At 41.1% G+C, this 64,529-nt stretch overlaps 1 protein-coding gene across 6 annotated transcripts; it reads right to left on the bottom strand.

Annotated features, from left to right (window-relative positions):
- Nucleotides 1-7,621: 7,621 nt before the first annotated feature.
- ecel1 (endothelin converting enzyme-like 1) lies at nt 7,622-63,034 on the bottom strand. 6 transcript variants are annotated; one of them, XM_082502257.1, is made up of 19 exons: nt 62,613-63,033; nt 54,565-54,775; nt 53,570-54,442; nt 52,557-52,625; nt 51,959-52,069; nt 51,719-51,811; nt 50,516-50,640; nt 34,066-34,288; nt 27,969-28,067; nt 27,317-27,391; nt 24,125-24,228; nt 23,074-23,132; nt 18,311-18,362; nt 15,030-15,097; nt 14,389-14,513; nt 13,182-13,247; nt 12,499-12,594; nt 9,355-9,431; nt 7,622-9,128 (listed from the first exon to the last, which is right to left on the bottom strand). In XM_082502257.1, exons 3-19 carry the CDS (start codon nt 54,425-54,427, stop codon nt 9,029-9,031), a joined length of 2,400 nt encoding a protein of 799 aa, XP_082358383.1. In that variant the 5' UTR covers nt 54,428-54,442; nt 54,565-54,775; nt 62,613-63,033; the 3' UTR covers nt 7,622-9,028. The 6 variants fall into 6 exon arrangements, with proteins under 6 accessions (XP_082358383.1, XP_082358382.1, XP_082358384.1 ...); XM_082502256.1 differs by having other exon boundaries at nt 54,541-54,775; nt 62,613-62,717; XM_082502258.1 differs by lacking the exon at nt 62,613-63,033 and adding an exon at nt 62,364-62,600 and having other exon boundaries at nt 54,541-54,775.
- Between the last annotated feature and the right edge of the window lie 1,495 nt (nt 63,035-64,529).

Raw genomic sequence — 64,529 nt, 5'->3', positions numbered from 1 at the left:
GGGCAAAACCCCCCAAAACAAAACGCAACAAACACACACAAAACAGTCCCATAACATGTAGGTTCCCATGTATCTTATAGGAACTGAAAATGATCAGGATGCTGAAGAGAGGGAGGGTAGCAAGTCCTTTTTGCCATTGGTCCCTCTAGTGGGTAAATTCAGTTAAGTTTACAAAATATTTGTCTAGTGAAAGCTGTGTATATACCGTGTGCATGTAAATCCTCCAACTGGAATGCTTACAAATGGCCTTGGTTACAGTCATTGAGGACATTTGTAGTCTGGCCCACAGTCTGGAGCAGGCTGTGTTGATCAGCAACAGGAAACTGGAGCAGTCTCAGGACCAGAGTCACCTGCTCCCATCACACTGAGCCTGATGTGAGCCCAAGTGACTCTGGCGTGCTGTCATTACATGGTGCAGAGACAGTGAGTTATGTAAAGCTTGGACAAAGATTCATCATCTATCTGCAGAGCTAAGCGCTGAGAAGCGACACTGTAAGGGAGACTTTGAATTGTAATGAAGAAGCTGCATTGAAAAGAGGTAAAGTGTAAACCTTTCATTTTGTTTGGCAAAAATAATCACTGTGCTTTCAGTTATAATTTATATGCAGGTACAAAGTACTCCACTGCTACTGATCACAGCTTATGAAGTCTCTGAGGAGAGATGAGCTGAAGCAGTAATACAGGGAGGGAATTTGGACTCTGTCCTAAACCACTATCACAAAACAAATGACTGCTGAATTTGTCATGGCCAGAAGAATCATGTTCACTGATAATACTGCCATAACTATGGGTTTGTTTATTTTTTATCAAATGATTTATACTTTAAAGACAACTGCCTGGGCAGTCTGTAACCATAACTGTATGTAAAAATACAGAAATAAGTGATATTATGCCTATTATTATTAGAAGATCAATAGTAGATTTAAATAGTAAAACACAGGGACAGCAACTACTATGCCACCTCAAAGTTATCTAGATTAAAAATCCAACAGTTTGGGACTTACTAGCTAGCCTATCTGTACACTCAGTTGTGTACTGCTTCTATGAGTGCACCGGCAATACATCATTCATATCCAGCACATACAGATGTAAGAGGGCATGACACCCACAACAATAGCTGCAGGGTGTTTATACTCAAACATCCAGAGAAATCTCATGTGAAACCGCTTCACACATAAACATTCTCTGTTACTTATGCTTCATGAACATGTGCTAGAACAGTATGAAACAAGCAGAACATTTGCATACTTTATTCTCCTCTCTCCTCCCTTTTTCTATGATTGACTATTTTACTATATGACTTCTAGAACTGTTATAAGTGTGTGTGCAGGTGAATCAGACTGATGTGTGGACCCAAAGTGATCCAAGGTACTCCTGATGAGCACTCCGTTCATACCTCTGATTAAACACCATCTCAGTCTTCCAAAAAAAACCCCAAAAAACGAAAAAACAAAACCAAAAGAACAGAAAAACTGCTGATAAATTCAGGTGGATATGAAAATATATGTGGGTCCTCATAATCCTTATTAAAAACTCTCACCTCTGACTCTGCGCTTTGCTTTGATGCGATGCACTAAACTGTGTAGGCTGACAGAATTCTCATCACGTTTTTGTTTTGTTGACTGCAGTGCTGCTTCACTCAAAATAAAGTAGCTAATGGGTCATCAATGTAGTAGAAGTAAACAATCAAGTAACAGAAGTAAACACAGAGCCTTCTTCTTATACCTCAGGCTTTTCTTTTTCTTTTAAACCTTTTCTAGCTAAAAATAACAGTTTATTATCAGAAAAGTCAGGCGTTCTGTCCCAGAGACACCATGAGCTGCACAGACTCAAACAGCAGGTTACCCGACAGAGGGCTCGTATCAGAGGGCAGAGGAGCCAGCAACAATAGCAGCGATTTACAGGAAGCTGAGGTGATAAACCTAACCTAAAAACAAAAAAGTCCATACATTTATTACTTCATGGCAGGATTACTGTCATTTATTATTATCAAGATGTCCTACAAAGTAACTGGAAAGCCTTCAGTTGATTCACTACAGTGACAGGGACTAGAAAGAGGGAGCAGATTTCTCCTATACTGGCTTCTCTTCATTCTCTTCTGTTAAAAACAAAAACAAATTTAAAATCCTTCTCCTTGCATGCAAGGTCTGGAATAATCAGGCCCCGTCTTATCTTAAAGGCCTCATAATATCATATCAGCTCTATAGAGCGCTTTGCTCTCAGACTGCTAGTTGACTGCTAGTTTTGATTTGTGACACAAAAACCCTTTTTCTACTTTTAAGATTAAACTTAAAACTTTTCTTTTAGATCAAGCTTGTAGTTAGGGCTGGATCAGGTGACTCTGAATCCTCCCTTAGTTAAAGGGAAATAGAACTAGACTGCCGGGGGCTTCCCATGATGCACTGAGTGTTTCTTCTTCACTCACTTTTTTTTTTTACCCACTATGTGCTTATACACCACTCTGCATTTAATAATTAGTTATTAATAATCTCTGCTGCTCTTTACAGTGTGTCTTTTTCCCGACTTCCTCCTCTCAACCAACCTATGACTCTCTCCCCCACCGATGTAGGAGCGGTGCTGAGCAGGATCAATGTCCACAAGGCTGCAGGCCCTGATGGCATCCCCGGGCGTGTTCTCAGAGCGTGTTCTGGGGAGCTTGCAGGAGTGCTCACAGACATATTCAATCTGTCCTTGGCCCACGCTGTGGTACCGGCCTGCTTCAAATCCACCTCCATCGTCCCGATACCCAAAAACTCCAACCCATCTTGCCTCAATGATTACCGCCCAGTAGCACTCACCCCCATCATCACTAAGTGCTTAGAGCGACTGGTCCTAGCACACTTCAAATCCTGTCTCCCCCCCACCCTGGACCCCCACCAATTCGCATACCGCCGGAACAGGAGCACAGAGGATGCAGTCTCCATCGCAATGCACTCTGTCCTCTCACACCTGGACAACAACAACACCTATGCCAGAATGCTGTTTATAGACTTCAGTTCAGCATTCAGAATCAGAATCAGAATCAGAATCAGAATGGGTTTATTGCCAGATGTTGAGGTTTACAACATTAGGAAATTGCTGCGGTACAATCCACCCCTCACAACTCATCAGGAAACTGACAGACCTGGGTATCAGTTCCCTCATCTGCAAATGGTTACTGGACTTCCTGACCAACCGCCCCCAACATGTCCGGCTGGATAACCGCTGCTCATCTACCATCACAATGAACACCGGTGTACCACAAGGCTGTGTGATGAGCCCTTTCCTCTACTCCCTCTTCACCCACGACTGCAGACCTGCTGATGGTTCCAACACCATCATTAAGTTTGCAGATGACACCACGGTGATTGGCCTCATCAGTGACAACGATGAGGCCGCCTACAGGGAGGAGGTGGATCGTCTGGCTGAGTGGTGCGACAGAAACAACCTGCTGCTTAACACCGAGAAGACCAAGGAGCTCATCGTGGACTACAGGAGGAATGCTGACCCACATCCACCCATCCACATTAAGGGGACGGCTGTGGAGCGTGTGAGCAGCTTCAAGTTCCTGGGAGTCCACATCTCCGAGGATCTCACCTGGACGACCAACTGCTCCAAGCTGGTCAAGAAGGCTCACCAGCGCCTCTTCTTCTTGAGGACTCTGAGGAAGAACCACCTGTCCTCAGACATCCTGGTGAACTTCTATCGCTGCACCATCGAGAGCATCCTGACCAACTGTATAACAGTCTGGTACGGGAACTGCTCTGCCTCGGACCGGAAGGCGTTGCAGAGGGTCGTGAAAACTGCCCAGCGCATCGCCGGAGCACCACTTCCTGCCATAAAAGACATCTACAGGAAGCGGTGTCTGAAAAGGGCTGGGAAAATCATCAAAGACCCCAGTCACCCATCACATGGACTCTTCACCCTCCTGCCCTCTGGGAGGCGCCACAGGAGCCTCCGGACTAAGACCACCAGGTACCGGAACAGCTTCTTCCCCACAGCTGTCAGACTCCTGAACTCTGCCTCCTGACATCTGACCCACGTTAAACTCATGGACTGAACATACACACACCCACAATGGACAACTGTACCCTCAAACACAATAATAACATGGACTGAACCACCACTCACAACCACTAGCACTTTATATAGCCTCTGTAGAAACTATCTACACCCTCACTTATCTTAACTGCACTACTGTATAGCTCTGTGTAAATAATCATTCTGTACATTCAATAATCTTTAATCCTACAACTGTTTACAACTTGCATAGTTCCCATTTCTGTATAGCTGTATATCCCAGATTCTGTAAAGTTATTTATTTCATATTCTGTATAGTTTTTCATATTTATATCCTGTTCATATCCTGTACATAGCTTGTACTCACTACAGCCTGTACATACTTATAGTTATAGAATATTCACAACATACTTCATACCATGTACATTATAACATACCATAATAGACCCATTTCTGTAATATACTCACATATCTATATTATTGCTAATATATATTGTAATATATCTATATCACTAAAGCACTTCTGGATGGATGCAAACTACATTTCGTTGCCCTGTACCTGTGCATGTGCAATGACAATAAAGTTGAATTCTATTCTATTCTATTCTATTCTATTCTATTCTATTCTATTCACAATTTTTTGCAACAGAGGGCTGGACCCTCCCTGAGCCCTCTTCTTGTTAAAAGATAGTTTTCCCTTCCTACTTTTGCCAAATGCTTGCTCATAGGGAGTTATCTGATAGTTGGGGTTTATCTATATTATTATAGGATCGTTGCCTTACGATATAAAGCACCTTGAGGCGACTGTTGCTTCATATAAATAAAACAGAATTGAACAGAATAAAGAATTAGGCTAGGGCCATTTTTAGTTAGCATCTCCCCTTTTTTCAAGCTGCCTTTAAGCAACTTATGAAACACAATGAATTATATAATCTAAAATGATATAATTTGTTTTCTAATATAAAAATAAATGTCTCCAACCTGATCTAATTGAAACTCGGAAGGAGACACTGGACTGAATATTAACAGTTACAATCTCGAGTTATGATAGAGTGTCAGTCTGCCCCAGGGCAGCTGTGGCTACAACCGTAGCTTGCCTCCAACAGTGTATGAATGCGAGAGTGAATGAATAGTGGCATTGTAAAGCGCTATATAAATCCAATCCATTATTATTATTATTATTAGAACAAAACAGCTTTTGATGGCGTTTCTTTTAAATTGAGATTGCAGCACTGATGTTTGTTCTAGCCACACTAGATATTAGTATCCACTTCTGGACTGAGATCTTTATAGGAGGATATGGGATTGGGAAGCTGCATGAGGAGGAGGAGGAGGGTCACAGCAAACTCCATGTGAAATGTGTACAGCTGAGCCTGTTTTTTCATTTTCTTTTTATTGACATTAAAAGGTTTGTTGTCTCAGCTGCCTGTTGGTTCAAGGTGAAGCTTCAGCTATTCCTTTAAATAAATGATGCTGCTCTTTGAAGCCACTGAAACCTTGAGGCTAGTTAGCAAAACCTTCTGCAACTTGTGCTTTGCAAAATAGTCACGTGGAACTCCTGATTTGATGTGTGGGAATAAGCCTCTAAGTGTCTTTATCTTCTTTTTCATTATTAAATCCCCAAAGTCTTTCAGAGAACCACACTGATCTTTTAAAGCACTGCTGGCTAAAGGTTTGGGCCTTTTGATGTATGTGTGGGGGATATTTTCAGTCTTTGGTGATGTTCTCTTTAAATCTTCAGAGTCACAATCAACATGAAAAACACAGTCTCTTGATTTGTTTAAAATGGACAAAAATGTCCCTTCAAATGAAAAACGTCCTTCCCATCCATGCGTCTAGAAATATCTAAATGGTTTTGAGTCTAAACATTGAGACATCCTTTTGTTTTATCCTCTTATACAAAGTCCAGCCAAAAAGTTCTGCTTCTCTGCCCACCGAAATCAAAAACAGTATCTGATTTAAGTCATTAGGAAGTGCTGCTCCGCTTCCAGTGTTCCTGCAACATTTGAACGGCTCCCTCTCTATGATCTCACCACTGACTTCAAACTTGTACACAGAGGAAACCTCGACTTCTGCATTAAAATGACTCAATTTTTATGCTGAGGATCATCGCCTGGTGAACTTAAAGACCGAACAGCAGTTGTCAGTGGAAGTGTCCACAGTTCCAAGCCCACAGGTGGAGCACCCAGTCACAAGTATCAGCATAAGGACACTCTACAGTTAAAAAACCAACAAATTCAACAATGAGGTTGTGCATCATAAATTTGTGCCCCAGAGCCAGACTGTCAACAAGGAGCTCGACTGCAGCATCTGGATGCAGTGTGGCAGATCAAGTCAGGAGTGCTGCGCTGCTTCCAGCACTCCTGTTCTCCGCTGTGTCTGAATTTCATTTGGGGGAAGAGGAAAAAAATCACAGGGAGCGGAAACTGGCAAGTAGGGCAGGTGCCGAGCAAAGATTTTGTTGGTTTGGATCTTGGTTTTTTTCATTTAGCTCAATAGCACACACCACGGTGCTGATCATTTGCAGCAAATGTTCTCACTCGGAAGCCTCGAGACTTTAAACTCGTACTCCCTGCTCACAATCAGCTTGGGGTACAAATTCAAGGTGCACAAGCCAATGCTGGAAAGAATATTGAGTGCATTTAACCCCATGTGCCACCTTTGGGCTTGGACATATGCGCTCTTCCACTGAGAACTGCTGTGTGTGTCTATCACCAGTGATGATCTTCAGAGTGAAGGTTGGATCAGTTTGCCACACAAATTTTGGGATTTGCTGTTTGATCTGTGGGGAAATCACAGAGCACAGATGTGGTCAGAGCTACTACAGAGTGAACAAGTGGTCCAGAGAGGACAGTGGGCAGATTTAAAGTTAGTGTGGTTTGGCTTTGCACAGGTGAAGCCAGCACTGCCTTGTATATATGCATTCATACATTGGATTGTTAGATTTGGAGATGTCACACAAACAAAATAGATTTAATTGAGAATGACATCTAAGTAGGATAAATTGCAAAGATTTGAACAAAAAACTGGACAGTATGGGTGATAGGTGGTGTTTTCACCTCAGTGGTTGGAAGCAAGAGAAATTCTCTTAATAAAAGTCTTATTGCTCATATTGAGTGAAAAACCTTTAACCGGTCCTTTTTATGGGCACACATCTTAAATGCACGAAAAGTGGAGCCCATGCTGCACACAGTTTCTTGTTTACAGTGCAGCAGTAAAGAGAAATCTTAAAGGAGGAACTCTGGAAAGAGCACTGGGTATTTGAGTGTGCCAGACTGATTGAAACACAGGTTTCTCTGATAACCTCCTCACTTGAAACAGCCTTGTGGTTTGCTCAGCTTGTTTATCCTCTGCTGTGCACATGCTTCCATAAATCCAGCCAGGCTGTGCAGGTTCTAATCAAACAGCAGGCAGAGTGGCAGAGGTGGACTTCTACTAGCCAGTGCTGGGAGGCCAAGCGAGCTGGCTCTCATCTTAGGAGGACACAAGCCCGCAAGGTAACACACTCACAGTGCTAAAGCCTGACACACAGAGGAGTAATGTTTCTCTCTCACACACACAGACCCACACAGACAGCCTCACACCGATCCTTTGTGTTTATTCAGACATTAAACAGCAACCAACAGAGAGGAAGAGACAGCAGCCACGTGTGAACTAGCAGCTGTAGAGTCAGAAGTGTGTGGGCGATGTCCTCCATGTTTATAGATCAGAGTTAGAATGTCGATCAGTATGGAAACATGCACTCTCTTCAAAACAAACTGTACACCCATAACATCTTATTTAATCCTCTACTGTACAAAAAGTCTCAATTTTTTGTACCAACAGATTCCTTATACAAAAAGTTTTTTTTGTTGTTTTTTTAAAGTAACACTGTACAAACGCACGATTCTTCATCTATCATTGCTGCACTTTAATGTACAGTATGTTGGCTTGCGTTATATGTACTCATCATACATTCAGTTACTGTGAATGTATGATGAGTCCCAGGTTGTGTGAAATTGCTCAGAGTTCATGAGGAAACATGGGAAATGTGAAGTGTCCAATAGCAGAAGTTCTCCAGGAGAAAAGAAAGAGCTCATGTTGTTCCATGTGCTTTCAATTCTGGTGAGGGAACTCAATCTTTTTTTTCTTTTGTCTGATGTTTGACTGATTGATATACTGGCTCCTTTGAGATGTAGGCCGAATGGAGAGATCCATTTGGCGTTTCACTTTGCTACACATCCTGAGAAAAACACGAGTCTACTTTCTTCTTTTTGTGTGGTTTTTTTTTAAAAAGAAAAAAAAAATCAACAAATTTAAAAAACTTTACAAACGCTCACAATAACAAGAGACCAATGCATGCCAGACGATACAGTCATGACGATTGAACACTGACCATTGCTCTCTGCAGCCACAAGAGTGCAGCAGTATGACACAAATCCAATACCAAACAGAGAGAACACTGATGATCTGACAGGCACGAGGATGCTACTCATCTCAGCTTTCTTGTAAATCGGTCAGTTTACATTCTGGACTGAAATCACATGAGTTGTGAATTTTTAATCTTCACTGAGCATTAATTTTTCTAGTTGATGCTACAAAGGAGAGAAACAAGTGAGAAAACATGTTGCTTGATTAAAAATCTAATAACTGGGAGATCTTTGTGTGTGAGCTAAATACAAAAATAGATGATTTGAAAATAAATGTAAACATAGAAAAATATATGTAATCAAATGATACAGTGTATACATACATAATCATATAATACACACACTCACACGCACACTCACACACACACGCACGCACATACACAATAAACGGTCACGTGACCCATGCTTTGTTCGATTAGTACAGTTATTAATGGACAATCAATATAAGAACTCAACATATATGATGATAATGTTGAAAATATATATTTCCTTCCTGTGTCTTTCATAGTCATGAAAGGGCTGAACGCTGTACCATCCTTTTGGATCTGGTGATGTAGGAGGGGAGTGGGTGTTTGGATTGGAGTTTAAACATGAAGGTCATCCCATGCCAGATGGAGAGGTCACCAAACGGAGCATTTGTGTGTGGGATTCATCGGGGAACTCTTCGGACAGTGGAAAACACGGGCAAACTCATCAAACTGAGAGACGCTGCCGATCACTCTACAGAAGGAGGAAACACAGGAAGCGCTAGTAGTGATGCAGAGAATAAAAAAAATGAAGAAAAGCTTAAGAAAGGTAATGTAACCAGCCTCATTGTGCCTATTCTGAGGTAGTTCAAACTGGCAAGTTGAGCTGCACTGCATCGTACCCACATTACCCACACCAACATTCCCCATCTCTCCCTCTGGTATGTCAGTGGCCAGCATCCAGGTGTGTTTCACAGTACCTGTAGTGCTCTGGTGCATGTTTGTCAGTTAGCAGTTGCAAGTAGATGGACTGAGATCTTCTCTTCATACACCAATTCTGAAAAGAGAACATTGCACTTTAGTTGAAGTGGGACAGCCTGTGCTGAATATATTCTCTTTCTCCCATTTGAGGAAGTGACTTGCATTAAATACTATTTTGAGTTACCTATTATTTCTTTTTTTTAAAAAAATACTAAATACTTCTACCACAAAACGTTTCAGAGGGAAGTGCAGTGCTTTTTGTTTTAAGAGCTAAAGCAGGTACTTTTCAGATGAACGTCTACTTCCTGATCTTTTCAGGAGCCCTTATAAAAAGCAGCTGGAGCTCCCTGTAGTTAATTGGAGCTGTTAGCAGTTTTACGAGAATAATTCCCTTCAACACATCTGAGCAATGTTCCCTCTAAGCTGCGCGCGCAACTGTGCACTGCTGGCATGGTCTCTGCGCACAGAAAATCTGTGTTGCGCTCAAAAAAAAAATCTAACCTGAAATGAAATTAAAATTAAAACTTTAACAATTCTGTTTTGCAGTGTTAGTCATTAAGTGACTGGCTGCTCCCATATGGGATTAGAACGATGCCACCTTATCCCATAGTCCAGCCAATAATGCAATTCACATTCGTATATACGCAGCTAACGGGCTGACAGGCTATGACAGCGTCTTTATGTGCCGGTGTTTTAGCTAGCAAAGCGGCGTGGCTGATGTGGAGCGAAGCCACGTTAACGACAGCGTGTACAACCATTGGAGATGTGAACAGGACAGACGGAACAATTGACAGAAAAAGTGTGGACTTTATACGTAAAACCAGAGTTATGTTAACAAAACCAAAAAACCCCACCCTTTCCTATTCGTCGAAAAAAGTACCATGTCGACCAATCAAAAAATTATATGGCAACATGGCATTTAGCTGTTTAGGAAAGGGGGAAGTTTTAGGACTGACGGTGGTGTTTTGAGATGTGAGGGATTTGTGATGTTTAGCGCAAATCTTGTGTGGTTAGTGTGCAGTGTAGTCAATAGTTTTGTTGTGTGTGTCAGAACAATGAATGTTACAGGTGCTACAGCAGTGATACATCTCCTGTTGTCAGGCCTGCAGGTATCAGGCTTGTGATGTTCTCCTTTATCTCATAGTGGACAGAAATTATTTTTGGAGTGGCACAAATGATTTGTGTGGCATCAAATTTGATGCAGAACACCTGGTTGTTCTGTAAATAGTTTGAAATGTTTATTTAAAAAACAAACAAAAAAGAAAACGCCTTGGCTGCATTTTTAGGTAAACAGCTGCAAAATACTTTGTTGTTAGCATAAAGCAGTTACTTTTTTGTTGTTAGCATAACTCAGTTACTTTTTTGAAGAAGTAAATATATAAGTAATTGCACAACATTGGTCATTATATAATGTATTTTGCAGACAGAGTTACAGGACTCTCTCCCAGACCACAGACTCATACTCATAATACAAGTCAGAGCTTTATAAAAAAAAAAGAAAAAAGAAAGAAAGTTGTGTTTTCAAATTTGGATTTCAAGTTAATTTTACTTCCAATAGTGTTAACATACTACACAGGTCATGAACAGGATTTTTTTTCAATTTTCATTGTAAGTGGGCTAAAGCAGTTAATTAAAAGTAGTCTAACATAAATGCTGTAATTTGATTATTTAAATAAACGATGTAACTTGGATGGATTCGATGCTGGCGTGACCACAGTGCACACGTCTAATGTTGCTCACAGTGGTCCAAGGGACCGCTCAGGGAGTTTGTGTGTTCACTCAGACACATGAAAAATTAGAGGGAGCATTGCATCTTAGACAGTTTTATTAAAATACCCAGATGAGGTAAAATTACCCAGAGCTCCGTGTCAAGTTATGAACTCTAAATTAAATGTCTCAGCTGTATCCATTGTGGTTAAAGTCAGTTCCAGCTCGACTGCATAAATACTTCTCTTCTTCCTCTAGTCTATCCTGAGCAACTTGCCAGTACATGTGTTAGACAACACAGCTAAACAGACAAAAGATTAACACTCATCACTAGACCTATCGCAATTTAGAATCCCAAATTAACAAATCTTCATGCTTTTGCAATGCATACAAACGTAAATGTATACAATGAATATATAGTCATGGAAATGTTTTTAAATATTTGGCCCTGTGGGATTCTTGAGGAATCGTTACCCTGCTAAGCAACTTTCAATAATTCAAGTTAATTTTATAATACTTACTTTAAATGAAATAGGTTACTGAAGTTCTACATTCATCCTTTACTTACTATAGGGATCTGGCAGCATATTGTAATGTCAAATATTAACAATTTCTGGCAAAGAACTGGTAATAAAATGAATCCTTGCCAAAATTTGAACTGATCAGACAATACTGGATAGTATAGAGGTGAGGTCTATATGTCCTATTTAAACACACATGAAATTAAACAAATCCAATTTTTTAAGCAACTCAATTTAAGGACATCACTTTGAGTGAAACAAACATAATTTTGTCATTTTGTTTACCAAAAAGTAGAAGCAACCCTTAAAAATACATTATATGCAGCCTGATATTTGCTACAAGTTCTTTGATAAGTGAAAAAGCTTGTTTGTTGGCCTGCTGTGCAGATTCAAAAACTTGACCACATTCATTTTGGTTGAGGTGGTTGAATTGCCTCAGGCGAAAAATTATGCCTGTTATTCACTCCAGACACACACACAGACACACACACACACAGACACACACACACACACACACACGACATTTCAAACAAATCTAAACCCATAACACGACTTTCAAATCACTTCCCTGTGGCAAGAGCTTTTGAAAAATGTCCTAAAACACTGCATGTTGCGTTATTAAGCGTGTCTAGATTTTGCCTCTGTTACATTAATCCATGAATTTCAACGATGAGTCATAACAGTTACGAGGAACATGGGTGGTATGGCGCTCAGAGACACTGTACTGTCGTCAACACTTTTGCTGTTTTGGATCCCTCCAAAAGTTAATGCTGCCATCAGCTAATGTTAGAAGCATTAGCTCCTACCTGCCCTCTGTGATCTGCAGCTCCAGCTGAGGAGGGCAGCGGAAGGATTTAATATGTAAATGTAATGAAATACGCTGGTGTGAATTCTGTGGAGAGGACTTTGGTGTACCTGTGCAAAGGCAATAAAGAGCAGCTGTTCATGGGTGTATTTGAGGCCAGGCAGGGGTCTCTCTGGACCATGTTCCCTCACCCACTTCTGATATGCCTGGGCAGAGAGAGAAGGAGAGTGTGATGGTAGCTGCTCAACTTGTGTCTTAAACAGTATATATTTTTAAGTTTAAATATGAACCAAAACCAAACAGGACCTCTAATAAAACAGTCATTATGTTTACTTCCATCAGTCTAACCAGCTGACTCAACTAACAGGAATTATGACCCTACTGGTGCATTCAGTATCACCATTTACTTATTTTAAAAGCCTTCATGTGCTTCCTTTTAACTTTTGTATCTGTGTGCACAAAACACTCCTTATTTCAATGTGGGCTGCTCAAAATGAAAATTAATTATGCCGCACCCTGGATTTTCCACTATCTGAGAAAACACACATGCAAGTATTCAAGTAAAAAGGAATTCAAATCAAATTGTTTGTCTTTTATCGTGATTCAGGGGCACTTCTGCTCTTTATTTTAATGCAAACAAAGCACAGTGGTTATGAAGAATAAAGAGAGGCGGATTTTGAGACAGAGCAGAGACTCATGGGTTGCCTACTAAAAGAGTGAATTCTAATTTCTAGATTTCTCGGAGCCACACAGTGACCAAATTTGAAGAATGATCGTATCAGTCGGAACTTACATAGTATGACAGTTTCAGCCCTCCCATATCTGCTATGTTTTCTCCCAGTGTCAGACGGCCGTTCACCTACACACAAAGGTAAGTCGTAAAACACTTTACAGTATGTCATGTACATAAGGGATGCAGTTATTCAGCTGTAGAAATACAGTTTTTTATTTTTTTATTTTTTTTTGGTTTTGTTTTTACAGCTTGTACCATTTCACAGAAACATATTTGCTTTTAGGAAGTAAATTTTTTGTTCCAATTACATCACTTGAGATTAAAAATAAATCTTATCTGTCATATCTTTGCATGTATCTATAGGCTCCAGGAACCCAGGAAACTGAGCTAAGCTTAGCCAAATGTCTGGAAAAAGGTGGGGTAGCAGCTAGCGTCATGCTATCCCTAACTAAAAAAAATACCCATGCAGGAGCTCTAAAGAGCACTAATTTGGTTATTTTATAATTGTTTGGTTCCTACGTGGCCTACATGTGTGGAGAGTCATGAACCCAGTTCTTTCCCTTTGCTTAGCTTGAACTAAGCCACATACTGTAAGCTAATCATCCGCTAGGCCAAACTTCATATTTAAATTACAGATGTTAAAGTGGTATCAATCTTTAACTCTTCGCGTTAAAATGGATAAATGCAGTTTTCAAAATGTCAGTCTGATTCTTTACATTTGAAAAAAGTACATAAATAAAGTGCTATTAATATTAGGTGTTTCACAAGGCAATATACCTAGTAACATGTTACGAGACCATTAAAGTTCGTATTCTTTAAAGCTGATAGGCTGGAGAGACATGGATTAAAAATAAAATGGTCAAAAGTGAAGTAGCAGAAACCAAGTTTTTGACTTTTTGACATCTGAGATATCATTAATCTTATGTCAACTGTCTTGCTACCATTTCAATAGTTAGTGATGTTTTTTTATTCAAAACTTGTAAATCCTTATACACTGGCTCTAGATTATTTTCTTAGACCTGACTTAGGTCAGTTACAGATTCATACTGTCTCTAAAATTGGCAGAGCACTTCTTTAGATACAGTAATCATAGCTCTGCTCAGACAACAAAAGTAGCATTGATCAGAGTTAACAAATCAAGGTGCATCAAATCACAGAAGGACACTAACTTTCTATATAAACCTAAAATCAAAAACACATATGTCGTACTACTGTAAAAATTGTATGCACAAGTAGCGACTCGAAAAGTGTGTGTGTGAAAGCCCACCCTCTGACTATAAACAGTGAAGTTATCGTAGAGCTTGACAATACATTCGGCCTTCTTCTGGAACTTTTTGTAGGACTCTTCGGTCCACCACTGTTTGAGGTTACCATGGCGGTCGTACTGGCCCCCTAGGGACATGAACCATTGCATCACTAAGATGAGGGGCAAAAGGGCGAGTGTTAGCATGAAGACAACACAACCTGCAACTTTCCTTCACAGTCCAAAGATCTGCCCAGCATGCCCAAGCCATTAGTGGCAAAACACTGAAAGATGTGGAGTTGATAGTGGTTGATGTATCCTGTTCATGAGCCAACAGAACAAACGGTCCTGCCAAATTACATTTGTACTTTTACAATTGATGGTGGACAATCTGGAAGAGGAGCTTTGCTTTTTTTTTCTGTGGATCTCACAGGGCAGCGCATTTGACTGGAAACCAAAGTTAAAGATTGTGCCTCAAAATAGTCTTTGCTGCACATCTGCCCAATAGAAATGTAATAAATTATATATATAAAAATAAATCACAGAACCTTTTTCAGTAAAACTGAACTTATCAATGCAATGATGGTAACACAAATGGGGAAAAAAACTATAGATGTTCAGATCTTATTGCAGTGGGTAATGGGTGAAAGGTTTGTGATTCTTACCCCAGTCATCGTATCCATGTGTCAGCTCATGACCGATAATTGCTCCTATTCCTCCATAATTCAGAGACCTGAGTTGGAAGGAGAAAGATGAACCTTACACAAACTCAAACTTTCTTGATATTGACAGCTCCCTGGATATTACACTGTACACTGTATATGTATAAACATTCTTTATCGGACTGTTTGCAACTGAACACAATCCAAACTGATAAATGGTAGAAAACTTAAGATTTGCTGTCATTTTGCTGACTTCATCCACTGTTTTTGTAGTCACTATTGTTCTCCAGCTGAATTGTGAGAACGGTGCTCACCAAAGTTGGTGGGTCCTTTGGAAAGTATACTGTTTTGGCTGAAGATGGTAGTTTTATATCTGTTTTTTAAATAAGTGGTAAACCTGAAAAACCTAGCTTAGTGTGAAGCTACTGGAAGCTAAATCTTGGGGGGGGGAGACTGGATATGTTAATGGTCAAGTACTAGTGTTACTGTTATGCTATAACCATTTTGTATCATTTGGAAATTGAATTTGACACAGTTGGGTTGTGCAGTCCACTGCTCACTGGCCCTGACCCCATGTTCCCGCTTAGCTCAGTCACTAGAGAAACCTTTCTAGACTACAGGCACCAAGGCTGGGTTGTGCCACTGTATCCATTTATTTACAACCCATGGAACTCCGTGCAACTGGAAATCTGTTCAGGTGAAAATGTTCTAGTTTGAACTTGGTATTACGGATGTCCAAAGTCTGGACAGTATGTACATTCCTGCGACTTTAGAACAAGGCTTTGTGCCTTTTGATTGATTTAAAGTCTCATTAAAGTCAGCTATTTAGCCCTTTCTCTCTGTTCCCTTGTCCCGTTGTCCTCCTTAGGAAATCTGCTCAGCCAAGCTAGGTAAAAAAAGAAAAACAGATGCACTTGAGATCTAATTTGGTTCAGATTGCTATCTATCACATTTGCCTTGCTCAATTGATTAGAAAACATCAAATTTTAGCTTGACGTGAGGAAACAATAAGCGCTGGGACCTTTAGCTGCACTGTGAACGTAAATCATCATTTTTAAAAATTCAGCACCAAGTAAAACAGGGACATGCCCACAACTCGTATACATTTCTCTCTTTCTCTCCAGAAGGCAGCAGGTCGCTTCACCTCTCCTTCACCCTCACCCTTGGCTGGGGTGAGGTGTCTTTGCAGCACATGCAGAAATGGAGAGCGATGAGAGGGCAGACTCGGGGCTATTCACATGGCTACATCTGAAAATGACTTTCTGACAGCTAGTCGATACGCTGCCTCACACTGGGCTCAACTCCCTCGCTAAACTAACTGGCTGATTGAAGCTTCATTATACTTGACGTGATAGTGGAGAGCGGTGTGTGTGTGTGTGTGTAAGTGTGTGTGTGAGAGAAATAGGGAGAGTTTATGGGAGGTTAGGGCTACTGCAGTAATAACTTCACGGCGACAGGTGCACACACACTCACACGCTCGCTCTCCTACAATCATTAATTAATATTGATTAGCATGCATGGGAGCAGGTAGTGGAAGTAGTAGTGATCACCCCTAATGAAGACATAGAAATGTTAGCTAATGTTGGGCACACCAACCGTTAGGTCCAATTAGCCCATATTTGTGAGTGTGTGTGTGTGTGTTTATTCAGAGGAGCTGTATGAATGCAGCAGGTGTAGCTACTTGGACTGTATTGTATGTATCTGCTCGAAATGCTGCTCAGTAGTGGCGGCAGTGAGTTGCTGCTTTGGTTAACAAAGAGAGTTGAGTGTTGAGTGGAAAAATAGCTGTTTACCCACTCTTGCCTCAGTGCCGCACTGCAATGCTTTCTTTATGACCACACTGAAACTCTCTGGATTGATTTCCCTCCTTCCAGGCAATAGTTTAGTTCTAATTCACATGAGTACTGTATGAAAAACTACTTGTGGAGAGTTAAAGCTTACTTTTGACTGCTTTGCCACCACCGTGAACAATTATATTTCTTTAATTCCAAAACTTTTTCTAATTGGTTAGTTAATCCAAACAAATCAAACTTAGATTCTGTTATGTTCATTTCAGCTTTTATTCTTGGTCTGTAAAATAGCTTAAAATAGCAGTTCAAAGTAATTCCTGTTTGTCTCAAAACCGCCACAGGCCTTTACACCATCCACTGACTGTAATAAGCTATTGTAGTGTCTCCAACTTTAAAATAGATTTTCTTCTGATTGGCTGAACAAAAGACAGACCAGGAGGTGGCTGGGGCTTAAATGCTCATAGAAGGAGTTGTGTGTCTGACCACAGTCAATGATAGCTGCTTTGTCTGACATCATACAGAGCCAAGAATAGAAGAAAGGGCGAAAACTTACTATTTAGAGCAGTATGACGCCTAAACACACATTACTTTTTCATACTTTGGCCATGTTTAATATGCGCAGAGTTGTGGTCAGAACAGTTGTGGTCACATGTTTAAATTCATCATGGACATCAATGTAATTTGGGGATTTTAATGATTTCTTTGATCTCTTTGGTGGAGGTGGAATGATTATTATGCAGCACACATATTTAGTGACTTCAAAAAATAAAACTTCGAAACCAAATCTGAATTTATTTTGGATTTTCTTGATTCCCTGCATGGTCAAAAGTATGTGTCACAGTATAAGGGTACACGGGAAATAAAGCTTAACATTTCTGCTATAAATCACGAAAACCTGCTTTACCTTGTGGCCATAACAACTCATTATGTTTCGAACGATCTGTTAACATCTGTGTGACTAAAGCTTTAAATAGATTATCCTACAGTAGAGTAGAAAAAAAGTGGTGGCTCGAAAGGAAGTGAGGTATTCCATGAACTCTTGGTATGTTCTGATAAACTATCTGCAGCAAGATACATTTGAAAAGCCGAAAATCATTAAATATACAGTATTAATTTTTAACTGTCTAAAACATACAAAACTGCCTGATCCTTTAAGAAAAATGCAACTTCATAATTTTAAAAACAACTGAGAAAAAAGGACTTATAGAGAGAGACGGGGAGGCTGTCTGCTTTCATGCACCATCATATTACTCAATGGGCTCAAATTTAGGTGACCTCTAAATGACACCTGTTCCATTAGCGGGACCTTGTTCAGTAATTGAGCTCTTGGTGGGTAGTTAAATTGGTTTAATCAGGTGTGGTGGGACTGGAGGGGAAGCAGAGGCTTCCCGGAGTAACGCAGGCTTCAATGACCTTGTTGTGGCCGTGGGGATGTTGTTGGCTCCCTGCAGACAGCAGCAGGGAAAAGGCAGAAAGCATAAGAGAGCTACTTACTGTGGAAACTCTGGGTTGTAAAGAGTGGGTTGAAGGATTCCAGCAGGAAAGACTGTAAGAGATAAAAAAAGCAACACGAAGGCAGTCATTTAAAATTCTGATATGCTAAAACCAAAAGCTAAACCCTAAAATGTGCTAATTAGCCACTTGATAGAATAGAGACTCGTTTAGAAAGAAAAACTGTTTGAAGGAAATGGAAAACACTGAACCTTTATACCTGCCATGCCCAGGGTATTAATATAAATATGTCAATACACAGAACTATCTAGAACAGCAGAAACTCTAATTTGCCACTCTCAACAGCTTCCTCGACAGTCATACATGTCCATAAGTTTTACAACTTTTCATACTGATTTGTCCTCCGTGAACATTCATACAACACTAAAGTAACTGAGTAAAAAATGAACAATTGAGAGTTCCTTTTTTCACAATTTGCTATTGAAATGTCTATTTTTAACAATGTGTCGACAGTAAAAAAAAATAAAACAAAACAAACAAGATATTTTCTGTGAATTAAAAAATTATTATTGTAATTCAATAACAATTACTGTGTACAATAATTATCTGATTTTTTTGTAATTTTACACCTTTATTTCTACAATTTAAACCCAAAGACTTGTGCCTTTTTCTTGTTCTTACATTAAAATATCCCAGGGCCCAAGTGTGTGGTTAAACTTCTTTACGCTGACAGAAAGGGCAATTTCATGGATCTGCCCCGTTAAAGATCAAAGTGAGGTAGATGTTGCTCACGATGTAAAGTGAGTTTGACAGCCCTGATCTAGAACCTAATATACAGTTGCTGCAGAGGACAGTTACAGAAATTACCTCTATTTGCCCAAATGTACAGCTGTGATAATAAGTTTGCATAAAATCATTATTAACTGTAGAACACAGATGGCTTCAAAAAACAAGATTTGGATGCACAAGTTTGCATTTATTTAGGATTTTCTCTAATCCACAGAGGACACAGGATATTTATGCCTGTGATGAATGCATGTAAACATCTGACCACAGCTGTAAAATCTGAGCAAACCCGCAGAAGCAATGTAGAAACCAGTCTCATTAGAAGCAAGTTGTTGCCTCTACCAGAAAATAAACTGGATTCACCAAAGTCTCTAATCTCTTGAACTTTTCCACATTTTCATACACTCTTCAAAAAACATTCAGTTTGTTAAAAACACTGTCATCTCTAGAAGTCCAAAAGAGATTTCAAATGGCAGCTCCTGGCGCCCTTTAGAGCTGTCAATCTTTGAATTTAATCCAGCCTTAAATCTTGATGTATCAGATTGTGTTTGACAGGCTGTTTACAGGATGTTAAGCGTCATGTTGTCTGTGTTCTCTAAAGGTCCTGAAAGTACAAAAAGAAAGTGATAAGCGTTGTTGTCATTGGCTGGAGAGAGCGTTAATCCACTGAGTGGTCAAAGGCTCGCAAACAATCATATCCAGGACTACTTCATCTGACTTTACAAAAATCTGACCAATACTGTATGAAGAGTATTGATTCTTGTGAAAATGAAAAAGCACCTGTAGAAGAGAAAATATGTCCCTGGCATTGAGGACAATTTGGGTGATGACCAGGTGATCACTGTGTGCAAATCTGACCAATACTGTAGGAGGAGTAACGATTCTTGTGAACTATTGATGGGTGCACAATCACCATAAGCTATTGGTCCTTTAGAAGGATAAGCTAAAAATAGATCCCTTTCTAAATATAAACCTATTAAGAAAAGTTGTTTTGTTAACAAGGTTACTTTTAAGGTTAGGTTTGCCCACCTAATAAACAATATCTTTCTCAATTTTATTGTTCAAAATCCCCACAAAGCAGCAGGAACCCTGGATTCCAAAACATTTTATTTTTAGTATTACTCTCGACAACAATATTGTTATTTTGTGCATAAAGACAACTGTCTCTCCTAGATAAACAAGTAGTCTGCAGATGCCAGTTAATATATCACAGCCACAGGTGTAGCGCTATTTGTTTAATTACAGACTTAGTTGAGAACATGAAGTAATGCGATTTACCATCTTCATCAGTTACATACTGCTTACACCTCTCTCCTCCCTGGCACTGTCTTCTCTCTCTTTCTCATTTTTTCCTGTAGGATAGTTTCCTATAGTTTCCTGCTCTTTCTTTAACTTTGATGCCATCTCTCTCCCTTACACACTCACTGGTCTGGACTCCTACAGCTTTTCATAGAGTTAACGTCAGAGCTACAAATCTATCTGACAGCTCAGGATGAGTGCAGGATTCCTCCCGAGGTGGACTGCGTTATTATAAACTACTCCACTGTGTAAACCTGAAATCTGTGTTACAGTTGACTTGTACTATGAGCAGAATAACACAAAACATTATTTACCATGAGAGCCTGACCTATCTGCGTATTGAACTTAATAACTGTGTCACATGTTTAAAATTTCTGTATACCATGTATTGCTTGCTATTTATTAAAGTCAACATTAATAAATAGCAGTTTAAGAGCCAGACATTAATTTTACACACTTACAAAGTTTAATTGCTGCATTTTGCCAGAGATTGGATTTTTTACAGTACAAATCTGTGAGAGGAAAAGCAAAACTACATCAAAGTGATTTGTGGAGCTCCACAGCTTGTGTTCAATTCTATAATTTGGCTAACACTCTTAAATGCTGCTAATCTATTGGCTCACTTTAAAAATATCTTGATTGGCTGCATGTGTCTTGGCTGCATGGGTAGCTCCCTACAAATATTTAAAGAAGTCAACTGAAAAAAAAGTTCACGGGCCAGATTTACTAACGCTCTACACCAGAACCAGAATCTCTTTTAGTGTGAAAAGGCCACTGTCAGCATTTAATGAAGAGGCAAAGTGTGAGTTTTGAGACTGAAAGCTGGGGACATTAATATTTTTTGTGGCTGGCCTTATTGGATGTGTATTGTTCCTCTTTCACAGCACAAAATTTTGGAGAATATTTAAAAAAGTCCTACAAATGCTAAGGTTTGCATTATGAAGTTGAATGCAAAATTTAATGCTGAAAAACGTGTTTTGGCTGTGGGATTTGTGATTGTTGGAACATTTATTTATTTGGATTGAAAGAATGTGTCATTGAGATGGGTGGATGAGCCAAAACTGTGCCAAAACTTTGGGTCCGTCCTGAAACTCTTCAGCTGGTGGTTGGATGTGGTTGGATTAGTCCCTGCTCTTCAATAATAATCTAGTATTTAATTAAAACCAGGCAGAATGGAACTTTCAGGTTTTTAGGCACATTTCCGCATGAGGATCAGATTCAAACAACTCTGCATATCCTTTCTCAGCAGTGTGCAGACAGAGCAGTCTTCATGTAGTTTATCATCATTATTTGAATAATTTTTTGGTATCTTATTTATCATGATTACATCCAGTAACTGCCATCCTTATGACCTAGTAGAGACTGGTAGGCTGTGGAATCTTTTCTTAAGCAATAACATTTGTTTGATTTATTTTGTTCAAACATTAAAAAGATGTGCAATTCTTGCATCAAAAAAAATCCTTTGCTCAGAAAGTTCAAGAAAGACATCAAGCAGGTGCTGGTGGTACATGAGCATAACTTTCATTTTGGACCTTTCGATCAACCAAGAAACGATGGTCAGTCAACCTTGATTGCATGGAACACTATCACCACCTTTCTGGAGAGTAAGTTATACGTTTTTGACTAGCACCAAAATAGTACTTTAAACAAAAGACTTATTGAATTCAATAACAGGCCCTATAAACAGTGTTCTTAAATATATCTTGCAATTAATCAGTTTTACAACCTTTACACAACAGTTTTGCTAAGCATAACATTTCCACGTCAATACAACTGAAGTGGTGTCAGAAGCTCCCAAACTGCTGTGGTTAATGGAAAACAAAATGAAAAGTTCACTGCCGATGACTGCAACCCTTTGTGAGCTTATGTGGCTCAAAGAAGCAGCTGATGCAATATTACATCATCACCTACGTATGTCAATCTTATCTGATGCAATCTGTGAGAAACATTAGCATACACTTAGGATGGCAATTACAATTTTCTTTGAACACCAGTGTATATACGAGTGTTAAATAGGAACTTTTAATTAAACCGCTGATCTGTCTCCATGCGGCGTAAAGGAAGCCAAAGAGTCACACGTGCAATTAAAAAGGCCAACGTTATTTTTGATAGAAGAGCAAACTGGATGAAAAGAAATACTGGGGAAGAAGAGGAAGAGCTGACGGCGGACTGGATTAAGCGGAGCAATAAGAAAGAGAAATCAAAAATTTGTCTAGGTCCTGATGACTGTGTTTGTCTGAATCCTCCTGTCCTCCAGCATCAGCTTGCGAGCGGGCCATTGATTTTTCTGCAAGAGATTTAATCCAGCAGGCAGGCAGACGCCAGCAGCGGGCCAATCTTGGGAGAAAATGAGGGGGAGGGAGGGGTGACACGGCAAGGCTAGATTTGTTAAAACTCGGGAAGGTGTTACTGCTTGTTTTTCCTCCAGGGGGGTATTAGGTATGTGAGGTGGAGATCGAAGTAGAAAGTGAGCGATGAGAGGGAATATGATATGAGGAGGTGGATTTTTTCCCCCCTCCCTTCTTCTCGCGGCCATCGTATTTGGCTTGTTGGAAACAGACGGCAACATGGTGTAATTGTGTGTAACTAATGCGCAGTCCACGTCGTGGTGCAGAATGGAAATGGAGGAAGGATTGCGTTTGTCTGTGTGTGTGTGTGAGGAAACAGATGACAGAGAATACAGAAATATCAGCACATACACTGTTAAGGCACACACTCACCCATTTGGTTCTTGTTAGGGAGGTAGTAGGCATTAAGCGCCTGTGGGGGGAGAAGCCACCTGAGGAGAAAAAAAACAGTCAAACAAACAGGGTTTTACAGAAGGGATTCCTCTCTCTCTCACACACACACACACACACACACACACACACACACACACACACACACACACACACACACACACACACACACACACTGAAATCACCACTGAAAACACACCCAGATCTGGAACAGAATCCAAAAACACCTCTGTGTGTGTGTGTCTCTCTCTAAACCCCCTGGTGAGAAGTATTCAGTGTGTGGGGTCCCACGGCTAAAGCTCCTTTCTGCATATGAAAACACGGACAGTTCCTTTATGGTAATCCACTTAAAGCCAGTCCAATCGATTGTCACGAAATCCCACAAATGACTAACGCTGAAAGTGTGAGATGCCCTTGTTCTAGGAGTGAGAGAATGATGGCTGCGTGTGGATTGCACAGAGATTGAGGGGAGACAAACACAATGAAAATAAGTAGTATTTCTTTCTTTCTTCCTTTTTTATTTCACCGCGACAAGACCGAGTGAGTGATGAAAGGTTCACTTTTTGGATGATAAGGCGAGGAGGGAGTGTGTGATTTAACTCTTCAGGGCGTTGAGTGTTGGCTAATGATACAGTTGTTTTGAGCACCTTGGAATACTAATGTGACTGTAATGTGTTGTCATAGCAGAGAGGCATTCAATTCAGGCATACGGGGCTGTATTTTAGAAAAATGAGTTGCATGTCCCACAGCACTTTTCTCCTGCCTGGCTGCTGCAGATAAGTAAATCAAATGGATTTTCTGCAGCTGTGTGCGTCGACTGGTATCTGTTGCTTTAATTTACAGGCACGTCAACAAATGTGTCCAACTAGAAAGGGATTCATGGGGACACATGTACAGGATGTCTGCCATGTCGGAAACACACTCTCGGTCGGTGAACTGCAGCATCCACTGAGAGCCTTGTTTAATTGCTCGCAGTGCTTGTCAGTGAACCGGTGCAGCTCAGTGTCTGTGCTAGTGAAATTGTGACACTCACGCTGTTTTGTCCACTTTTTCGTGAATTTTCCTGACAGACAGCTTGATGTTGAACTTGATGCTGTTGAGGATGTTCTTGAAGTAGGCCTTCTCGTCCACGTCGAACTGCACAGCAAACATATGAAATGAGTCAGAATGAGAACACTTTCATTACATTATGAATCAATAATAAAATCACATTTTTGGAAACATGCCCATCAGATTCTTCCATCTTTTACCATTTGTGACATAAGACACAAAAGCTACTTTTGGGTTTCCACAGTGGGCAGTGCTACAGGTTTGACTATAATGCCAGGTGCCCTTTCTGATGCAAACCCTAAAGAATTTGTGTCTCTTCCCACGGTTGAATCAGGCAGTGTTAGGTGAATGTGTAAACCACTAGTCTATTAAGCCCTTTTTAGACAAATAGCTGAAGAAGAAAGCTGAAATCTCGTCTCTTTAGAGAAAATGGCCACTGATCACTTGTATTTCTATGATGAAATACAGGGTCTATCAAACACAGTCATGACTGTGCAGCTGTTCACCAGTGGCAATCAAAACGTACCGTTAGAAGGGGAAAATTTGTGAGTTAGCAGCTGATAACAAGCTCAAAAAAGTATGAGACAGATCTGAAAATCATATAAATGTCCAGATGCTGTGCATCCAGAGAAGGACCGGTTGAGCACTGACAATAAAATGTTCAAATTCTTCAATCGGTTAAGAGTTTAGGTGTTGTTTTCAATAGCACATGCATAATATTAATCAAGTATCATCCCTTATAGCTAACAGTACTGCTATTTTCGTATATGTGCTGGTTACATCTTGTATTGATTACTGTAATTGTATCCTCTCTAGTTTGCCACACAAACTTCTACATATACTTTAACAGGATGAACATTGGTTCAGCTGCTTTTGTCATTACCAGAACCAATTCCACAGACCATTATTACCTCTGTCCTCCAACAGCTTCACCTATAAAATACCGAAATTAATGCTGCGATTCCATGCCTTACCTTCACGTTTTTCCATAATCTTGCACTTCTGTATCTCGCTGATCTGACCTAATCATCACCACTCCTTTATGTTTCTGATATCCTCCCCCTCTGTTATATAACCTCTCATTATGCCACCTGACTCCTTCTGACTTCCATGGGCCAAACAGATTTCAGCCGAGTGGCCTCTCGTCTTTGGAACTCACATTTGCAATATTGATTCTCTCCTTAACTTTAAAGCCACTCCTAAAACACATCATTTTAAGTTTGCGTATTCTATTTTTTAATGAATTATTGACTATTCAATTCTGAGATGTATCAACTTTTATTTCTAAGGTGTTTTCTAGCTGTCATTTTGGTTTTTGGTATTTCATTACTTATAAAGTGTCGTTGAGTGTCCCGAAATGTGCCTATGAATAAGATGTATTATTTATTTATTTATTTTTATTATTATTGTTATTATTATTATTATGTAGGAAGTGTCCCATGCAAATTTAACTATTCAGTTGCAAACCCAAACCTCTCCACTTTAAGCTGTTGAAGACTTTAGTAACATTTTAATGGGATTAATTAGTTCTCTCACTGTGGTGAATAAAATTCTATTTGTTTATTTGTTTTTGTGATTCAGTTTATGGTTGTAGCTTGCATACACATACGCACACAAATATGTTCAATTCTAGCTCTAAAGAACCAACATGGCAGCATTTTGTGGGCCAGTTTCCTTCGTGTCCTTTGTCACCTGTCTATAGCTTTATGCAACAGGTCAAGCTTTTCTACGAACACTATAACACCTCAGTCAATAAAAATGTTTTACATTATTGAATTTGGCAAAAAACAACAACAAAAACGTAAAAATTACACAGTCCCATTTTATGTCCCAGATGCCAGGAAATGGCTGTTTTCTAAAGATTAAACATTTCAACTGCAACTTGCTAATTAAAGCTTCAGATGTGCTCTTCCTTCCTGAGTCCAGTCTTTGTGCCGAACTTCATTTGTAAAATATTTCTATATTGTTTGTGAAAGTCTGCCATGCTGTGGGGTAATTAAGTTGTACGAATAGTGGCAAATAAAATGAATAAATAGTGGTAGTCTGCGTTGACTAGGAGGATCTTATTTTTGTTCCAGTACATGGCAGTACTGCTCCTCCTGCAGTGGCGCCTCAGTCCTGACATTAAAATGCACTTGCAGTAGTTTATTGTACACAGACCGATTCTGTTCGCTTGGCAAAAAAATGTAATGTATCTTGCTTTGTAACATCTCCATCCTTTACACTGGCAATAAACACACCATTGCTCATGCTTGCTTTTTTTGCTTGTTGAGTCTCACAGGGCTAGATGAGCTTCTGTGAGTTTGTGACAAAAATGCACATCTGTTGAAAATGATGGTAGCAGACTGAGGAACAGAACTTTCACTTACTTCAATAATGGATGAAATTGTTGACATATATTTTGGTGTTTTAGTCTATACAAAAACAAAGATAAACCATACTAATGAGCGTTAAAGGAGACAATCAGTTTGGTTACCTTTGGATTAAGCAGGCTAGCTCTTTCCTATTCCCCTTGCTGTTGCCTATGCTAAGCTCACTATCTGCTGATGACATCCTAAATTGTAACACATTACTTAAGGAAGGAATTCTTCAAAAGCTTAATTTTTATTTTTATTTTTGCATTAGCGATGTTACTTTAAGTGAACACACAATAGTGTGGACAAAGTCTTTCACACATGTGAAGTGATGAGGAACTCAAAAACTCTGGGGCTGAAAAATGAAGCCAACACTGAAGCCAAAAACTGCAGTTTCTCTAAAAGGACACTTCAACGGAGCGAGTCCCCATAGACTCCCGTGTTAAAGTATCTAAATAAACAACAATACAATCCATAATTACAGTCTGGTATAAAAAATAATGCTTAACAAAGTGCTTAACAAATTTATCAGACCGCATGTTATAAAAAAAGAAGGGTTAATATTTTAGAATCCTGTCAAAAACTTGTTTGAAACTAAAAATTATGTTGTTATTTAGTAAATAACCGAAATTTTGCATGTTAAATAAAAAGATAAACATGCACTTTACTATGCTAAATTATACCATAATAATGTGTCATAGAAAAACAACTGTAAAGACAAAGACAGAGTGAGGTAGAGCAGGCTGCTGGGCAACTGGATTAGCATAAGTGTGGTAAGGATGACCGCATGCTGCAGAGTGAAAAAGATGATGATGACTCACTTCATATTCTTGATCAATGAGCTCAGGTTCGAGCAGGAAGTCTGGGTATCCTGTCATCACTATCATGTGCTTCAGCTGGGTGAGAAGAGAAAGAAAATGACAGCTGAAGGGAAGAAAAAGTGGGGAGCAAACAACCAAACACCCCACAGCAACTAATAAGCACCCATACACACTTAGTTTAGGACACAGGCCCTGACAGAGCACGCAAGCACACACACACACATCTACACGCACGCACGCACGCACGCACGCACGCACGCACGCACGCACGCACGCACGCACGCACACACACACACACACACAAAAGCATCTGCTAATCAAGCAAACCCAATGTAATAGGATTACAGGGAAGCTCTTTATATTCAGCATGGCCCTCTAAAAGGATTATAACTTCAGATTGTAAAAGTATTAGAAGGGATATCTTCCAGTGCAGACCCTAAATCAGCACTACAGAGAGATCCGGATTAGGCAATCCTCACTTCTCAATGTCAAGCCCTAGATGTATTCTATCACACACTTCTATCTAACAAGCAATCAGTCAAAGTCCCGGAAAGAAAAGAATCGCAAAGAAATAATTGAATCCTTTTCAAAAACTAATTGGATCTAGCAGAAGTCGTGTTTGTGATGCAGAGGCTCAGTTAGTGCTCCAAACCTTTGCTCTAGCAGCATCCTTGGTGGCTTCATCCATCCAGTCAAGTTCCTGCAGCCGGAGGTCCAGAGAGTGCTTTATGTCCTCTACCAGCTCCTGTACCTGTAGAGAGATCATCCCGCAATTCATTACGTGTTCATTTTAAGCCCCACATAAGTGTTCTTGTACTCTATTCTAGAGTAGCTTTGCATGATTCACATTTAAAAATAATCCTTATTTACAACTGGGTGTTGGTGCAGCTCCTTTAGTCATCCTATCTGAAATAAACTGTTTTAGCTCCACTCCCTTTAAATATATTTCCACTGTCAAATACTTTGTGGCAAATAAGTAATAGCTGCATCTGCAGTGAGCCTGTCATCCTGTGCTCCATCTGTAGCACGCTGGATTGTAGTTACTGACTACAGTTTGACAAACTACTTGGAGAAGCAAGGTAAACAACTGAACTGTGAGGGGACTGTCCACTACTAAACTGATTACAAAATGTCTTGGTCTTTCACACAAATGAAAAAATTAAATAATACTAAAACGAGCCGTGAAAAACTTGTTTGGTCATGGCGAGGCTGCTAATAAACATGATCTACAAGGTCCTAAATTAAGAAAGAATCTAAAACAACTCTAAAAGGTTGGAGTATTTTTGGTGACTGGTGACCTTTCGATTTAATGGCTGTTTTTTTTTATCCCACTGGGTAAACTGATCAAGCCAAAGGGACTTGAACTGCAGGTTTATAGTGCTGATATCAGCAGGCAGAGAAACAACAGCTGTGACCAGCCCAGACAAGGAAGTTTACCATGTGACAAATGAGATGAAATTTAAATGTGTCCATTCATCCTTCCATTTTCTTTCTTATCCAATTCGGGGTTAGACCAGCCTACCCCAGCTGCTATAAGGTAAGAGAACACTGTAAAAACCTCTACAGTGGGGACGCCAACCCGAGATTTGAACCTACACTTGCTTGCTGTGAGGTGACAGTAACGTCTTTACTCCCTACTGCCTGAACTACCATATAGATGTATGGAAATGCCATAATTGACAGATTCATAGTATACCAGTGCTGATTCAACCATGTTGACTGGGTTGTGACTCCAAAAAGAGACGCAATTTCTGATGCAGATTCTCATGCCTCAGGTGTTTCTTTCCATACCTCCTCCTCCATCTTCTACCAGTGTCTAAACCTCTGTTAGATAAACTGTTTTCAAGGGCTTGTATTTAGAACGCAACAAATCCAAATAATTAAATAAATGGAAGGTCAAGCTACAAACTGCAGATGTAGTGTTGTTTGTGCTGGTGTGTCTATAACTAATTAGATTTTGATTACGTTAGGCTGCAAGTTTTTGTAGCTCCATTAGTGCAGTTTTTAAAGTCACAAGAGTGGAAAGCAAACTTTATTGTCTGATATGTAATTACCTAAACTGTGTTGCTGAAAAGTGTTCAAACCAGCACTCAAGCGCTTACATCGCTTTCTCCGTTTTCCAGCTCAAGCAACTGAAATTGGACACTTTTAAGCCCCAGCTCTGCACGCAGGGTGATAAAACTTGCAGACTTTTGTTTTTATTTTTAAATTTCATACCGCAGAAGAAACCTTCTAAAACATTTTCATCTTAACCTGTAATTGAAGATCAAGTACCTACTTAGTGCCACTAATATAACACTAATCTTGACGTTTTTGGCATCGACTGTCCAAAACTTCTCCGGATTACAACTTGTGCTTTCTGGAACTGCTCTAAGCAGAAATGCTATTCCTAGACGACACCGGGACATATTGTGTCCTTCAGTTCGCTCCACATTGGTGATTCAGGATAACAAGGAGGCTCGTCTTTCCCCCTCTGTCTTCTGTCTTTTTTTTTTTTTTTTTGTTTATTTTATTTTCAATTACTGAATACGGGACAGACTTGACTGGGGGAAAGAAGGGGAGAAAGAAAGAGGGAAAGAGAAACAGCTGAGAAGAGGGACGGGGGAGAAGGGCAAAAGACAAAAACCAACAGAACGGGCAGAGAAAAAAAAAAAGCATATATCAATCACCTGGATCACCTGCTGGGAAAGAAAAAAGAAAGCAAGCAGAAGAGAACAAGAGTAATAGAATAAACAACATCACAATGATATATGGGAATATGACAGTAAATACTAAATGTTAAACATTATTGTGCAGCACATAAGATCAACAGAACACAGTGTGCTTTGAGGTAGGAGCCAAAAAGGGTGTAGTTTGTGGGTGTGATCACCCGTGTGTACACCTGTGAGCATGGACGCGCTTGTTTTTTGTTTTTTAAAAGGTTCCTTCATGTAATAATCTGCTAGAGGGTGTGGGGGGGCCACAGCCCCGTCCTCCAGGGCGTGAAGCAGGTGTGGAGGAGATCAAAACTCCAGACATCCAGAGGCCCCCAGAACACAAGAGACCAAGGAAGACCAACAGAGGGGCAGCTGCGCCACTGTCCCGGAAAGAGCTGAGGAGAGTCCCAGATGAGGGCTCACTCAGCAGCCGCGGAGCAGAAGCCAGGGGGAGTTGCAGTGACGCACCCGTGAGCTCCGCCGGCAGCCAGTTGCACCTGAGTGACCGAGCCCCAGGCCGAGAGGCCGGGGGCACCCCACCTCCGAAGTGGCCCGAGCGAGCCCCAGGCTCCAGGCCCCGATAAGCGGCCGCCAAGGAGTGAGCCGGTGTGTACCTGTACGCCCATCCCCAGACACAAAGAACCACCAACGCACCGATGTCTGAGGGAGTCCACCACTGGCAGGGGAAGTGGTGGTGGGGGGAGATAGGCCTCCAAACCTTGGAGGGCCTGAGATGTCCCCAGAGAGGTGGCGCCTGACACCCAACCTGACATATAGACACAGACATACAGGCACACACAGATACAAACATCCATTCCCACCCTCATGCTCTCATATGCACTTACTCCACACTCAACCAACGTGGAGACAGACATAAAGAGACGTTGTACACACGATCACACTCCCCAAGCGTACTCTACAAACCGGGTCTAGGTGCCCCCGCCCCTGGAGGGGGGAACTGCACCCAGACCCAGGTGGTGTTTCCCTTTTCCCTGCGGTGGGGGGAGGCAGACCACCCCGACTCCGCAGCAGCAGGAAGGCTCCACACTCCAGACCGCAGTCGGACGGCCAACTCCTCCTCCTAGTCCTAGCCCCCCTGCTCCAGCAGGTCGCAGAGAATGGGGGTGAGAGAAGACTCCAAACCTCCCTCCACCCGCTCATTGTAATGTTGATGCATGTGTGTTCTAAGGTGCATTTAAAACCCAGGAGGGCTTGGAGCTACCTGCCAGAGAGCAGCAGGTAAGCGCATGGTCCCTCCTGCTAGCCCTCAATGTCTACGTGTATTTAAAATTGAGAGGTGGGCAACGAGGTGGGCAACGAGTCCAAAGTACCCTGATGGTACTTTGGACTCCGTGTATCGTGCCCACCCCCAAGATCCTATATGTATGTGTAATGAGAGTGTGAGTAATGTGAATGTCTAAGTTGTGGGATAAAATTGAGGCAGAGGCAGCCAGAAGGGGACAGAGGGGGGGGTAGCCTCCTCTGCACCCTGGTGACATACCCCTACTCCAAGGCCCTGCATGTGTGGGTGGTTGTGGTGGAGCGGGAAGAGGGAGGCAGCTGGAGATGGGGAGGGAAGGAAGAGAGGGGCAAGTGACCCCTCCCTGGGGCCAGCTCCCCCGCTGACCCCAGTAGGCACCCCCATACTCCGCGACCCGCCAGGGAAAGGGGGCCCAGGCCCATCCAGACCGGGCCCAGTGCAGCAGCGCCGCCCGGCCCCACAGAGCCCGGGACAGTCCACCCAACCCCACCACAGAGAAAACTGCACCCACCCCACCATCCACTCATCTTCCAGACTACATAAGACAATAAACACCCAGGCTGAGATCTTCCTCCACCTCTCCTGTATCTCCCCCTCCTGCAGAGGGAGCTCCTGAGGAGAGGAAAGCTCCTGCAAGATGTGACAATCTCCCCCACCAGTTGAAGAGCCCCCCAGGTGGCTCGACGCACCGGCGGCACCCTGCTCCAGGGCTGGGCCCCCATGCACCCACCCGCCCACAACCCCGGCAACACACCAACCAGGACCCAAGCCCCCGAGGCCCGGTCCGGGTCCCAGCCCAGAGACGGAGCGCCCCCAGAACCTCACGCCCATCCCGGACCCACACAGGGGCAGCCAGGCTACCAGGTCAGTAACCCACGTCCGTCAGCACAGACCCTCCCCTAGCCCCGCTGCACGCAGCCGCGAGGAAACAGTCACCTGAGAGCCAACAGAGCCCCTAACCGGACATGACCGCTACCCTGTCTTTCAGCGTCAGCTCCCGAGACTCATTAATTCTTGTTGGTGCTGAGATAAGCAGGATTGGTGAGTCAGTCAAGGCATCGCACATCGCCACCGGCTTTGCATCCGGTAATGCTCTTGTGTTGATAATGAGGGCTCCAACCTGTGTGGACGTGGCATGATCATACACAGCGACGTCTGTGAGCAGCGTGAGATATGACCGGTGTGGAAAAGAGTGAGGTTAAAAAAACCCAAAAGGCAATAACCTCGCTCAAGGCTTCCCTCCACATCTGCAAGAAAGAGGAAGATGATGTTTTGAGTGATTTTTTTAAATGACTTAGAGATGCTCATGGGATTAGCACCACTTCATCTGATGAGAACTTTCCCTACTGTATGCTTGATCATATAAATCCTTCCTCTCTGGTCTTTTATTAATCAGAAAGGCTCCACTAGCTTGAAGCATTTTTGAGATTTACACTTAGTATCTTATTAGAATCTTGAATGGAATTTAAATTTCAATTAATTGCAAAGTGTAAAGAAAGTATTCAGCACCCATAACTTATCCAGTTGGGCCAACTTTCTTTTTGTGTTATAGAGCTTTGGTAGAGTTTTAAAAGGTTGCAAGACAGATAGCTGATGAGGGATGAAGCATGTACAGTGGACAGTGAGAGTATAAGAAGATGATGAAAGGGAGATGATGGAGAGCTTAAAGATAGAGCATAGGGTTACAGAGGTTAGAAATCCCATTGGGAACCATATCCCCATGTCCCAGAGTAGACATGGGACTGAGATGAGACTATGTATGGGGAAAGATTAAGCTGAAAGCGAACGGGACCAGAGGGCAGAGGTGAGGGGTTTAGTAATGACTGACCTAGGCAGAAAGCAAAATAGCGCATGAGAAGTAGAGACTAGAATCCAGGATTTTCAGATCCCACACCATAAAACAATGTCAAATCACATGGCACACCATCAAACAACAATCTGGCTCGAAATTTTCTCCAGCACCCAGGTTAGAATGACTACTTTAAAATTCTTTTTTTAATCTATTGCTATTTTGCACTGCGTTGTCTCACTCGCGCATGACTATATAATTTCTTCTTCATCTTCTGTTTCACCAGCAGTTAGCAATACATTTAATTGGAGCAAGAAGTTGTACTGCCCTCTAGTGGAAGAGAATGTAATTGTTCTGTCCGTTACTCACTGCCGGTTGCTTAGAGTACCAATCAGGTGAAACCAGACATTCTTCCACGGCACACCTCTGTGCCACAGCACAGCGATTTGGAAACACTGGAATTGCATGTAGGAACAGAAACAGGGGTTTCATGTTTTGTGCTAATAATGCATCATGGAGTAAATGGTGCAATGGTGAAACTCATAGCTACACAGTGGGGTGACCGTGGTTCACGGGGTTGGGAAGTTTATTTCAGACAGTGTATGAACTGAGGTGCTGCACCTTGACCCTGTATAAGATCATGCACAGTGGCTCTAGTAGAATGCAAAAATTAAACTTTGTAATTTTTCACAATCACTTGTGAGTCACCCAGATTATTTTATGACTTCTTTTCTTGAAAAATAATGACCCCAAGTTTGGTTAAAACATTACAGTTTTGGGTGTATGAATTAATAAACTTATAAACGTAGTTCAGCAAGGCTGGGTCTCTGTTAAGAGCCTAAACTGCTAATACATTCAAACTGATGTAATATCTGTCGAGTTTCTAATGTTAAAAAAGTGGATTCAAGTCTGAGGCTGATTTCCTTTGAAAACAGCCTCTTTACTACTTTACCATCTTTACCACTACAGCGCCCCCTACCACCAGTCCACCCAGATTCCAGACCTTAGCCCGGCTCTCTGAGGAGAAGTGTTGCTGGACGAACAGGGCTCCCAGGGCCATGCCGAAGTGTTTGTTTGTCTGGGTGAGGCAGAGCCTGCCTAGTTCCAGCTGCTGCTCAGTGCCGTCAATCTCTCGGGAAAACTCATGGATGGTGCTGCGGAAGGCCGTGGACAGATGTTCACTCAGTGCTGCCACAATACGCCACAGCATGTAGTTATGAAGAACCCTAAGACAGAGGGCACAAGAAGTAGCTAGTTACATTATGTAGTTTAAGGAAAAAATATACTTTGCAAAAATGTTTTTGAGACATACGTTTCTAGCAGAGAACCTTACTTAGATTAGATATAAAATGACCTCAAGGAAAACAGTGCAGACTTCTATAAATAAGACTCCAGCGTCATGTGATTGTGTTTAACATTACAGGAAAAGGATAAAATACTTCAAGTGGCCCCTGGTAATTAGAAGTTGTTGCCAAGGATGAGATTTTAAATCTCAAAAATGACAGAATCATACCGTCATGACATCTAGCAAAGTTGTAGCATGTTTTTAGTGTCAGTATAACAGACTGATGGTTTGTGGAGCTGACATTACAAGCAGGAAGTGCGAATCACTAGTATGGTGTCCATCCATCGGCTGCATTACATCCTGCAACACCTTGACCGCCCGGGAACGTATGCCAGGGTCCTGTTTGTGGACTTTAGTTCGGCTTTTAACACCATTGTGCCTGAACTTCTCTCCTCCAAACTCTCCCAGCTCAGCGTGTCACCAGCTACCTGTCAGTGGATCACCAGCTTCCTGACAGACAGAGAGCAGCAAGTGAGGCTGGGGGAGATCACCTCTGAAACTCGGTCCCTCAGTATTGGTGCCCCTCAAGGATGTGTCCTCTCACCACTACTGTTCTCCCTCTACACTAACGACTGCACCTCCAAGAACTCGGCTGTTAAACTCCTAAAGTTTGCAGATGACACCACTGTCATTGGCCTCATTCAGGATGGTGATGAGTCTGCATACCGGCAGGAAGTTGAGCGGCTGGTACTCTGGTGCAGTCAGCACAATCTGGAGCTGAACACTCTTAAAACTGTAGAGATGACAGTGGACTTCAGGAGACATCCCTCAACTCTGCTCCCCCTCACCATATCAGACAGCCCTGTGTCAACTGTGAAGACCTTCAAGTTCATGGGTATAACCATCTCCCAGGACCTGAAGTGGGAGACCAACATCAACTCCATCCTCAAAAAGACCCAGCAGAGGATGTACTTCCTGAGACAACTGGGGAAGTACAGTCTTCCACAGGAGCTGCTGATCCAGTTCTACACTGCAGTCATTGAGTCTGTCCTGTGCTCCTCCATCACAGTCTGGTATGGAGCAGCCACTAAACAGGACAGGAGCAGACTGCAGCGGACTTGTACGGGCAGCAGAAAGGATCATCGGCGCCCCCCTGCCCTCCATCCAGGATCTGTACCTCTCAAGAACCAGGAAACGGGCAGGGAAAATCATCACAGACCCCTCACACCCTGGACACAGACTTTTTGATCTGCTGCCCTCTGGCAGACGGTACAGAAGCCTGCAGACCAGGACCACCCGACACAGGAACAGTTTCTTTCCCCTTGCCATCTCCCTTCTTAACAGTTGACCTGTCACACTGCTCCCACTGCCAGACTGCAGCTGCACCTTATGTACATTCTGTAGTATTCATTCTACCTCATTCATTTCTGTATTTTATGTATACAAGTTTAGATTAGTTATTTATAGTTGGTTTACACAGCTTTGTGTATGCATGTGTAATGTGTGTATATAGACACGTGTGTGTGTGTGTGTGTGTGTGTGTGTGTGTGTGTGTGTGTGTGTGTGTGTGGTTTATATTGCTGTGCTTGAGAGCCGCCATCTACCGGAACCAAATTCCCTGTATGTGTCTGCACATATACTTGGCCAATAAACACGATTCTGATTCTGATCTAATGAGACATTATTAAAACAACATTTAAATACCAAAGAGCATTACAGTCACATAACTACCACCAAATTCAGTCCTGTTGCTATGACACACTTTTAATGACAAACACAAACAAGCTGAACTGTATTTTATAGGATACTGGTAAATACTAAAACAAAAGCATAAAAAGAGAAAAGTCAAATACTCCCTTGTGTCAGTTTTAAGCAAATTACCTAACATTAGCTAATTTTAACTAAAAACTGCTAGTTAACGGGTAGCAGTGAAAATCCTGAACTATACCAGAGTGTATTCATATTCCTTTTGAATAATGATTTTTACTTCTAAGAACAAGGCTGTGTTACTTTCAAAACCTAAATAGCATTGCTTTCTAGCACAGTTACACCTGTGTTCTCTTTGTAAAGTGACATCCACTATATCTAACAGTAATCTAGTCCCATCTGGCCCAAACTGCTGTTTTTCCATCTGCCCTCAAAGCCATTTAAGAGTCAGAAAAGTCAGAGAGAAAACAAGAGGGAGACAGTGATCGAAGAGAATAGTGAGCAGTGAATAGTGAGGAGTCAAGAGGGCCCAACAGTTAAAGAACAACTCCCTCCAATCCAGACTGACTCACAGCAGAGGGGTGACGAAAATGTCGAGCGGGAGGAAAGAAAATGGATCATTCATTTATGTATTCAAGCTGTGTCTTCTTCGATGAAGTGCTGGTGTGTCCTCGTGCCCCCACTGGGAGCAAGCATCTACTCTGCCCTGCGGGGACAAATGCCCCCTCCTCCTACTGTGAAGCTCCATGCAAACCTCGAGGCATATTGTTGTTGTTTTCCTCATTTTTATACATAAAAAAAAAATTCCCTTTGCGTGACAGATATTAAATCAAAAGCGCCTTGGCAACAGCACCCTGAGGTCTTGCCAGCAAAGCACTTCTGAAGTGAATTTAATTGACGGGAAAAGGAAGAGGAAGGCAGGAAGTGGAGGGAGGGAGGGTAAAAAAAACAAAAAAGGAGAGACTCAGGTGGTATCATCTAATCAGCACGAGTTACAGGTGGGGCTTCTTTGTTTCATTAGCTGGTTTTGTTGTCAAATATTTGTTCCACATTACTGAACATGGACAGGTGTGAGTTTATTTTTTTAAATGCATTTGAGTATCTGTGTATGTGTGTGTATGTGTGTGTGTATGTGTGCGTTTGGCACAGGGTGCCCAGCAGGGCAGCCACATGTGTGGAAGTCATCTATATGATAATAGTAAAAGTACAGCGTCTCTGCTGTTTGTGTGGGAGCGATGCGTGAGCTGTTTTACTCGAGGCATCTTTGAGGAACAGTAATGACTGTAATCTCTAAGAGTAAGTGCGGTTACTGAAACCCAAACTCGCATCTAAAGTTTGCTCATTTACAGGCTCATAATTTTGTTTTAGGAGGCTTCTGGAAAAGGTTTTGTAGGTAACAAAACAAAAACAACAAAGGGAGGCACATCCATCACACAAAAACTTTTTAAATTCTCAAAGAATCTAAAACATATATTTACAAGAACAGACACTTTTAGGGTACAGTTTAATTAATGTGCTAGTGTAGATATCAGTTGTATCTGTTTGCTTTCCAGGGGAATGTTCAGGTTGCAGGAATGGGATAACACATGCACCACCCGGCACCACTGGTTTAGAGTACTGTTAATTACATTGTCTCTTACATGACCATCAGGTGAGAACATGTAATGTACCTTGGTACTTTATTCAAGTACTTTATTAAAATAAAGTTTTAATGTTCTTGTACTTCTTATACTTGTGTTTCTGTTGTGCCAATTTTACCTCTACTTCACTACATGTTGTGTGAAACTATTAGATGCTGTCAGTACCATTTATTTTAACGTCTTAGTTAGCTTAGCAGGTTGTTTGTTATCCACACCACCTACTCTGTGCCTAAAAATGAAAGTCTGCTTTAATGCACTGAAGTAAAAGTACTTTTTTAAATCAGAAAAATTACTTTATTTTATCATAAGTAACAGCAGTTGGTTCTATAACCAATCTAATCATAGATTGGTTATATGAGTAATATCAGTATTAGATTACTAATACTGATATTACTGCGCTAAGCAACATTTTAGTATTGTAGCCATAGGCTGTGTATAAAAAATGGACATCATGTCTGTCTTTCTCACATTAAGACAGGGACATAAAATAACACATTTAGAAACTTTAAAGGTTAAAGTTGAATTTAATGTTTAGCATAAATCAGCAAACTTTCCCCCCCGAGATAAAAACTTCAGACTTTATAAACATTGCATCACATGATTAATAAACTCTTTCAAACACGTAAAATGTAACACTTGATAAGAGTGTTTTCGGCACCCTCATCCATACTGACAGGCACATGTGTGTGTACTTTGCTGCGATTCCATTACTGCACAGAGTTAAATGAAAGCAGTGTCAGTGAGAGCGCTGCACAGATCAAGTCTTAATCACCAGAGGACTGAGTGAAGGCTCATTAGCTGAATGGATTTTAATGGGGCTAGTTAGGGAGATGAAAAGACACTGTCCCCTTGCACTGCATCAGCGCATTACTGCAGGTAATGACCCTGACGGTAATGGAGGAGGGAGGGCCACCTCTCTTCCAGGCTTCACTAGAGGTAAACTATAATTTTGGCCTGACAGGAGAAACGTCTTGCGTTTGATTATTTTGTTAAATCATAAAATTAAAGTGGAATAATGGGATTCGGGCACAAGGCTTTAGGTTGCAAAACCAAAGCACAACAGAGACAACAAATCACATATATTTATACCTTTTAGTGGGGACTTACCCAAATTACCTGAGTGTAGCCTAACTGCACATAAATTTCAGCTAAGCTAGGACTCAAATCATGCCTGCTGAAAGCTATAGCGCCATAAAATCTACTGTTTGGTAAACCACTTATTCGCAAAATGCTTTACGGCTACACTGAGCGTACTGTACATTTTTAATGGCATCCCACCCAGCAGGAAGTAAACCCTCCACTGCTGCTGCCCCACTTCTGTGTGCTGAAACGCACAAAAAAATGACAGATTCTCCCGCTCGCCTTCGAATTGCACATCCCAAACAAAACCGGATTCCCACACACACGCCCTCAAGAGTGACAGATGAACAGACGGAGCAGACAGAGGGAGCCGCAAGGGAGGAGTGTGTGTGTGTGTGAGAGAGAGAGAGACGCTGGTGTTGTCATTATGCTTTCCCCTTCATTGGAGGCCTGCTCATCTGGCTAATGGGATTGGCTGCAGTTGCCACTGTGCGTGGGGACCACATACACACATGCAATGGAGGGAGTATGAAGAAGAAGAGAAGGGTGGATGAAGGATGAGGAGACATGCAAGTGTGATTGCTCTTGTCAGTAGATTTGTATGATGAGAAAGACTTGAATGTGAGAACATGGAAGAGAAGAAGAATAAAGAGAAGGACCTTGGCTGTAGCTGCCTGTAAAGATGGAGGGCTTGCAAAACTGGCAGTGGACAAAAAAAAGAGAGAGTGAGAGCTGTCAGTAGCAACCTGAAACCACTAAGGTGAAGAGGAGGAAGGGAAAAAGAGCAATAAAGGAAGTATGCAAGATGGAAACACCTGGGAAGGAAGGTAAAGAGTGACAGGCAGATGCAACTTAAAAAAACAACAACTTTGGAGACAGTATAAAAAAGGAAACTGTCTGGAAGTAAATGAAGCAAAAGAAAAGGAATCAAAGTCAGAGATAAAAAATAATTGATGAAGGAAAGAAGCAGTGGTGGAAACAGAAAGTAGGAATAAAATGGAAGGAAGAGAGCGAGGAACAAAAAGAAAGCAGGGTGTTAAAACGAAGAAAGGGTGACTCATTAATTTTTAACCAGCCATCCTGTCATCCTACAGGCGGCTCAAGCACCTGTCTGTGCCATCTCCTTCTTCGCCTGTGACCTTTTCACCTCTCAATGTATTTTTTTCAGTTCCTTGACTTTAACAAGAATCCAAACTATCCTGCTTGGTTTTTTTTTGTATTTGTATGAATGTCAGCCTGTGCTCTTCCTTTGTGTGTGTGTCTGTGTGTTAGTAAGTGATAGAATCCAGTAGAGAACAAAATAGTTTCTGTTTTTTTAAGTGATCCATTAGTGGCCTTGCGAGAAACCAAACCTGCCCTCCATCTGCTCTACAGGATGATGACAACTGCCCAGCACCTCCGCCATGACCTCTTACTCCTGCTGTGTGGAGCTAACCTATTTCACTCTGTGGTAGTTGACAGGAAACACATGTTTGGAGGGAGAAGTTTCTTACTACAACTGCGATGAAAAAGGTTATATTTCTGTTTTCTTTTCCCACATTATGCATTATGGTACTTATTTGAATTCTGAGATGGACTGAAACACTAATTCTGCAATGGGAATCACCCTGTTCATGCAAACCTTAACCTTAATTTTGTAGGATAGCGTCAATACATGCTGATAGAAAGAATACACATCCAGAACTAGTCTATACTTTTTTCTTTTTTTTTTTGCATCAAGCACTTCACACAGAAAGCAGGTGGAAAATGTGTGTTGTACATAAAAGGCACCCCTCTTGCCTGAGAATGCAGCCAACAAAGAGGTGCCAAAAACTGCAGTTTCTGTCTGGAGCAGCCACTTAAGGCTGGCTCCAAAAGCAAGTCAATCCCCAACCACTGACATGTTAAAATCACAGAATTAACAGCAATAAAAAGCATGTTTATTTGGTCTCTATGAATAGTAGTGATGGGATTTCCGGCTCTTTTTAGAGAACTGGCTCTTTCGGTTCGGCTCACTAAAAAGAGCCAGCTCTTTCGGCTACGAACCGGCTCTTCAGGTTGTTTTGTTGCTTTAATTAATTTATTATTATAATAATAATATAAAATCATGCACAAAAGCAATTACTAATGTAAAGAAAAAAGTGGTTTTATTTATATATGTTTATATATAAATTAGAGATGGACCGATCCGATATTACGTATCGGTATCGGTCTGATACTGACCCAAATTACTGGATCGAATATCGGCGAGAAATAAAAAATGTATTCCGATCCATTAAATATCAAAAAAGCACCTCACAAAACTTGCTACACGGCGTAACTCGGCTCATAAACGTAGCACATTGCAGCAGTATGCATCACGTGATAGAGCGGCTGTGTGTATTTGTAGCCTCACCAGCATTTCATCTCCGAGGAAGTTATCCCAGAGAGAAGTAAAGCAACTGTGTAAGTTCATCTCTGAATGTTTGTAAAGCATTCCCACGTTAAGCTTAACAACCGATATATGGAGCGACTGCCTCTTCTTGCTGCTACTTCAATCATGAAACTGCTTAATGATCAGCTGATCGGCTTTTCTGTCGCGAGTCCGTCTCTCTTCTTTGTTTTTGGCCCACTTCTCACCAGAAAGAGGAAACCAGCAGCTGAACAACAGCAGCACGTTTAAGCTTGATAAGCTGTTGTTAGAATTTATTTAATATTACTTTCTAAACCAGGATCTTTTTCTACGTAGCTGACGGCTGGTAACTGTGCAGGGGCGGATCTAGCAAAGTTTAGCCAGGGGGGCCGATAGGGCATGAACAGGGAAAAGGGGGCACAAAGACATACTTTTCTTTCTTATTCTCATTTAAAATGTCGAGCTTTTAATAAATAATTATCTGACTCTTACACCCAAAGTTTTAATCTGATGTAAGATATATAGAAGTCCATTACTGTACATAGTAACTATTAAGTCTAATATACCCTAGTAAGCTATAGTACTTTTTCCTTTAGGAAGGTACCATCTGTGCAGTCTGCAATTTTGTTGAAGAAAGATGTTGAATCTATTTAATTATTCTTGAAAAATAATTTATTTCTGTGCATTTTCCCCCTGCATCAAATTAAATTTGATTACATCGATTAAGCATCAGGAGGTGGAGGGTGGTTCCTTATTTTTTTTTGCTGGGAGTTTGCAACCCTATTAGTTAGGTTGCTTAATATTTCTGCTAAGTACTCTTTAAAATACCAGAATAGGGAGGATGGAGTAGGTTTAAGTTTATTAGATTGATCAGTATTGCTGAACTATGAAATATTTTGGGTGCAGTGTATTTTTTACATACAGGTATAACAGAATAGCTTTAGTGTTGTTATTTATTTAAACTTGAGTATAAACTTATACAAAATGCATATTAAAAAAAACGTTTTATTGATTAAAAAACACACTATATCGGATTCATATCGGTATCGGCAGATATCCAAATTTGTGATATCGGTATCGTATCGGACATAAAAAAGTGGTATCGTGCCATCTCTAATATAAATATATGCGGTGGCCCCTAGAGACAAAACACGTACAAACTCCAAAAAGCACATACAAACTCCAAAACACATTTCTAGCATGAACTGAACATCCTTTATCATCTGCAACTGAAAATAGTTGTGGATGATAACTATACCTTTCTACGCTGTTGTCCCTGGCTCTCTTTCTCCCTCCTGCTCTGTTCCTGTGCTACTGAGTGTAACTACCGCCCCTCCCCCCTCTTCCCAGCGTAAAGCACAAGGCTCGCATGCTGAGTGAAGCGGAAAAAAAGTGCGAGAGAGAGAGGGTGAGAGAAAGAAAAAAAAAACAAACCCCCCCCCCGGCTCGCGATAAGGAGCCGGCTCGCCTAGTTCACGTCAAAGATCCGGCTCTAAGAGCCATTTCGTTCGCGACCGACCCATCACTAATGAATAGACTGGCCCTTCTGTATGATGCAGCTGATCCAACTTTATTAAGGCTTTAATTTAGGGTCACTCTGACTGGGAACATGCTGACCCAGACAGCTGAGGCCTTGCTTCTGTTAATTCCTGGAGAGTGAAGTGGGCCTCTCGACAGCCTTAGTACAGTTGGTACCTTTTGGATCAATTTATGGGAAATTTAATGTAAGTATCTCAAAAATATTACATGTTGTCTGGTACAGACTGTGCGGGAAAGGTGAATAAAATTAGGACATTTTATTAGCCTGTTACTTAGCACTTAGCAGTGGTCAGCTAATAACATTACATTACAAAGTTCCTCTAGAACACTGTAAACTAGCCGTATGATAGTTTATGTTAAAATTCCATCATTTAGAAGTATTCAGTTTGCAATGTCAAGCAGAGCTGTTTTCTTATGATAGTATTTTGCAAAACATGCTAATATGCGTATTTAAGGTAAACCTACATAGCTCTGCTAGCAAGGACGATGACTCCTATATTAATTGGTTAATAGGCACCTTTGGTTATTGTGACATCACTGGTATCACCCCAACCGGTTGCAGCAGATGGCCCCGCCCCTCCCTGAGCCTGGTTCTGCCGGCGGTTTCTTCCTGTTAAAAGGGAGTTTTTCCTTCTCACTGTCGCCAAAGTGCTTGCTCATAGGGGGTCATCTGATTGTTGGGTTTTTCTCTGTATCTACTGTACAATATAAAGCGCCTTGAGGCGACTTTTGTTGTGATTTGGCGTTATATAAATAAAATTCAATTGAATTGAATTGAATTATTGGAAGTTTAGCTTCACCTTCATGTTATCGGTAATTTTTATTTTGAAGCATGTGTGCAAAACTGGAAAGACCTCTTGATGTGGAAGCAAGTCTTCATAAGTTATGCTAATGAGCAACATCCCTCAAGAAATCGAATAGCTCACCATCCACCTTTGTTTAAAACCTAATAATGAATTTCCTGTGAGACAGAACCTGAGATGGACTGAAGGTGGGAGGAAGATGACAAGAAAGAAAGAAAGATAGTGAGAGACTTGGTGGTACAGGTAGGATCATTCGAGGACCATGGATGACGTGCAGATGGAGAGAAAAGAGAGCGAGAGGTGTTGATGGATTGAAACTGAGCTGTGGGATAGACAGATACAGTGAGAGAGGAGGAGATGGAGAAAGATGACGAGAGTTGGGAGAAAGAAACAAGTTTGTTGAGGGAGAAGAAACAAGAAGAATATCTGACACAATGAGGGAGAGGGGGAAACGGAAGAGTTCAAATTTTTACCACTGTTGGTGCAAGGAAGGCTATATCTGCCAAGAAAAGAAAAGAATATATGAAATAACTATTACGAATGGAAAGAGTAAAATCTTTTGTAAGCCAGTATCATGACGCAAATACAGAAAAACATTTACGTTTAAGGAAATATATATATGGGATATTGCGTCACACTTCTCTTTACACTTTTAGTTAAAACCCGTCAATAAATGCTCAAATAGGTGTTCTAAAATCTGTGACAATAACTTTGACAATTCGTCAGGATGGCTCTATGATATTTGAGTCCATCTGCAGCTCCATGCTATTGTATTAAATGAAATTAATGAAATTAATTTAAAAAAAGGATTTGTTTTTTTAAATAGGGTACACTAAACTTACTGGACAGATAAAAACGTTGCTTCATCTGAGACTGAAGCTTTTACCTTTCAAATGAAATATAAATATTGGCTGCAATCAAGCATAAAACTCAGTGAAAGAGCAATGCTAAACTGCCTAGTTACAATAAAGTTTGATTGATTTAGGAAATCTTACTATTGCTTTTTATTTAAAACCGAAAACCTTCGTAAGTCAAATGTTTAAAAAACAAAAACAAACCCAAGTTAGTTGAATAATTCCCATTGATACATATTTATTTCATAGGTTTTATGCTTATCTAACATCTATTTCCCTATCAGAAACAGACTGCAGTGTTTTAAAGGTCATCAGTGTGCAAAATGGGCAAAATTCACTAGTACAGTTTAGAAATATTAGTTTGACTTCAATGCAGTCTAATAAATGGCACTTGTGGTGAGGTGGAGGACTGGAGTGAGCGTGTCATCTAGGGCTAGGCCACATGTGTGAGAGGTTTTAATCTTTGGTTTTAAATGGAAGCAGTTCAGACTGCTTTGAATCCGAAGGTTGTTTCTCCTTTGTGGCAAAGTGAGAACAGCATATCAAAATTTCTTTTCACGCGTACAAATGGAACTGAAAAGTTAACATTTCAGATTCTGTCTTTTTCTTCTTATCCAGTTCAGGGTTGTTGGATGGCTGGAGCCTATCCCATCTACCATACAGGGAGAACATACAAACTCCACACAGAAAGCAATCAGCCAGTAGGTAGTTTCGATCCCAGGACCTTTTTGCTGTGAGAAGGTGCCAGAGTGGTTAGCACTGAGGCAGTAGTGCTACCACTATATCACCACGATGCCCCCATTTTAAAATCAGTGTTACTGAGTAGGTTTAGGTATTAGGCTGAGTTTAAAGAAAAGAGGAGCTAAAACTTCTTGTCAGACAGCGGGTATACTGACGGGCCACATACAAGCCAGTGTAACGTAAAATAGTATTTTTTTGAACTGTGAACCATGCTTCTCAAATGTGGTTCGAGAATAAAAAAGCTACAGTAAGAAATGAGCATAATGGGTCCCTTTACACACAGTGTTCCCAAACACCAGTCAGTTTAACAAGCAGAGGATGAACTGCAGGCAGGTTTACCGGGATAAATACTGCATGTATTGAGTATAAGGTGTGCAGCTCCACACTAAAGCCTATATCTGCCGATTGTTATAGCTGACTGCGTGCATGAGTGATAAAAGAGAGAAAACACAGGCTGTCAGATAGTCACTGGTGGAGAGAACAAAAGACAGAAGGAGAGGATGATTGAAACATTGTGCAGAATCTGTTACTAAAGCCATCGGGGGGATAGATGGACGTACCACTACAAGAGAAGATTGGTAAACAACAAGGGAAGAGACAGAGCATCAAACCTGGAGTCTGCAACCCGAAGAGACATGAATTGGTGGTGCTAATGGATGTGATGGTGGCAATGGTAATGGTAAGGGTTAGGAATCCCTTAAAGATATAAAGCTTACAGTCTTGTGATTATTTCACAAAGAGAAGACTTTGTGAAATAATAGGAAAGAACCTGTTTAAAAAGTGGAGCAAAAACAGATGAATTGACAAAATGTGATATGGAGGAGATGCTTTCACTGATGGCACTTGGACTAAATCACAGCAACACATCCTGTCATTCGTAGAAGCTAATGAAAGTAAGCAGGGATAACACAAAAGTGAACAATCACCTTTATTTAAATCCTTTAAAATGGATGAAAAGGGAATTAAAAGCCAGCAATAACTTAAGTAAAAGCATTTAAAAAATGCCCAGCAATCATTCATCTTTTCTACTCTGTGTCTTACCTCAAGCTACACTACGCTTTTGCAGCACAGTCTAGCAAAAAATACATCATGGTGTTTGTATTTGTCTAGAAATCACCCGACCTAGGTGCATGTCAGAACACTAATGTCTGGATGCAGTGGGAGATCCCAAAATACTCTTTAGGAATTGAGTAAAATTCTTCTGTGATAATCACTTATCAGAAGATTTCTTCTGTAGCTGTTACATTGAAGAAGTCCCCAAAATAAAACAAACTTGCATTTTTGTTTAAATGATGGTTGTATTTTGCTGTGAAAAACAGGAAAACATTAGCACACTGACCCCAGAAAGTTGATTCTGTTCATCAGGACGTAGTGCTTTCGGTATGTTAAACATTTCATCACTCAGCCTCAGCTGGCTGCAGGTTTCCCCAGCCTCATAAATGGTGCAGTTGCATAATGGATACGATTAGCTGTGAGCTCAGCTTCATGATCATTAATATGTAAATTGTCACGACCATCCATGGGCATAAGTATTGTTCTCACAGAGTTAGGGAATGGCTGCAATCACAGCAATGTAACATGGTGTAAGATCTTCTTCGATTCAGGAATGGTCATTCTATTTTCACATAAATGGCCTCCTTGACTCCTCATTTAAACCAGTGTTCCTTCCCCTCCAGGATGTGCACATGCTCATTATTAAACAAGTGGCCACTGGCCTGGAGGTTTAAATAGACCACAGAGTCCCAGCCCACTGTGGTAGCTCTTCTGTAGCTCCCAGAGGTTGTATGGGTTCCCTGATGTATAATTCACGGCCATCCTCCAGGCAACTCTGTTTGTCCCAGGGGACTCGATCCTTGAGGTGGACCAAATTTTGGCGCAGTGTGTTTTGGGGTTTGAAAGCCACCGAGATGCAGTGTTTTAAAAAAAAAAAAGTGTCTCAGCTGTACACCTGACACATAAGGGATCACCAGTGGTTTTTGCCTAGACAGCAATTGTCCTTATTCTCTTCTGGGTTGCCTGGAGCATACTTTAGGTGCCTTCGCAGCTTTGATAAATGTTTAGCTGGATTAGCTACATGAATTCAGGGCCTTTTTTAATATGGCTGCTGTGTCTGTGGGGATGGTGTTTGTGTCCTGATGACACACAGTTGTGTTCCAGTGGATGGTGAGAGTTAAACGGTAAATACTGATGTTTATGCAATGCATTATCTTACAGGTTGAGTTTGTCCCCCATTACCGATGGAAATTTCACAGTCCAAGAATGCTAGCCTGTCATTTTTCATATCTTCTGTGGTGAACTTGATGTGTTTGCTCATAAGTTAATGTGAACCTTGAATTGTGGTACACCCAATCCATAGATTTGATTGTTACCCAGGTGCCATCAACATACCTGAACCGATCACTCGGTGGGGTAACAGAGCCTTTTCCCCACTGTCTCCATATACTGTTAACCACAATGTGTGATACTGGGGAACCCATGGCGCACCCATGTTTTGGTGTGATGTGAGTGCCTTCTTGATGCTGATATTGGACACTGGAGGCTTTGTATAACTGGGACAGGCTAAAGCTTTCATCCACAGTTGCAGTTGTCGCCATCGCTCTACTTTAACATTCGTATCTGCATCTACAGTGTTGTTATTTGTTATATTTGATTCTGTGGCTGTGATCAGTTCTACTAGCATATTTGCCTCTACAATTGAGCAAAGTTCGACCCCTTAGGAATAATGTCTTTCTCTACCTGAGTGAGTTGCTGTCAGACAAATTCTTCACCCACTTGTCCACTACCCCTGTGGCTTGTTGTTAAGGAAACTCTCTACTCTATGCTGATGTTTCTGGTGCCCAACAGCTAGATCCTGCCCGGTCTTACACTTTTCCTTCTGTGCTAAATGACCCTTCCTGGTAAATTTGAGCACCTGTTGAAGAGTAATATAAGTCTTTGATGGATCTGTTCCTCTTTCAATTGAACACATCACCTGATCAATGGAGAAATTAGTTAGTCTCACCTGCTCATTTAGCAGCTGACTCTGTGCCTTCTGGAGGACTTTGTTAGCTTGGTGGCCCTTGACAGATGATCTCAGTGTAGACTTTTAGGAGCAATCCCACACTGTCTGCATCTGAGACTGGATCTCAGGTGGTAGCTATAGTCTGCCGTCTTACATGCCGTATGCTCATACTCATGTACCAGCTTTAGGCAGTCCTTGCCAAAGTGAAGCAAAATGTCTTGATACGTGCTCAATCATCCAAGTAAGGAAATCCCAGGAAGTTGATTCTGTTCATCTGGATGTCACGTTTTCAGTGGGAGAAATGTTTCATCACTCGTCTAACTGACTGCTTTAGCCCACTGAAAAATCACCAGTGCTGAGTGATACAAAGCTCACAGTGAAACTCAGGCTTTCCTTTCAGTCTGTTTAATGTAGGCAGTTGCCATCTGTCAAACATCTGCGCTTCATCTGTACCTTCAGCCGGGTGTGTCCAGAATGTTCTGTACAGTCTGAATATTAAAATGTGATTTTTTCAGATTACAGTAAAATGAGTGATTGGTATATATTGCTGTTTAAAAACACTTAAAGAGCTGAAGTCACTGAAGAATAACTATTATTCAGTAACTATACTAACACTAGCAGTTCTTTTAGGCATTATAACATCATATAACATTCTGACAAATTTGCATTGGTTAATTCCCCTTATACATACCAATTCTGATTTGTAATTGCAAACTTTAATAATTATACCAAGCTGCAGGATGTCAGATAGCTAATTACTTGTTTGTAGAGTTGCACTTTGTGTTGAATTTTTTATGTAATATATCCTAAGATCTGTTATAAATTCTTCCAGGGGGCAAAAGTTTTCTGTTGAAGGTAACAAAGCTGGGTGGGTTGAAACTGTACCACAGTCAGTTATTTCAGCATTTCTTTTTTTTAATGACAAATCACACAATCGTTAGCAAATGAGCCTTAATACAGACTAGAACTAAAAAGCTTTGTGTGACAGAGAAATTCAGATCTACGTAAAGCTGGACAGTCAACTAGATCAAGCTCTCTGTTATTCAGAGGAATTACTCAGATATTCAAAGTGTGGCTTGTAGGAAATTTGGTCTTCACTTTGAAAAACACTCATGCTGAATTGTATTGTTCTCATTCCGATTAACAAGCAAAGAAAATCTATTAATTGGGTAATAAACCTACACTGAGTGGGACGTAATTGAGAAAACAAAAGCAATCAGTCATTTCCACCATAGTGTCAATATTGCACATTATGATCTGTGAGCTTCATGAATAGTATGACAATATGACAATATGACATTGTGACCAACACAACCCCTGTGGAAATGCTGACTTTTGTTACTATTTCAATGTCACTCCATGACCTCTAATAAAGTAGACATGTTACAGTCTGACTTTTCAATTGATTACAAATCTTGTGTGAGACTGATCAATATTACACCAGCGTGAAGCCCATGACTTGCACAAAATCAATCAAAGGTTTCACAATACAATGTCACAAAGTTTGTAAATCTGAAACAGTGAACAGTGGTAATAAAGGAGCAGCACTGAATGTCCTCGCAACTTCATGAAGTGGTGAGTCATTAAATTACCAAAATGTCTGAGTAAGTTACGTTGCCACTTACTCAGACATTTATGTTGCTGGACAGACAGACATGCATCCTGTATCAGACATAAATGACAAGCAAGTAATCCACCCGCCAGTCATCCAGCCATTCAGCTGTGCATGAGGGCTGGGAGCTGTTGTGTATTTGTGTAGAGCACAGAGACTATTGGCGAGCTGTCAGTGGCTGTAACACACATCCTGACGTACAGCAGCCCTCTAAGGCCTCCCCTGGAGTCTGTCAGGAAGAAGAAGGGAAAGGAAAGAGTGTGTGTTTCTGTATATATATATATATATGTGTGTGTGTGTGTGCTTATGTGTGTTTGTGTCCATCCATGTGCGTCTGCGTCTGTCTGAGACTGCAGGAGGTAGAAAGGTGTGGGGGTAGATCAATAATAATCAGCTGCAGTAGAACTGGAAGTTCACTCAACAGTGACTCTCCACACACACACACACACACACACACACACACACACACACACACACACACACACACACACACACTAATGTGTACACAAATACATGCACAGCAGCACTCAAAAACCAATCCATACACCTTGTGACACTGCATTGTAGCCCAAACTATAGTGACAACACTCAAATAAAGGCAACCCACACACAGATACACACACGCACACACACACACACATATACACACACACTTAGAACTACCTCAAACTAAAACGCTTACTCATACTCTCAAAGTACCACTTCTAAAATGCATGCGTCTAATCTCATTGATTTTCCATACATTTCAGCACCTTCATCTTTCTCTACCTGCTCCACACGCTCAACCTTCACCCTGCACCAATGCCTCTGATTTCTTTACCTCTTCGAAGTGGTCTTGATGATTTCAGAGACTTTCTGCATGTAATCGGTGGCGAGCACCACGATCTCTTCATCTTCTGAAAAGTTGTCATGGAAAATTCTGTCCAGCAAACGTTTCCAATGAAGCTGCAATAACAAGAGGGTGGTTTAGATTGTATGTAATCATACAGTTTAACCTTTTAAGAGACAAAAAATTGGATAAATGGATTATACTATGCATAAATACATAGTATGATCTACGGGACTATTGCTATTCAAAATCAAAGTAGGCCTGTATCAGCAACTCAGTCCAGTCAACCTAAACAACCATCTAAATAATTTGTTCCTATTCTTAGAACCTATACTGGTAACTGGATATATGCTGTAGGTAAATGGTTAATGGTAAATATTTAGGTTTAGGCAAAAAGAAGAAAAGAAGTTGCTTGGTGACTGTTTTCAGTTTTCAGTTTTATTTGTCATATGCAAGTTAGCACAGGGTCAACATTGCAATGAAATGTATTTTGGTGGTTACTGAACATTTCCAAGCTGACCAAACTGACGCCCAGTTCAGCAAGCTCCAGACTGAGCAGTACCAAGCAAACAAGGTGGAATTTCAAAGGGAATCTGGGCCTTCTGGTGCAGGTAGTGAAGCTAAGATGAAAATGCTTCTCTATCTGTAAACAGTTTCTTTCAAATGAAGTATAACTGTCAAATGCGATCAAGCATCCATCATGAATGTACAGTAAAAGTACAGCAATAAAGTATTGCTCCAACCAAGTGCTTTAAACACTGACTAATGTTTCAAACATGGTGAAACATTGTTAATAAATTTAAGTGTTGTTTTGGGGAATTACTGACCATGTCCAAACCAAACAAATTGAAAAGAGGCCACTTGACTACTTTATAATGGCTAACTGCTAAACTATACCTATGAAAAGTATTCGATTGTCTGCATTCATACACATATAAACTTGAGTGACATCCTTTTCTTAATCCATAGTTATGGAACCACATTCCATGAAGTTCTCTATGCACTGTTCTTGAGAGAATCTGAAGGCCATAGATATCTCTCTCTATCTATCTATCTACATATATATACATATATATCTACATATATATATCTACATATATATATCTACATATATATATCTACATATATATATATATCTACATATATATATGTATATGTATGTGTTCTGGTTGTACATGCACGTGCACTACTCACGCTGGGAGCAATACGCTGCAGCTGTCTAAGGGTGATGCGGTTATACATGGTGCTGATGTCCTTTCTTTGGTCGTCATATTCTGACACAGTGATCTGGAAAGAGAGGAAATTTTACTCAGCACTGCGCACACACTCATGTGAAAAAAGAAACACATACACGCACACACGCACACACACACACACACGCACACACACACACATACACACACACACACACACACACACACACAATCAGCTTACATTGGCCAGACGGGTCTCCAGCTGTATAATCTCCGTGGACTTCTGTGTGGCGTTGTGAGCTCCCAGCATGCTCAGCAAGCGCTCCATCAGACCCTTGTATGCCGTCAGGATCTGAGAAGCAGAGTGATATCAGCGCTAATAGACAGGAGGTGCTGCTGAGACATCGTAAATAATGTCCGGAGACGGCGGTGACATGTGGCAAAGTGGACAGCACAACAACACCACAGTGGGTGACAGAGGAAAACAGGTGGATGGATGAAGAAGAGCGAATGAAGAGTCAATAGGGCAGATGGGAGGAGGAGAGAAGGAGGAAAGGACTGAGGGAGAGAAGATGGGGGAAAGAGGGGAAAGAGGAAGGGAGGGTGGCAAAGAGAAGTGGAAAAGAAAGCAAAAGAAAAAGATGATGTAGGAAGGAGAGAAGAGAGAAGCGAGAAGGCAGGCAATGGTTGGGGTCAAACAGGAGGTGGGATGAAATGATGATGAAATTTAGGCCAGTGAAAGGAAGAAGAATCAGGGAAGTAATGAGAGGAAGGGAGAAGGAATGGAGGAGGAAAAGTGGAGGGATACTGGTGGGTGGTAATAGAGGGAGAAAGCTCACCTTTGTACTATCTTCATCCTGGCCCAGATAGAGACTTCTTTCAGGCAGTGTGAGCCCTTCCTGATCAATCTGCACCAACATATGCACACATACAGTCAAAAGCTCAGGAGAGTTTTTATCTGCCATGTAGTCATATGTTTTACTAAGCACCCCACTGGTACATATTCAAAGGGTTGATTAATATTTGATACTCTGAAAAAATGGTAACATTTACAAACTATTCTCCACACTGTATGCTAAACATTAATCATTTATAACATTTAATGAATAATTCACACAGAGTAATTCATCTTTTATTAAACTGCAGATGTTTGACATCTAATATTACTGGGTTTTGTGAAAATCCTATCCAGAAGTTTTGGTTTTAAAAAAACTAAACAAAACTCTCCACACACTTATAGTCTTCTGACTAAAATCTAAACATGTGACCTATGCATGAATCCTGGGTCAAAATAGGGGCTTCCAAAAACTTCAAATAGAATAAAGAATTAGACATTTGAAAGTGAAAATTATAAATTATACTAAAAAAAATATTATTAACCAAAGAAAAGAAAAGAAAAAAGCAGCACTGCTGGAGGCTCTCTGTCTGACAGGTAAAACTGGATTTCTGTTCTATCTACCCCATACTGGGCGCCAAAGTAGAAACAGCTGTTTGCTGTGGGCCGAGATCCAGCTACCTTAAAACACACCATTGGTGAGAAAGAGAGTAGTTTAATCCCTGGCTCTATTAGTTTGCCCTCATGTGTACATAATGTAATATTAAATTGTTTTATTCCATGAGAGTTTTTTTTTTAATAAATAAATAATTTAATATGACTTTGGCCAGTTTCGACAGCACTAATGATAATAATATGTCTGTAAAGAGGCAAGTTCAGCTCTAATTTAGACTTCCATTGGACCTTTTGTGCCATTGTTGCACTGTATTTGGAAAAAACCCCACATTTTTTTAATACCATTAAAAACTCACACAACAAGCATTTTCAAATGGACTGAGTTTTCTCATAAGTTCTCACCCTGATAGCATTCCTTGAGGAGTTTTTGTCATCCACATTGACGGTGAGGGAGAAGAAGACAGCAGTGCTGTACTCTCCCTGCGTCCTATAGAGCAGCTCATTAAAGTCCGGTCTCTGTGGTGCACCCTCCCTTTCCCACCCTGCAGCACCAGGGGGAGCCCCCACCAGGTCCCACCCTCCACAGCTGTCTATTACCTCCATCATGGGGTCAGACCCCAGCTTGTCAATCTCCTGGATGTTGATGCAAGATCGATAGAACTCCTTGACTTTACGCTCTGCTGAGTTGGGCCCACGCCTCCGAATTGGCTCCAGCAGAAGGCGCTGTAGTTTCTCCTCATTATGTTCTCCTATGGCAGTAATGATGCCGTAGCTGAGCTTGTCCTCTGGGATGCCATGGCGCCTCAGCCAACCACCACAGGCGAAGGAATAGAAATCCTGGCATGGCTGGATGGTTGGGTCGATATTGGCCTGAACAAAACGAGCAGCCCGCAGGAGGGAGCGTTTCCGCTGGCAGTCCTGACGGCACTGCATGTCCTGGTGGACGTCCAGTGAAATGTACTTGAGTGCCAGCATGCTTCCCAGGATGACACACATGCCTGCAGCAAAGACCAGTGCAGAGAGGAGGCAGATTTCCCTCCGGCTCCATCGAGGGAGGCCCCCACTGTTGCCGGTGCTCCCTGGATCTTTGTTTCGACCACCTGACCAGGTCCCTCCCCGACTTCGTCCCATGTGACGGTCCAAGCTGCCCCCCAAATGAAGAGTCATACCATTACTGAGGATATCACTGCTGTAGCGACCGCCATATTTAATTTCCTGGAACTCATCATAGTGGGCTGTTAGTGAGTACGTCTTCTCCATCTTAAAGTAGAGTTTCTAGTCAACAAAGAGAAAGAGGAAGGGATGGAATTGGAGTTATTTTTGTGTTCAGAGTACTTTTATGACCGCTCCTACCGAGGCAGAAGCATAAATACCTTGTATGGGGCAAAACACTCAACTGATGTCAAAATAATCCTGTTGGCCTTCTTTAGGAAAAGTCCCCTTTATTCTTTTTAAATCAAAAGCCAGCAGAGCAAGAGACTTCCATTGTTAACAAGGAATCTCTCGGGTCCCGCTCTCTCTTGCTCATTCTCCTCCCCTCTGCTCCCTTTCCATTTGTTTTCCTCTCCCCGCTCTCTCTCTCTCTCTCTCCAACCAGTTACAGGTCACCTGTCGATAAAAAAATAAAAAAGAAATGAGACAGAGCAGGGCTGTAAGTCGACAGAAAGATGGGAAATTGAATCCATGATAACAGCCGCACAGGATGACAAAACAGCATCTGTTTTGCCACATTTCCCCCCACTTTGTCTCCGTCTGTTTGTCAGGTAAAGCTGTTGGATTGATTGGTGATAGTCAACCCACAAGGAGACGATGCCCCCCCTCCCAAACTGAATTATGGCTTTGGACAGATCAATGGCGAGTGAGAGCAAAGACTTGAGCATCAGCTGGGCAAAGATAGGTGTGGCAATCACCATAACGTAGCCCATCTCAGTCCGAATTGATGTAAAATTTTACTATATTGCAGATGGGTAGATAAAATGTATTACCTCTGTTTTGCCGAACGTATATGAGTGGACCATCATAATACACCTGCCAAGAGCAGACCAATGTTTCTGATCATTTTGAAGAAGTAAAACTGAATTGGAAATGCCTTCCTCCTTAATATAGCTGCAGAAATGCAGTTTCCATGTCACTTTTTTACTTACACGCCTGCCAACTCCCTGTTTGTTAATGTAAAACACAAGGTGACAGAAAAACGGAAAATTGAATCTATAAGTACAAAAGCAGAGAATGACAGAAACAGCATCTGCTTCGCAACACTTTCCCCCACTTTGTCTCTGTCGGTTTTTCAGCTGAAGTTGTTGAATTGATTGGTGATGGTAAACGCACAGGGAAACTATGTCCCCCCACCGACTTGTGACACATCAATGGAGAAGACTTGGAACAAAGATTTAAGCATCAGATGGACAAAGATAGGTGAGTCAGTCCAGTTTGACACAAAACATTTATTACTGCAGAAGGACAGTTGATCACCTGATGACACACACACATGCCAAGCTGACTTGCTGTGGACCGAGCTAATACGCCAGCAAAGAGTGGACCAGTGTTTCTTGTCATTCTAAGTAAAAGTGAAGGGTATTTTCTTTTAAGGTCTTTTTCTTTCTTAATGTCACTTCAGATATCATATATGTTTGTGTTGAATCTGCCTTCCTGTTTATGAAAAAAAAGTAGACCCTTTGCAGAGAACTTAAAAGAACACCAAGTTCTCACACGATGAGCAGCTGCATTTGAATTTTAACACAAACACTCATAAAGCTCTTAACATGCATTTCTGTAACACATTAAAATGTATTCTTTTTCACTTTTGGCTATGTTCTACATGTAGCCTTTAAGTTATATCACCGGTCTTTAGAAAGATACACTGACTGATTGTTTTTTGGATGGTGTCCCAATCGGAGCTTGTAAGCGTGCCCAAGTCTGTGTGTGTGTGTGTGTGTGTGTGAGAGAGAGTGAGAGTGAGACAGAGGTTGTTTTTTAGTGGCTAGGCACAATGGACCTGCTGAAAGCTGTGAACGCTATCTGTAAATATTGATCCCTGTTATCTCCACTGAGGATAGCAAACTTCAGCACTGATTACTTTAAACAGCTCTCCTTATAAGAATGCTGTATGTAGACAAGAAGAAAAGAAAAAGCAAGAAAAGGAAGAAGGACAAAATTTTTTAAATAAACTAAAGAAGACTTTATAGGTAAACAGGTGTATAGCTTTCCCCATTCTGTGGCAGATGGATGATGAGTTGGTTCAAATGTTGAGTTTTAGTGGGAAAAGGGCAGCCTAAAATAAACCCAATACTGTAGAAAGTGTGCATGCGCGGTGCAGGGATAACATTATTGTCTATCACTGCAGAGATGTGGACTTTCGGTCTCAGTAATTGCATGTTTGAACAAATACAGCCATCTTTATTGGAAGGGTATCTACTCTTAACTTCTGATTATGCCTGCATTCAGGATAACTCTAAATAAAGGTATGATTCATGCTTTGGGACAGTAGCAGGAAGCAGCAAGATATCGGAGCAAGCACCAAATAGCAAAATGGAAAGCAAAGACTAAACAAAGCCTTACATGTGGTCATAGTGTCCACAGTGTCCAGAGTTAAGGGTTAATTTATTTGGAGTCATATTTTGGAACTTTTGTCCAGTACTCTCTTTTAGCATTGTTTTTCTGTACCAACTCATGAGGAAAATATCTGGCTACACTCCTCTGTCTACTGACTGGTGACGACAAAAGCCTGTGATTGGTTTTACACATTGTTTTGAAAAATGTTTACTGGGATGGTCTAAAGTCGACATTGGACATTGTACTTTATCAGAAATGTTCAATAGGTGAATATCCTCCTGTCCAACATTTTTCTGTCTAACAATTTTTGCACAAGTGTACATCCACTTCACATTGATGCTGAAAAGCTGTGAAAAATGAAGCAGAGTTGTTGCGCGTCATTCGCCCAATGATATCTCTCGTTATGATTGACAGCGTTTTTCTTTTGCCTTTGAGTGTGGCTGTGAACACTTCCTATTTTATAACTGCTTTACCTGCAGCACAGCCTGACTCTGAAAGCTTGTATGTAAGGTTGGTGGCTGGTCTGACGTGCATGATGGTAAATAAATGTTTTTTTTACATTTTTTAAAATCATAAATGTTTTGGTTTTCTAACAATTTAATAATTAGGATTCATTTCATGTGTACGTGCCTTTCAAACATCTCAAGGTAAACTTGTATACATACAGCATTTAAAGCCATATATACAATTATAATAACCAAATAAATAAAATCACAAAGCAAAATTATTAAAAAAAAAAAAAACTGATCACAGTAACAAAGGCCATGCTACAATGAAGGCTATGCAAGTCTGAACAGGTTCTGAGATGAGATTTAAAAATAGAGGCAGTTTATGGTTTGGAGATCTGGAAGAAGTGTGTTTCAAATCTTGGGGCAGAGCAACTAAAGGCTCTAAGTCTCATGGCAGTCAGATGCAGCAGAAGGAACAGACAAAAGAGAAGCTGAAGAGGACCAGAGTGTGCTAGAGAGTAAGTATTAGCAAGATCAGATAAGTATAGAGGAGTAAGGTTATGAAGGGCTTTGAAAGTGAGAAGGAGGATCTTGAAGTTAATGTGTAGGTGAACTGGAAGCCAATGGAGCTGTTTAAGAACAGACGTTATGTGTTCAGTGACTCTGGTTCGGGATATAATGTGGGCAGCTGAATTCTGAACCAACTGCAGTTTATGGAGAGATTCATGAGAAAGACTGTGGAGAAGAGAATTACAGTAACCAGGATGAGATGTGACAAGAGCATTGACAGGTATGGCTGTGGAGAATAAGTGAGGAACAAAGGGGTTATTATTGTGAAGATGAAGGTAGGCAGACCAGGTGATATTGTTTATGTGCCGTGATGGAAAGACTACTGTCAAGGATGATACCCAAACTCTTAACCCGAGGGGAAGGTATGACAACAGAGGTATCAATAGACATTTAAAAAAGTTATAAGACTTAGACGGTGCAAAATTGGTGTTCAGTTTTATTACCATTAAGTTTAAGAAAATTGTGTGTAAACCAAACTTTACTTGCATTTAAATGTTCAGAAATGGATGTGGATGGGTGAGCAGAAGTGGGAAGAGAAATAGAGCTGTGTGTCATCTGCATAACAGTGAAATTGAATCTAATATTTCCAGAAAATATTACTAAGGTAAAGATGACCCCTAAAGCTTGTCTGGGGGCTGGAGGGGATATCATCAACCTCTCAGCCTTTCTAGTGCAGCGCAAAGCTGGCAGGTGGTTAGTGCAGTGCACAGAGATGTGAACAAACTAGAGTGAGCTGAAAGAGGAGAAAAAACAGGGTGAAAGTGAAAGCCAAGTATTGTGTGTCTCTGTGCAGTGTCACTATCAATGTAACTTATCATCCATCAACCTTCTGCTTTGTCACACACACACACGCACACCATAAACATGCTGGATCTATAAAACTGTAACTGATCACTATTACCCTCTTGCACTTCATGCACATAATTTATTATAATGTAAATAAAATCAAATTATTGTTAAAATTATATACCACACAATCTCCTCCTGCAAGTTCTCCCCTTCTCTCTTTCAGCTACAGACACGAACACACATACACATCTTCTTTGTGTCACAATTCCTTATGCGTTATAATAAATTATGACACACACACTCACATGTGCACACACACCATCACACACTGAGTGGACATCCAGCTTATGGCTAATGGATTGGATCTTGCGGGTACCATCGCAGAGAAAGGCATGTGTGATAAATGGCTATTTATCGAACATGACAGGGCCTAATATCTGAGAGGTATACTAACACAGCAGCAGACACACACACACACACACACACACACACACACCCTTTCTTTTTCCTCACTCACACACTTTCCATCCATGTAACAAAAGCACACCCATGCAGATGCATAGCACCATGTCACTGGTCAAATATTTCCCTTAAATCTTATAAGGAAAATATAGCCTTTTGTTTTCTGATAGCTGTGGTTCTCTAAGAGTGATCTGGTACCATTTCTAGTACTGGGATCTTACTTAAGGGGACATTAAGCTAACACACGCTTATTCTGTCAGAACTACTATAGTTCTAGTTTTCAAAATTTGCCAAACAGCTATTTCTACAACTTTCTATAAAACACTCATTTCAGACAGTTTTTTCTTCACTTGGACCTTTATGACATCACAGAGAGAGGTTTTTCTTAATATGGCCATCTAAGGCACACAGCTCTAACTACGAGCACAGAAGTCACACCCACCTTCCTTCCAACTCTTAGCTTCAAGATAGAGGGGATAAAATTCAATTCAATTCAGTTTTTGTAAAGAGCCAAATCACAGCAAATCACAGCCTCCCATTCTACTTTTAAATATCTTAGGAACCACAAGTAAACCAGCAGTCTGAGAAATGGCGTGTTTCAGAGAGTAGATGAACTGTGGGGATGTACCAAGGCCCAGTATGAAATTGCTGAAGATTAATCTGAACTTTAATTCAATCTAGTTCCATTTAGGTAACAGCATTCGTCCCAAGGCACTTCATAATATAAAGTAAAGACGATACATTAAAGAGAGCACATCAACTATCTTGTTGTCCTCTAGAAGCATGCACTTTGCAGTGGTGGGGATGAAGAAATCCCTTTTTGAGGCTAAGGGTGGGGCAGCGACCTACTGTAACTGACTGGGAACTGAGGGGCCAAAAAAGGCCAAAAAAAAAAAAAAAAGCACGTCTTTTATAAGAAAGGACAGAATCTTGCAATTCTAACAGTCCAGGAATAAAACCATGAATAAAACCATGGTGTTTAAATCGAGCATAATAGGTCTGTTTTAAGTGTCTATTCCTTCTTTTTGAGGGTGATTTGAGCCAGCTGTGAACACATTTGATTTCCACTGTGTCCAGGCAACATGCTGTACAAACTAACTCTGACTGAGTATATCCCGGCGCTTAGGTGGATCCGTTTCTGATTCCAGGTTTTGCTGGTAAGAAAGATGCTTCAGTGATGTGTGCACAGAAAACTGCTTTTGTATAGGTGCTAGGGTTTACATATAAAACTGCGGTTCCGTGAATGCCCTCATGGGTGAACTGTCAGGACCACGGAGCCAATTTTAAAGTTATGAAGTTGTCCTTTAAGCAAACTGCAGACTCAGAAGGTTGCATGGACCTTCCCATTGCTTTTCTCACCGCTAATAATAAATCCTTGAGAGGAGCTCAATGCATAATCAATAAGCAGAGGCTTCCAATCATATCAGGGTCAGGTTCACACCACTGTAGATGGATCAAAGTACTACTGGGCTTGGAATGTGGAGTTACTGGTGTGAGTTAACTGATTTCAGTAATGTGGACAGGCAATTTTACTGGTGTAGATTTATTTACTCCTCATTTCCTAAAACGAGCATATCAAATGCTCATTGTGTATCAGCGTGAGCTGTACTAACACATCAACAGATCTAAAGTGTTCCCCGTGGTCCAAGGAGGCAGACAGATTTGCTGCTAGCGAGATGGAATGTCACCTGGGGCAAACATCGGCTGGCATCAGAGCTGCGAAGTTGCTTAAACGATTGCTAGGAAGACCATCAAGATTAAAACCATAAATACCGGCTCTGCCAGTGTTATGCATTCACCCATTAACAAATGGCAGCAAAATAGTGACCCCACCGACAAATACATAAAGAGCTACACCCTCATATTCATTTCCTAGCTGAAAACTTTTTTTTGGCACAGGATTTTGAGATACTTGTCTTCCACAAAACTAAACCATACTCCGGATGCTGCTTTTTACCCACCTTGCCTTCATATTAATACAAATTGACACAGAACAAACTTCCTGCCGCACCTTCACTGTAGTTTGTGAGGATATTTAGTGTTGCCCAGAAATAACAGCTTAGCGGCACCCTCTCCTCTCCCCGCCACTTTTATCTCTGCTCGGGAAAGTTACGTCACCTGAAAGCATTCTATAAATGGACTTATTATCCCTTAATCAAAGTGGTCACAGAGCCTGCCCCAAAAGCTTCACGGTGCTCTGAAGGTTCAGCGTGGAAGCCAGCCTTATCGCCGGTCGCCAGAGGCAAGGGTATAGTGCTGCGGTGCGTTTGTATGGGCTACAGATTTGGACACACAGCTCAAGGGTCCTGCAGTGTAACGGGACTTAGACATGTACCCAAGCAAAGCCTCCTTTGTGCTGCTTTTAAAAACTATGTGTGTTGTGTATACGGAGTAAATGTCCCACATCAGACTTACTGGAGAACTTTTTTTTTTAAGGAACACACTGGGCTCCTTATTCTTATTTTATTATTAAAACAGATGAGTTTGAGTCATCCTGAAGAAAAATTAAGTAGCCCCCACCCCACCCCCTGCTCTCTCTCTCTCTCTCTCTCACATACACATTGGCAGGAATGAAGTGCTCACATACTGTAACTCTATTATCTTTAATGAGTCCCCAAGCTCTCCTTTTCCAGCACTGTGCCAAACTACAGTTCAAACATCAGGATTATTACAGTTTTAATTTGATCTAGGCAAACATTTATTTGATCTGCTTTATTTTATTAGTTAGGCAGTTTTGGTGGATTTCGCTGAAAAGAACCAAGAACCAATATTTTTAAAGAATTAAACTACAATAAATAAACAAATAAATTAAATCGTGCTTCATGGTGCCAGATTTTCATTATAGAAAAACGATTTTTTTAAAATGTTTTTTATGATTTTAGATGGAAAATTCTGACCAGAGCAGAGCAGTTTCTCTCATGTATAGACCTCTGTCTGCAGGGTGGCTGTTGGCACAGAGGCGCTAATTCAAATAAAACTTTCTGGCGTTGCGAAAAGTGAGTAAAAAGTGCGTAAAGACACAGAATGAACTGCTGTGAGTGCGCGAGGAGAACGCATACACATGTCATTTATTCCCAAGTTTATTCCTTAGTAAGTTTGTGCACGTTGTTAATTTCAGCCGGAAATACGGGCAGCATTTAGAGCCAGCGAGGCACGCGGACCTGTCGGACCAGCGCACGTCGTTCGACCGGAAAATAACGCACTCAGTCAGCAGCCAATTAAAGTCTCTTCCACGCGCAGCATCTCGCGCATCAATTTCTCTCTTTTTACTTTTGCCCACCAAAACTTCTGGCCACGTTCGCACAGACACACCGCGAACTAGGAGCACACGTGCATGGCGAAAGCGCAGACTTCTCACTGAAAGGGTGTCTTACTTGGACGTGATTCCCAAGTCAATCTGTGGCACTTTCCCGCCCTATCCTCGCTCTCCGTAATTCAGAAAACACACAAAATGATCAGATTTGGAATCATAAGAACCACCCAGCCCCCTGGTCCCAGCCTGCCGTCACATACACATACGGTGCGCCCTGGCTGGCTCTTTGAGGGAGGAGCAGTTTCAGAACGCTCATTAGAGGTGTGGATATCCGCAGACTGATGGAAACTTGTGCAAGAAAAGATCTTACCTGTGGTGAGTCAATTAAAATCCCTGCTGGGAGTGTAAAAAAAAAACACGCTACTGCATGTGTGTGTGTGAAGGGAAGAGATCCACTCCTCTGAAGGATCTGGCTAGATTATCCGACTCCCCCCCCCAACTCCTCCTCCGGACATCGGCACACACCGGGATCCGCACCGCGTTCTGCTGCCGCTGCAGCTCACAGCCTCCGATGTATGGAGGAAAGAGAGAGAGGAGAGAGAGGAGAGAGAGAAGAGAAAGAGGAGGGGGTCCATTAACGAGAAAAGGTCCACACAGACACACACATCAACACTTAGGCACAAACAGATGTTCCTCCTTTAGTCCACTTAACATTTTCTCTAATTGGCGCTACTTTTAAATAATCACTACTCCGGTGAGTGATTATAAAACCAGAAGCACACTCGGTACATTTTCATGCTGGTGCAAATGCTTTAACTTAATATACTGGCTCAGTAATTACCGTTAATTCTGATCTCTTATGTAAGAAGATGGACTTTTGAGACTCAGTGAGCGTCACAAAATTCTCATTTCATTAGAAAAAGCAGCCACTGCTGACTCATGCAGTAGCGCGCAGTTCCACGCACATTAAAATAACCTGAAACCTGCTCAAAACAACATCAGACCTCCCGTTCACTTTGCTGTAATATTAATCGCTTTTCAACTTTCCCTCACACAGCGTTGAAGGAGTTTTCAATTAAAATCGCCGATTCTACCAGCCCAGAGAGGGAACATCAGCTCATTCCCAAATGAGGGAGCCTATTCCACTGATTGATACCATCAGGCTGAGCGGAGCCTCCAAGTCTATTTGAATAAATCTTGTGGTCTAAACAACCACTAAAACCATGAGCTACAGAAACATTCATCTCCACGTGGCCTCAAAGTCACACTAACCAAAGTAATCAAACCAAAAGCTCCACTAATATTATAATGTAAATCAGCTGAGTAACTGAGTGTCCGGTTCACTTGCAGTGATTGTTCAGCGAGAGGAAGGGAGGAGCACTGGTTTATGGTTGATTTTGGAGATTGGAACCCTAATTTCATTATTTTGTCCCTGACTTATTAACCCAGGAGAAAATTCTCAATATATTTTAATAATGAGCAAAAACAGTATTAAAAATTGCTTTGACTCTAAATATGATATGGTTTAAATGTGAATTAAAAATGACACCAAAGCAGATGAGTTTATGTTTAGAAGTTTAGAATTGCTACTGAAGTCAAAGGTAAATGAACAGATTTACATTTGCCAATGGAGGGAAAGGCCAAACAGTCAGAGAAATCCAAAAGGCTTAAGCAGGAAAGCCCTAAAAACAACAGAGGGCAGAAAGCCAGTTTATAGAACAGCATGAATCGAAATTGCTGTTTTATTATTTATTATTTATTATTAATTGTTAATGAGAGCCAAGTGTGCCAACAGTGGAAACTCTGAAAGCATCTGCTGAGCAGGTGTGGGATGACAAATCCTGGAAAGACTGATTTTTGATTAGTGGCAGATTTAAAGGTGCACCAATCAATTTTCTTTCATTCAGACACTTTGTAAGTAACACTCAGATTATGCAATAAGATAAGCATTACTTACATACACAGTCAGCAGTGAAGTCCCAGTTTGATTCCCTTTTTGCTGAACGTTTTGCCTTTTGCACCACTCTACACTCCCCTCACCACCAGCCAGTCATGGCAGATGGCTGTCCAACCCTGAGTGGTTCTGCTGGAGGTTTCTTCCTGTTTTCTTCCTGGAGTTTTTCCTTGCCACTGTCACCAAGTGCTTGGTCATATGGGGTCGTTTGATTGTTGGGTTTTCTCTGCATTGTTGGGGCTTTACTTTACAGTATAAAGTACCTATAAAGACTGCTGTTGTGATTTGATGCTTTACAAATAAAATTGAATAGTTGCTTGTTAAGTGATGACA

The sequence above is a fragment of the Aulonocara stuartgranti genome, assembly GCF_965226115.1.
Source record: "Aulonocara stuartgranti genome assembly, chromosome: 14".
Taxonomy (NCBI): domain Eukaryota; kingdom Metazoa; phylum Chordata; class Actinopteri; order Cichliformes; family Cichlidae; genus Aulonocara; species Aulonocara stuartgranti.
The sequence above is the reverse complement of the archived record's forward strand: the minus strand, read 5'-3'. Positions and strand labels throughout refer to the sequence as shown.

Excerpts from the sequence above, each read along its gene's own strand:
- ecel1 (XM_082502257.1), bottom strand. The coding sequence starts at position 54,427 with ATGGAGAAGACGTACTCACTAACAGCCCACTATGATGAGTTCCAGGAA. Across the intron at positions 23,133-24,124 it reads GAAAAAGTGGACAAAACAGC|GTGGCTTCTCCCCCCACAGG; the intron begins GTGAGTGTCACA and ends TTTTCTCCTCAG. Across the intron at positions 14,514-15,029 it reads ACATGGATACGATGACTGGG|GGGGCCAGTACGACCGCCAT; the intron begins GTAAGAATCACA and ends TCATGTCCCTAG.